Source organism: Gymnoscopelus braueri, assembly GCF_963280865.1.
Source record: "Gymnoscopelus braueri genome assembly, chromosome: 3".
NCBI classification, from domain to species: Eukaryota; Metazoa; Chordata; class Actinopteri; order Myctophiformes; family Myctophidae; genus Gymnoscopelus; species Gymnoscopelus braueri.
This window is the reverse complement of record NC_137612.1, coordinates 21,676,582-21,740,443: the sequence shown is the minus strand read 5'-3', so window position 1 is coordinate 21,740,443 and position 63,862 is coordinate 21,676,582. Positions and strand designations below refer to the sequence as shown.

The window sequence follows — 63,862 nt, the reverse complement described above, 5'->3', positions numbered from 1 at the left end:
TTCAGTATGGGTCTCCCCGTCTCTCAAACTCTTTAATACACAGAAAATACATTTTCAGGTGGTTTGCCAATTTCATCTAAACAGGAGAGAATATCCGGATAAATGTTATAATGTTCAAGTTTGCCTGAAGAAGGTTTATGACCAAAAGCTTGCTATATTTATAAAAAAAATAGATTTACACATTTTTGAGTATGCAGAGAGAGGCTCCCTTTTGGTTTCCTTTTGGCTCCAGCAGCACCTCACTCAAGTCTACTGGCAGATGAGCTGTGTTTCTTTTCACTATTTTGTCATAATGTTCAAGTAAAAAATGCTGCGCATTTCTTTGTGTCATCACAGGAGAGTTCTCTCTCCTGATTGGATAAAATTGGTATCCCGACCTGAAAATGCAGGTAAAATCTATTTACCAAAGAGCTGGAGAGACAAGGGGCAATGATTACTATAATTTAACACTTATCTCAACAAAAGGAAATCACTTTTGTGCCTCTGATTTGCAACTTAGTAAGGGATTTCAAGAAACAAGTTATAAACAACTACTGTAATCAAATTTTCTACAATGTGGGGAAAATATGAAGTTCCAAGCTCTTCCCTCGCTAATGGCAAGGAAGATAAATTAAGGAAAGGACAGTTGATCATTTCCTGTCTGGCAACCAAATCTCGCGATAGCACCGAGGCAGAAACGATGCCTGACGCTGTTTAGATGCCTCAATAAAATGATATACTGTGCACATTGAAAAACAAGTGATTAGAAAACAACCTGTGAAATGTCTTCTTTTATATTCTTGAACCAATTATATGACAAAGGTCGCAATCGTTCAGAAATAGTGTTTGTTCATAAGTTGTCCAGCCAGCTCTCATAAACTCCAATGTTATATCACCAAACTTCCGGTGCGAATTTACCACCCGTGAGTGTCATGGCGCATACCGGCATCCAGCGCGTTCTTTCCTTAAATTAGCTTCCTTGGCTAAGAGGAGAGTGTGGCAATGAGGGGGAGTGTTGTTGGCCATGGATTATTACTGAGAAATTAAGTTCTGATGCCCAAGAAGGTTATTAGTCAGATACTATGTACATTCGTCATAATTTATCAACCATAAGCACTGATAAAAAATATCTCTTGAAGAACTGGCTGGGCATTATTTTGGACGAGTGGAGTGAAGAGAAGCACAAAGGAAGTGAAGATATAAATATAAATATATAAATGTAGACAGGCAGCAAATAAGGTCTCAAGAGAGACCTTTGCTGACTTATTTATGAAGCCAATTAATCTTAGAAAAACAATTCCTCTTCTCCTTCTCCAGGCAACACTGCTGATCTTTGACACCTGGCAAATGTCACCATGGACTACATTTAAAACCGTTAGTCTGTGCAATTATCTGCTGATCTGAAGTGCTTGTTTGGACAGGGTCATAACCCCAAGATGACAGGGATCTCATATTAGTAGTGTTTTACAGACTGGCCATGTTATGCTTTCAAAGCCTGTTGTGAAAGCAATGCTAAAGGCTCATTATCTTGATGGATGTCATTGAGTTAGCCCAGCTAACATAACTCAATGGCTGCTGGAGAAATTTGTTGCAAAACAAATTGTTTTCATATTCACCAGGCTTATACTTCTAACTCAACACATACTTGATCATTAATGATCAAAGGTGTGCTTGTCTTTCAGTGCACCGAGGGCTGCAACAGCGACTCTTGCGGGCTGGCAGCAGGGTGGGGGTGTTGTAGGATAGGTTAGCTGGGGTTGAACTGTGAGGAGTAGGGTGTGCTTCCTACAGGCGAGACTCCTCACTGCCAGGTGAACCAGTATGCATCCGCAGTGACCGGATTACACAGAAGTGTGTGGGGAATTTAGGAATTGACCTCTAAAATGTGTCACAATCCGTGACTTGTTCTGTTCTACTGCTGTGTTTTCTTATGTTCCTTGTTTCTTAGTATGGTTTTGTGTACTCTTATTTTGTAGTTTTCTCTGTGCCTTCCTGTCTGCCCCTGTAGTTCTGTACCTGCCTTGTCTAACCTGTGTTGTGATTTTCACGTCCCCCATGCTAGTAATGATTGTGAGCAGATCTTCTGACGAGTGCTCAGCTGGGACTCAGGTACTCTGCTCTCTATTTCAACAGCCTGAGCCTGGTTACAGAGCAACAGGATCGAAGGAGGGACATGTCATGCCTGGTTACAGAGGAACAGGAAGGAGGGACATGTCATGCCTGGTTACAGAGGAACAGGATCGAAGGAGGGACATGTCATGCCTGGTTACAGAGCAACAGGATCGAAGGAGGGACATGTCATGCCTGGTTACAGAGGAACAGGAAGGAGGGACATGTCATGCCTGGTTACAGAGGAACAGGAAGGAGGGACATGTCATGCCTGGTTACAGAGGAACAGGAAGGAGGGACATGTCATGCAAGTGCTGTTAAGAGTACTTGTGTGCCTCTATAATTGCTTATGTGTGGGTGTGTATTTGTGTGTTTACTGTGTGTGTGTGTGTGTGTGTGTGTGTGTGTGTGTGTGTGTGTGTGTGTGTGTGTGTGTGTGTGTGTGCACGCATGTACACTTGTTTAAACGTGTGTGTGTGTGTGTGTGCGTGTCTCCCCTGCTGCTGCATGTGTGTATGTCTGTGTGCATAATGTATGCAAAAGCTCATGCTTGTATGTACCCCTGTGTCTCTGTGCGATTTGTGTTATTGTGTGTGTGGACGTGCGTGAGCGTGAGTGATTCAGAATATTACTTAGAATTGTGAGTATTTCTTAGCCTACTCCAACAACATTACAGCTACTGGCTACTGTTTGCCTCTCACGTGAGTCATTCCATTAGGCTTTCTAAAGCAGACTTTCTAGTACAATATACACACATTCTGGTGCCAACACATGCTGGTGCAATTATGCAGTGAATAAAGACATAGGAGATACTCTTGGTAATTAATTAGGGAGACCTTTCTTCCACAGAAAAAAAGACACAAACAAACTCACACATGCCACAGTTCATGCCAATTTGTCAGAATCATGTCAACACTGCAGGCCAGCTGAGGAGGAAGGCAGAGGGAAGGGAAGGTGGGGGCCGAGCTGCGATTGGCCGTTGCCATAACAATGTGGGCGGGAGGAAGGCAGAGAGGGGGAGGAGATGCAGGCCGATTATAAAACCCCTCTGTGCAGCACTTTCTCCTCTCCTTCTCTAATCTGTCTCTCTCTGTCTCTCCTGTATTTAGCCTGTCTCTCTTTTCCCCCCTCATTCCACCAGCAGAGCGACTGCACAGGACGGAAGACAGCAAGAGGATGAGCTGTCAAGAGGGTGGCTAGTAGTGAAGGGAAGGTTGTCATTTTGTCACTGTGCGTCTGTCCTCCTGCCAGCGCCTCTCAGGAGGATCGCAGACAGCTGTGTGGATTATCTCCTCCCTTTGACTGACACCTGGGAAGAGCCCAGGGGGAAACCTGAGCAGAGCGGTGCCGTCTTGGAGCCGGGAGAGACTGACCGTGCCAGGAGCCCCGCACACACACACCCACAGTGGGTGTGTGTGTGGATGACCTCTTCACTCTCCTGTAAGTATCAGTCATTTCCTTGTGCTGAGTCTGACCCAGTGCTTCTCAAACTTTTTTCATGTCAAGGACCCAAAAATTAACATGTATTTATTTGGCTGTGGAGTGGACCCTCATCTGAAAATATTTTCCACCAGGGACCCCAATATTTGTGTTGTGATTTTGTTTTTGGTTGTTAAAAATAGCAGATCTACAAGCTCACAATGCGTTACATTGTGATGTGTTGTGAGCTTGTAGATGTGTACATATAGGGTCCCTGGTGAGCACCACTGGTCTCTCCTGGGTTCCCCAAGAAAGGATCTAGGCCAGAGCTATTTCCCACTGGGGTGGGTGTTTGGGGCAGCAGGTGGAGAGAAAGGTAGTTCATTAAATTGAACATTTGTCGATTGGCTATTTTCAGTGAACACATTTCGTGTTGAGGGGGGAAAAGGTGCAGACCGTTTATAGAGCCCTGGGGGACCCCGGTCAACTAAGTATACAGTGTTTTAAGTGGTTATGAGGATCCTCTGATGATGAACAACCATGCCAAGTGTTTTATTCTCTTCTTGTTTTGTTTAACAAAACAACGTGTCTGTTGTGTTTTGCATCCATGGTGGATGATCTGTATGGGCCCTGCTCTCTCTCTCTCTCTCTCTCTCTCTGATTAGCGTTATGCATCAGTGCTCAGGTGTAAGCTGACCCTGGCAGAGCAGAAGGGTAGTAAGGGCTCTCATATATACACTGGTCTTGTCCACTACCACTCAACCCACTCAACTGGCTACAGCATTGTTTACATATCTGGAGCCGTGTGTAATGAAGTGCACACGTGCGTGCATGCAATACATGCATGTGTCGTGCCTGTGTGAGTGTATGAGTGCGTACGTGCCGTGCATGAGTGTATATCTGTGTACGTGCTGCTGACATGCTGACCATGCATGTTCAGTGGTATACATATTATGTAGCACTCACCACCATACAGTACACTTCTCCATAGTGTGTGCGTGCGTGCGTGCACGCGCGTGTGTCTTATTCTGAATTCAGCTTTTGGTCTTGCCTTGTCATTTCACGTTTTCAACACATATTTTCTACAGCAGCTGGTGTGAAGTCTCACTCACTGATACACAGCGTGGAAAGGAAATGCTCATATTAATGAATACTGTATGTCACCATAGAGATTTCTGAATGGCACTGAAGCTGGTAGTTACACTAAGCTATTGTGTATTGTGAAGCTAACACTGTGTAGTGATTCTTAATCTTTGGTCCGGCTACAGGTAGAGGGAGCGGGGCAAAGCCCAGGCACAACTGTCACCCTGGCACAAAACCACTGTTTACATGAGCAGCTTATTATTGGGTCCTTGATTCATCAAAGAGGCCCACACCCACTCAGCCATGGCAATGTGAAGATAGAGGCTGCCATATTCAACAACAATACCCTTGGCAACAGCATCAAACACACAGACACACAATTATGCACAGCCATTTGGTCACGAACTCCAAATTGGATGTAATGGACTGTTATTTCACACACTGCATTGAGCCGTGTGTGTGGGGGTGGGTGTTTGGGTGTTTAGGTGTATGTGTGTGTGTGGGTGTGTGTTTTTACCTGACAAATATAATCTTTACTTCAACAATCTAGCGGATGTAAATTTGAATGGATTTACTCAAGCCACATGTCTACCCTGAAGCCATACAATATGCTGCACACGCCATAAAGATTTCATATTACATAAGTGGATGAAGAAACAGTCATACTGTCATACAGTGACACATCTCTTCATCAAACGTAACTTCACCGAGTCAAAGCCACCAAGCGGGTTGGTGTCTCTCTTCATGGACATCGATAATGAAAAGCTTTTGCTTCTCAGTATACGTTGTTACTGGTTTACTACAATTTGTATTGCTTTTATTTGTATACCACTTTTTAAATGGAGTTACAAAGCGCTTCACATTGCATTAAATCTAAAAACATAAATTGTGAAACAGAATAAAAAAGCATTAAAAGAAAAGAACACCAGCCATCCGGCCACTCTACCCCTGAGCCACTGTCGCCCCAGGTCATTTAAAAGTACAGGGATCACATCACAGGTTTACAGAAGTAAAAGAGTGGGTGAAATTCGTTTTCGTGCATAGTTCCCATCGTATTGTTATTTCCATAAAAAAGAAAGGGAAGAAGAGAGAGGGGGGAAAGGGGGAAAGGAGCTCAATCAAAGAAATCAAATAAAATGTCTACATATTTACACCTAGTACCTGAGATAAGATATAAAGGTGCGTGAGCATAGCAGCAGATGTATACTGTGCATGATATACTTATCATGCACATGTGTTATGATGCACCATGCATCATATACATATGGACGTTAGTTAAGGTGCTAGAAAACACAAAAACAAGGACAAAAGTCAGTGCATTGTACATGGGATTAAAAATTAGCAAAATGTCAGCACGTGTCGACCGCATAATCCACATAAGGTAGACTGACAATGGTATAATCCGCAAGTAGGTCCAAGGGAGAGCAAAGGTCTGAGACCAGCCTGACGACACCGCCTGTCGTCAGGCTGCTGAACAAGGCTCATGTTCAGCAGTCTGATGGAAGCTGTTAATGAACCTGGTGCTGCTCTAAATACTGCGGTAGGTCCCCTTGCCCGGCCGCGGTCGTTGTAGGGTGTTGAACAGTTTGTGACTTAACTTGAACAGGTGGTGCTTGTCCTTGATGATGCGCTGGGCTTTGACTACACACCGCTTTTTGTACAGTTCCTGGAGCGTCCCATTATGCACTCTGCCGATCGCACTACTCGCTGTAGGCTTAACTTTTCAGTACAGTTTCCATACCAGGCCGTAACACAGCCTAATAGAACTCCTTCAACTGCACCGGCTTCGAATGCTATCAATGCATTGAATGGGAGATTATCACGTTTTATCAGACCATTGAATGGGCGAGTAGGCGATAAACGGACCTACCCGCGATTTGTTCATTGGGCGTAATCAGGAGCTACTGACCTACTTGGAGGCGGAGCAGTCCCCACAACAATATTTACGATTCTGTGCCTATCGGTACATAACTCCAACGGCACTGAGTAGGCTCAGGCCAACGTCACACCGTTCAGGACGGCAACTCGGTTGCTTTAGCTCCCTCGGTGGTCCTTCACGGGGTGACAGTTCGCCTGAGACTGCGCGCCTCCGTCATGGTCCGAAACCAAAACCAAAACCGAAACTGAACTATTTAAGTCATCTCCGTTAGTAGGTCAGTATGTCTTGATAACACCCAATGAATGGTCTGATAAATCGCGGGTAGGTCAGTATGTCGCCTACTTCGCCCATTCAATGGTCTAATAAAAGGTGATAATGTCCCATTCAATGCATTGATAGCATCCGAATCAGGTGTCAACTGAGCTGTTGTAGTACAGCCTGAGGATGCAAGGCAGGTAGCGTGGAGCAGATGTATTCCCTCACCAGCTTCTCAAAGCATTTGCTCACTATCGGGGTGAGAGCGACAGGTCTCCAGTCGTTCAGGCATGTCACTTTGGCCTTTTTGGGGATGGGCACAATGGTTGACATTTTGAAACCTGCAGGGACCACAGCCTGGGAGAGGGAGAGGTTGAAGATGTCAGCAAAAACACCCGCCAGCTGGTCTGCGCATGCTTTTAGGACCCGGCCTCGAATCCCATCAGGTCCCGCCGCCTTCTGGATGTCGACCCGTGTGAAGGCTGTGCGCACGTCGTCCTCGAGATGGTTAGAGGGCTGGTCTGCTCTGCTGGTGCTGCTGATGGCCTCGCATGGCTGCCGCGGTTGGAGCTGGTCTCGAACCGGCCGTATTAGCTGTTCAGTTCGTTTGGGAGGGAGGCAGGCGGGTTCACTTCACTTCTGGTTTTTGCTTTGCTGTCCGTCAAGGTGTGTACCGACTGCCACGTGGGAAGGGCTCTGACCGAGGATCTCAGGCTACTGTACACATCCTGCTCATATTTGGGTTAAAATGTCTAATGTAGGAAGAGGCTAGACTGAGTCGTGCCTTAAAAGTAATCAATAAAATCTTGATTAATTCTAAAATGAATAGGTAAACAATGAAGGGAGCCTACAATTGGTGTAACGTGCTCTGCTCTTTTGGTTTTAGTTAACAGTCAGGCTGAGTATATTGCAGTCTAGATGGGAGGAGATACATTTGTGGATTAATTTTTCTAGATCAGCAGGAGTTATAAAAGACGAGGCTTAGATGTATCTATTTTGACCAGTATCTGTCCTGTTTCTGACTGGTGTGTTTTTATGTTTTGTTATAGACAGGGCCGTGTAGAGAGACAGGAAGCCAAGGGCAGACAGGAGAAAAGTCATACACCACAGGTTTCCATCCAGAATAGAACCAGTGACATTACAATTACCTGCATGTGGTGTGCCACCTTCCCCCTGTTCTTTTGACGTGCTTTGCCTACGTCTCAATAATTCCTCTTTTTTTTCCTAAAGGGCGTCTACCGCATGGTGCCACTTTTCTTCACAATGGCTGTTCCTGTGCTTTAACCTGTGTGCCAATCAATGAGAAGAACATAAAGACTACAATGTGTTTACAATGACGTAACACCATGTTAAGTAATGGTTCAATGTTACAGCATGTACCAGAATAAGGTGTTGCTTATGTTCCAGCCATTACCCTACTCACTGTGTATTTAGCTACTCAGTAGCTACTGTATGCCCATATAATTCTGGGCACTTGTCACTTTTATGCCCTTCTGTAATGCTCAGCACAGAGGTAAGCCTTTGTCTGACTGATTTGTTTATTTTAGCCTACATAATAATGAGTTTTGTGCAGGGCTTACAGTAGCTAGTGTGTGTACCCAATGTTCTGTCCTTTGTTTGTCCTGAGCACACTGAGGCTATAATTCCTAGCAACCTGGATTGATTTGGCAACACTCTTATGCATCTTGACTTGTAAGACTTCAAGTTATGTATCATTGAGCACTAAAGTGGGTCTTGTAATATTATGGCATTGTTTGTACTATTTATTATTTGTATAATTGTAATACTTGACATACTGTTCCTCTTTTAAGTTATTTATTGTGGAGGGACTCGAAATTTGTTCAACTATTTACATAACAGAATCATTGTGTGCTGAACCATTCTTATTCCATAAGTTAATATGCAATTGTATTGTTCACTGAAACCACATCATTGTGTAATGCAGCACCACACCACCTGTGTCCTTTTAACCCCCTCACTGTGAAAGCTCATGTGCAATCAGGGCTAATCTTTCCAGCTAATCTGAGAAAAAAAAGCGGCGTATCAAACGCAGCTAATGCTTTTCGGTAATAAGAGTGTGTATTTCACAGGACACTGCGTAAACACTCTGGCAGGTCTGCTGGGGTCAGCTTCTTTAAGTTGAAGAGGAAGAGTATCGGTGCATTTGCCTCTGGCTGTGGGGATGGGTGATGGCCTGAATTGAAAAATGGATATTACAGGCTGATTCTCCCAAGACCCCAGTCTAGCACTGTGTGTGTGTGTGTGTGTGTGTGTGTGTGTGTGTGTGTGTGTGTGTGTGTGTGTGTGTGTGTGTGTGTGTGTGTGTGTGTGTGTGTGTGTGTGTGTGTGTGTGTGTGTGTGTGTGTGTGTGTGTGTGTGTGTGTGTGTGTGTGTGTGTGTGTGTGTGTGTGTGTGTGTGTGCCTAGCCCTGTTGCTGGGCTGGGTTATTAGAGAGAGAGTGTGTGTGTGTCTTTGCATGCATGTGTGTGTCTACACAGTATGTTTGTGTGTGAGTATATCTGCGCGCACACACACACACACACACACACACACGTAGGCTTTGAATGTTGGCAATCTATTCCCAGCATCACATCAGACTTAACTACAACCAATAGTCAATGTGATGAAAGGGCATCGGACCAACCATTACAATTAAGTCAATAACATGTTTTAATTTAATTCCATCCGGCAAAACATCTACCACTTTGTGTTCAAGTGGCTTCTTCCAGAAAACACTACGGACTTAATCTGAATCACAGTTACTTTTAACTGGCCAGTAAAATTGCACTTGCAATGATTTTTTCATTGTGAGTTGCTCACAGAAAGTAGTGCAAGGTTTGGCAAGCTCAACTCACAAAACTTACATGAGTACAGATTCTTAAACATACATAATCAAAAAGGGAACATCCACAATCACAGACGAGACAGTGTGTGGGTTATAATTTAGTTTCACTTCCTTTATAAGAATGTCTCACACTCTTTCCTTCTATTTCTGTATGCCTCCCTTATCAAGTTCTGTCATTCTCTGCTTATGTCCCTGTTGCTTTGTGTGTCTCCCTCTCTCTGTCTCACTGTGTGTGTGTGTGTGTGTGTGTGTGTGTGTGTGTGTGTGTGTGTGTGTGTGTGTGTGTGTGTGTGTGTGTGTGTGTGTGTGTGTGTGTGTGTGTGTGTGTGTGTGTGTGTGTGTGTGTGTGTGTGTGTGTGTGTGTGTGTGTGTGAGAGAGAAGAGGAACAGTATAGTATGGACAGACAAACAGATGAGGTGAAAGGTTTCAGTAAGGGGATTAGACATGATTGACCTGTTAATGTGTTAGTATATTGTGCAGCCATCAGCCCAGCACCAAGAGGAACTCAGGTCTCCTCTCTGTCCACAGAGAAAACACACAACTCTCCCTCACTGTGGATTCCTCTGAAACCAAAGCACGATTTTCTCAGTGAACTAATCTGACATGATTTGGGGTAGGTGCATGAGGTGCCTTGGCATGAGGTGCGCAGCAGACGGGAGAACTATTTCCTGAGGCACCATGGCTTATTTTTCCCTGCCTGCATTTCTTTGGTAGTTTGGAGCAGTAGTTTTTCCTACCTTTTTTCCTTGGAGCCCCTTCTTACATCTTAAATCATACTCAAGTTGATACCCCCCTTGAAGTGTATGTGCGCGCACACACACACACACACACACACACACACACACACACACACACACACACACACACACACACACACACACACACACACACACACACACACACACACACACACACACACACACACACTTCAGACATGTTAACTACTTAAGCATGTACTGTGTTTCTCATACGAGAAACCAGGACCCCAGGTTGGGAAACAGTTGTTTGGAGCATCGCCCTGCATTCGATGTGGGAGGAGAGTTCATGTTCAAGTTCAAACACTTAATTTTCCATTTGTAAATATTTGGAACAGATCCCTTGGAATTGAAATGTGGAGCTCTCAAAAAGGGTAGAGTAGAGGGTGGAAAAACAACATGCATCAATTAATATAAAATAGAAATAGTGAAAATAAATAAACATGCACACCATTAAAAACATTTCAGCATGTGCAATGATAAATTGATAAAATGCATGTCTAGGCATCAGCTCAAGGTATTTAGACTGTGCACATTTCTAGGATAGAAACCTACAAGCAGAACAGGCAGGCTTGTTCTCGGCTTAATGGAGAGGTTCATTTCAAATAAGCAGTGCACTGCAATTTTTGTGTCAACAAGAACCACGATTCGTGCCACCCACCGCCCACCTGCTTAGACCAGATCAACAGGCATATAGCAAGGCACCCACTCATCCATTTCCGTTTTTAGTCCATTTATCTGGCAGAGGTGAACCAAGATAAGTTTCAAACATCACACAAACCCATTATATAAGTTATGCTTGTCTGTCTCGCTTTGGTATAAATATCTCAAGCTTGACAAAAATGACTGATGTGGACTCTCATCATGAGAGTCCAGTGGACTGACCACAGACTTTTGCCTTTCAGTGGAATGGAAGCATACGGACGGTACATTTCTCATGTACAGGTTCTTGATTTTGACCTTAACCGTGGTTGTGTTGGTGTCTTTGACGTTTGACCATGTCGGCCCAAAAACTAATAATCTCTTCAGGGCAGCTTGATCCTTCCTACCAAGTTTCATGCAGATCTAGCTGTCATTTGTGGAGTTATTTTGTTAATCAATACACAGAGAGTGGGAGTGATGACAGCACTGTGCCTCACATTGCTGTGAGCAGGGTGAAAATAAAAACATGGCTAGGCTTCTAGTCTGCTGCTCTGGACTGTAAATACAATTATTATAGGCATTTAATATTTTTTCTACTGGGAGCTACAGTGTGCGGACTTCCTTTCCTTTCCTCTAATCTACGTACACGTCAGCTAATCTACGTCAGCACCTGAAAAGTTTGGGATGTGTGTGCTTCCCTCTGGACTATTACACACACACACACACACACACACACACACACACACACACACACACACACACACACACACACACACACACACACACACACACACACACACACACACACACAGAGTCAGACTTAATTGCATATTTGTATTTAATCTGGCACTTGTAGAAGTATTTAATTGCCGGTCAAGATTTTCTGTCCTGCTCTATTGTTGTGTATTCAACTAATACACTTTGATCTGAGTTGGGTTACGTGGACATGAAATCAAAGGTCACACAAATGCATCAGGATGAAAGAAATACTTTAGAAAAAATGCTCATCTCCTAACAAAACAACCATGACATTCCCTTCCCCATTACATAATCCAGCATGGCCTGGGATACAATTGGCCAGTCTACTGTTGACCCCACAGTGTGGGGTGGCCCATGGTGTACAGTAGCCCCACTGTTCACACGCATAGTGAAGGGATAGAATGAGAGGGATAAAGAGATAGAAAGAAAACACGGCAATCAGAGTTTTTTTTTAAATAAATTATATTACAATACTTTTGCAATTTCAGTCTGGGCATATGAAAAAAAAAGATGGACATAAAACATAATGCCATCATGGCTATCGCCAGCGGAGGTGTAAAAAGATAGAGAGAGTAATGACAGAGAGAGAGAGAGGGAAGTTGATGTATATAAGTCATAGGTCAGTGCAGAGAAAGCCGTGTCTGTTGTCTCGCGATGCATCTCTCCACTGCTGGTGAGAAGAGAGGGAGTCAGAGAGGAACAAAAGGTCATTTCTATTAAGACCTCAGTGAACAGAGGAGGAGAACAGGGTGATTATGGGAGGACAGGATGAAACGGGACATCATGTGCCTCTCACCACCGAGTGTGTGCAGTATGTACACTGCAAAATCCTACTAATTGATGTGTAAAGTAACGGTCCCAGATCCCATCTATATTGTACACAGCAGTAGGCAAATGGTTCTCAAACCTATTTTAATTTCAAGGACCCCTTAACTCTGGGAGTATAGAAATGGACCCGTAAGTCCATTTGGTTTCATAAGTGTCCCTTATTTTAATTTCTGGGAGTTGGCAACCCTACCTGTGGCTGTCTCATTGTTATCATTGATCAGACATACTGTATCGTGATTAGCGGACTTAACCACTAGGTTTGAGCTGTGCATGGCCATGCAGTCATTTGTATAGGGAGTAAAGGAGGAGAACTTTCCTGTGTCCCCCCCCCCCCCCCTTATTTTATCCCACGATTTTTGTAACCCATTTTTTCACCCAGTGCAAATTTCCTAAGCTCTCCCTCTGCCAGCCTGGGGAGAGCCCTGAACTGAGCTCATGCTTCCTTCAATGCATGAGGAGTGAGCAGGCCGCTTCTTATCACCTGACAGGGGGGAGTTTCCCCGGTAGGACTTGGCACGTGGAAGGAACACGTTATACCAGCCAGTTCCTTTCCCCTCCATCAGGCACCCCGGCTGACCAGGGGGAGGCAGTATAGAGACCAGATTACTGCATGTTTTTTTTGTGAGGGTACCTACCCTAGGGGACACGGGGAGAACCTGCAAACTCCACATAGAAAGGCCCTTTCGCCAACCCCAAGAACTCTCCTGTGTTGAGGGTCAGGGTGGCGGAGGTGTTGGAACCCATCTTCACCACCTTTCCGACAGATAATCCAGGATTACATCTGCACAGGCTGGGGTTGAGTCCTATGTAGGGATGGGACGATATGAACATTACATGTCACGATTACAGTGGCAAAAATAATTGCGATTGAAGATATCACGATAACCAAAATATGCTTAAAACGTAAAATGCCACTTTTGTTAACCACTTGAACCCCCAGTATCCATCTCAACAAAAGCTAATTCATCCTAGTGTACAGTATGATGGAGGGCAATTTCACGGTAAATTGAATCCGCAATACGATTATTGTGAGCGTTTTTTTTTATCACAATAAACGATAACGATTATCGTCCCATCCCTAGTCCTATGTGTGCCTGAGTTTGGTGTCCAGACTGGAGGGAACTCATCATCATTCGAGTGCCCTCGAGATCTGCGACACAAGCTGCTTCCACTGGTCTCTGTTGGGGACTAATGGTGTTAATTTATGAGCTGTAATTTATGAACTGTAAGTTATAAATGGCATTCTTCCATAAGAGTTCCTCTTTCCTAGGTGGAAGAGGGCAGTGTAGTCGTGTTTAGGGTTGGGATCCGGAACCGTAGCAACCGTAGGAACCGTAGGAACCGTATCCAACATTGAGGAACCGGTATCGGTTCCATCACATTTGGAACCGTTTACAAAACCAGTTTTATCACCCTGTCAGAGCTGGTATGTGGACTTCACGTCTGCTATACAATTACAATACCAGTGGTTCTCAAATGTTTAAATTTCAAGGACCACCATAACTCTGAGAGTGTACAAATATAACCAAATCTACCCGTAAGGATTTGGCTCCATTTGGACACTCTCAGAGTTACAGACCTGTAAGTGTCCATTTGGAACCCCCTATAGGAATCGTGAAAGGGAAACGTCAAGGAATTCGGACCGTTAAGAGGGAATCGTTAAGGAACCGGAATCATTTCAAATCCTAAAGGATCCCAACCATAGTCGTGTTGTGATTTATGGTTTCATCTGTGGATCTGTTTTACCGGTAGGTGAATTGGTGGGGGGCTCCATGCAGTGTGGAGCCAAACTGGCAACCTGTTATTCATCAGCTCTTCGTCTTGCTTCTCGAAGCATTTGCTCATATGGGGAGGGGGGAGTACTATGGGTCAACAGTAGTTTAGACCATTTATTTACCTTGCTTTTTTGGCACTGGAATTATTGTTGCTGATTTGAAACTGTACCCTATCAAGGAGGATCTACACAAGCTCTCAAGGAAAGTACTTTACCATCAAGGAGGGATTGGTTGTAAAAACTCCTGATAGCTCCTAATCTGGTTCTTAAAACACCATGATTAATTAAGAGACTAGGTACAACCCCTTTACAACTTGCGCCTTACTTTGAATCTTGGCAACTGCTATCAGGATTAACAGCCTATTGGCAAACACACCCGTTTTTCTTCCTATCTTCCTTTCCTATGTGTAATGCTGGCATGCTGAATGAGCATAATCAGTGCTTGTGAACTACTGGTGCAAAAGGTAATCTGACCACAGGGCCACAGTTGCCTTTCTGCAAAACCACATGACACACGTACTGTACATACAGTCAGGCGCTCAAAACAAACACACATACACAGGCAACACGGATTCCTGTTCCTCACATAACACAATTGTGTCTATTATGATGTATAGCAGGGTGTGTATGTTGATGAAAAAGTTGAGACGCAAGGCGTGAGAAAAGAGGCGAAGAAGAAGGAGATTTCCTCTAACATCCAAGTCCAACTGTGAATTCATTAGTAATATTATTCCAATTCAGATCCAATGCAATGATAACATCTGCAACTAGAGCGTTTGTGCTCTGAGGTCATGAGCCTCCAGGTTGGCTGTCAGCCAGCTTAGTTTTTAAGTTTCTCTGTTTTAAGTTTAGCTTGTTTTCATGACTTAAATGTTTTGCATCCCACGACACAACAGATATTAGCATGAGTGATGATCAATCGCCCTAATCACTCGGCTATCGAGTCGACTCGCTCCCAGTGGGGATTGTTGTTGTTGTTGATGATGAGGTTCACGTAACAAATGGCAAGTTAAATAGAGCTACATAGTTTAATATAAAATGAATGACTGAAATCTATGTTACAGCTGAAAGTTGATGCTTGCAGCTAATACTAGCAGCTGAAGTTGTTGGAGGTTGTTTGCACTCCAACAACCTCCAACAACTTGTTTGCACTCAAACAGCAACACTCAAACAACAAAGTTGTTGTTTTTTAAAGCGAACATTTGTAACTCAAATCTTTGCTTCTGGGGGTCCCTGGAACAAAATATTTTACAAATGTTCACTTTTTCAAGACTTTTCCAAAATAGCAGATCTACAAGCTCATAGTGCGGCTCTCTGTGCCGCGCTATGAGCTTGTATATCTGCCATTTTTTAATAGCCAAAGAAATCTAAAATGACAAGAGATGTGTTCCTCGATTGAATGGGTTAAAATATTTTAAGCAGATGGCACACTAGATGCGCTACCATTTTTATTGTCCATCAAATTGAATACTTGATACTTCAGATTTCTATGCTCTGCCTCCCTCCTTGTTCAGTGCTGTTGCAATAGAGAATATGTTGGTGACCTTCCTGGAGAGCTTGTAGCCTTGCCTGGCTGTCATCCCCTGGTGACATCCCTGACAGGGATGTCACGTCACTCAGGACCCACCATCCGCAATTCCCCATCATAATTAGAACACAGGGGACTGGAGTCTGGCTGCTATCTGCTGATGCACAGTAAAAATCCTCAGTGTTAATTTAACTCATTCAATCCGGGAACGCTGTCATTTGTCATTTGTCATTTTATATTTCTTTGGCTATTCAAAAATAGCAGATATACAAGCTCATAGCGTGGCACAGAGTGCCGCGCTATGAGCTTGTAGATCTGCTATTTTTGAAAAATCATGACAATTTGTGCAAAGGGTTAGGGTTAAGGTTAGGCAAAGATATTTTGTTCCAGGGACCCCCAGAAGCAAAGATTTGAGTTACAAATGTTCGCTTTAAAAATGGACCCAAACAAATGGAACCAATTTCTATACTCTTAAGGGTTTAATTTAACACAGATGATTTTACTGTGCAGTGTGCACTGTGTTGTTGCCCTTCCCTAAAGCCACTTGATGGCCTCTCAGTAGCATTCATACATTCAGTTTCAATGGACAGTGCAGTATGAAAGGAGAGAACAAAAGGGAGAGAGAAACGGAGACAAAATATGTTCCTCTATGATCTGTATCCACGTGCACACACACACACACACACACACACACACACACACACACACACACACACACACACACACACACACACACACACACACACACACACACACACACACACACACACACACACACACACACACACACACACACACACACACACGCACTTTCATATTAAAGATAAAGAGCAGAGTTAGCCATAGGCTAATTAATTGTCAGCTGTAGTTCCTTAGCCATAGGAAGTGTGGTTGAATATGTCATATGCCATCGCCCACTGACCTGTAAAAAGCCATGGAGCCCATTTAAAAGGCGTTGCATCTTTTCCCATCAGCTGGCCCCATTCTGAATGAGTACGCACAAGGCCACTGGCTTATTCTCGGAATCTCTGGATGACTGGCCATATTAAAAATACAGTTTTCCACTTGATGCATTTGGTCAGTCAAAACAATATGTACAGCATACTCTCCCATAACCGCATGTAACCTTGATCCATAAGCTCACAAGTTTATAATATCTCTGAGCTTGTAGTGGCTATTTTTGTCAGTATGACTTTAAATTAACCACATTAACCCTGGCCTTAGGTTTTTCAAAGCTACGTGTTAATACTGAGCTCACACGCTTGTAGATCGGCCAATTTTGAATAGTCAAACTATATAGTACGATAGGGCTTAAGTGATTACGCATAAGGGTAAAAACAACCCTTGATGTGGTGGGATAGACGAATGCTACCATCCGTCCCTGCTAGAGGTGGATGGAGTACAGTGAAGAAAGGGAGTGAGTGAGAGAAATGAGAACGTGAACACTACAGCAACAAAGTATCCGCAAAGTATCTTTGTGTAAAGAGATGATTTGTAACAGACCCTTTGAGATCCACTGAAACATCCAGAGCAAAGGCACTGTCTGTGAATATGTGTGCGTGTGCGTGTGTGTGTGCGTGTGTGTGCCAGTCAATAGTCTCACACTTTGAGGCCATCCAAGGGCTTCTAATTGTCTGGGAGCATAAAGGCCGCAGGACGCAGCCTAATCCACAGAGAGAAGTCTGTTTTCTGTAAACAAGATAAATGAAGTGCACCGCCGTTAGAAACACACACACATGCACAAGCCACACACGCAGTCCCAGTCAGGAACATTCTCCCTGGCGACACATGCAATTAAGTCATACCAGAGGGCAGCTGAGGGGCCAGAGTGAATAGCGAGAGGGTCCAATCAAAGGCCAGGTGGAGCTATCTCATTAGTCCCTGTCCTATTTACAGTAAACAGGGGGTTTGTTAAATTGAATGCCCAACACTGTCCTATAGGAGAGGAGAGGGGAGGAGGGGAGGGGAGGGGAGATGGAGATGGAGTACAAAATGATTGCTATAACTAACAATGGAAATTGACTGGTGCATGTGATGAACACGTTGGACTCTCAATTATGTCTGTTTTACGTTGAACCACAACTGTAATTTACGGTGCACAGAGAAGCATAAAAATAAAAACCATGGGGAAAACGATTTGTTAGATGCGTTTCAGGATTGCCTGAAAAGAAGTACATATTTAATGGGATTCTGTATGGGTTTACTGAGCATTTAGTTGAAGCACTTATCCACGGCATTTTCTCTAGTATTATGCACAGTATAGGAGGATGTGGGCTGAAAAGAGAACGGCAGGTCTGTCAGCACAGAAAGAGTCTCAGTGACAGTAAGAACAGTCTTAGAACAGTGTGTTCTTCCTTGAAGACAAACTTCAGTTTGTTATTAGTAAGTTTATTATTCAGCTGTCTGTTCTGTGAGAGAGATCAAGAACTTAGAAAAGTTACAGAAGCGGCATGTTTAGGAGGTTTTGAAATGAAATGGAGATTAAGGTTTTGTTTGCAATTAAGAAAGCCACTGCTTGCTTCCATAATAGCAGAGAGAGAGAGAGAGAAAGACCCCCTCACCCACCCACCCACACACACACAAAGAGCAATTGGCACAGAGCAGGATAATGATTAAAGTAATAAAAAGCAGTGTCAGTGTTGTTTATATGTCATCTATTTGAGCAGTTGAGCGCATTCATCAGGTGATGCCCCGCTGTTCTCTGCCTCATTATCAGATGGCAGGGATGGCTGTCACCACGCAGAGGAACACCAGCACACCCACCATGCACACTGTTTGTTGTTCGGCTGAAGGCATGCGGTTGGCTACGTGATGAGGCTGGTGCTGTGTCCCTGGGGATGATATCTCAGCCTTATGACTCTTATTGAATGCCTCTTTTTTTAAATCATGTTCTACATTCAAAGCAAACTTTATTTTTAAAACATTTTTGAGGGCGTGTGGCACAAACTTTAAGTGATAATTTGGCTTCTTCAAGGTGATGTTTCATCTTCGACTACTACTACTAGCCTTACATAAATTGTAGATCGAGTTCTGACAATTAATGTTATCCTCTCTCTCTCTCTCTTCTCTCTCACACCAGGCTTCTCAACACAATGAACAAGATGAAGAACTTTAAGAGGCGTTTCTCTCTATCTGTTCCCCGCACTGAAACCATTGAGGAGAATGAGTTCACAGAGCAGATAAATCAGTTCAACATCCGACATACTCAAGGTAAGAACCAGTCCCTGAACAGCCACTCAGCCTGGTCGACCCCACTCTAAAATCACCAGATGACAGTGTTTGTCAAACATTCAAATGCACCAAGAGTGTCTGAACAGATGCATAAAAAGGTTGGTCCCCACAATACGTACGTACATGGGTATGTTTGTTTTTTACCTGAGCTGTGCCATATAACCTAGTGTTGTAGTGGTGGAAGTTCCCATCACTGGTCCTCTGGCCTTCAACCCAGCTTTAGCAATGCAGTCCACTACATCAGCCTGGTGCTGGCAGTGGCTTCCAATTATATTGCGATGCTTGAGGGATTACTCCACCAGCACAAATGACAACCAAGTGGTGATGAAGAAAATGTATTCCAAATCACACCGTTTAATTTAATTGCCTTCATGTACTTACATAATTAAGCCTGATGTCAAGATATGTCATCTCTAACTACGTGTAGTCTCACACTTTATCTCCCAGTACACTCCTATTACTGGTTCAGAACAGCAGCAGTACATTTCTGCAGCTCATTAGCAAGGCGAGGAAATGAGAGAGACAGAGGTAGCAGTGTGATCCTCAGGTGAGATTAGCTAGCTCCTTGTAACAGCAGACTTATCAGCTTGGATTCCCCCGCTGGTGTTGTGTCTATTTAAGTCTGTGAGCAGCTGCATCAAACTCTCAAAGAAAATAAATGTCAATCAGCCTCAGTTCACTGAGCACAATGAAGTCAGAAGCGTTCCCTCAGGACTGCGCACATGCACATACCTTACAATACAATTGCTTACAACACAAACACATGCAGGAGAAGAGTGTGCTTCCTAGTACGCATGCACGCACTCATGCAGATAAACCAAAAATAAGCGACTTCCTGGATAATCAGGTAAGGTACTTAAATCAGATAAGGTATCACAAATGCCAAGCACAAACATACCGTGCATGCGTCCTTGTGTGCGTGCATGCGTGTGTCCTGGGAGCCCACCCCCTCTTAATGACTCTAATGAAGGCCATAGGCTGAAACAAATTTTGAAGATTTTCTTTTTCCTTCAGTTTTCCTTCACCTTGCAAGTGCATGGGTGAGGTTGTGCCAGAACCCCTACTTCAGTCCTGTCTCTGTCACCGTCCAGTCATCCTCTTATCCTCCATCTAGTCGCCTTGTCATTAGCTTTGTGTTCATCCATCTTGTTGTCTTCTCAGCCCCTGCAGAGGCAGATTGATAGTGGGGAGGAGAGAAATGTGGGCAGCTATGCGAAACATATGGAAGACAGACAAGACTAAGCAGCTCAGCCCTTATCACTCAGTATCTGGAAATAAATCTCACACCCAGTAGAGGTTGCCTATGGAGTATGTCTCTTTCCTTCTCTCTCTCTCTCTCTCTCTCTCTCTCTCTCTCTGGCTCTCTCTCTCTCTCTCTCTCCCCCCCTCTCTGTCTGCCTGTCTCTGTGTGTGGGTTAAGGTTTGTGTTGAAGTCATTCGAAATCACCTAAGGCCCCCATAAGTATAGTAATGTGATCCTGTGTGTGTGTGAGTGAGATTTCACACACACACACACACACACACACACACACGCACGCACGCACGCACGCACGCTTATGGTTGTCCATCGAATCTAATGATGACGTCCACTTTAATGGTGGGTTCTTGGGTGGCTTAAGAGTCCTATCCACACACATCCACACACACACGCGTCGCGCATGTGCGTGCGCATACACACACACACACACACACACAGCCATGTGCCTGTGCGTGTGAGCCATAGCGTTAACAATAATAGAGAGGGCACCGGAAATCCCCTCCCATCCTTGCATTAAAGATGCTCACCCAGCGCATAGGCGCAAGCTCGTGAGTCGAGCCCATTGATCGAAACCGTTTTCGCTCGTTCTTGACAGTGGCCCCAGGCCGTTTTGAGCTGCAGTACCTATGAATGGCCAGCATGTCCAATGCGCTTCAATGCAACCACTGGGTTCTCGGGGCCTGGTGTGAGCACGTGCAACTCAGGCCTGCTTTCTCACCATAATTACCAACAGGAGATCAAAGACTGTGCCACAGCTGACTGTGATATTCAAATGATGAATCCAACAAATCCCAATCTGAGCCTGACTCTTTTTATTCTGCCACTCTGTATCATCTCTCTCTCTCTCTCTCTCTCTCTCTCTCTCTCTCTCTCTCTCTCTCTCTCTCTCTCTCTCTCTCTCTCTCTCTCTCTCTCTCTCTCTCTCTCTCTGTGTGTGTGTTAGAGTGACCTACTACAGCTAGTTTACAACTGGAGATGTCTACACCACTCTCCCTCTATCTGTGTTTTCCCAGCAATTTCTTTGTTGTCCCTGACACCTGTGGATTTTCGTGTGTGTGTGTGTGTGTGTGTGTGTGTGTGTGTGTGTGTGTGTGTGTGTGTGTGTGTGTGTGTGTGTGTGTGTGTGTGTGTGTGTGTGTGTGTGTGTGTGTGTGTGTGTGTGTGTGTGTGTGTGTGTGTGTGTGTACACAGTACATGTGTGTTGGGGGGTATTGTAGAGTAAAGATATAGGGACCCTGCTGGAGACAGACACGGTTGGTCACCATGGAAACCAGGCTTTAAAGAGCTCTTAGCTCTCTACTACATCAAACACCTCAGGGGGAATGAATGACACACACACACACACACACACACACACACACACACACACACACACACACACACACACACACACACACACACACACACACACACACACACACACACACACACAGACACACACACACACACACACACACACACACACACACACATACACACATGCAAGTACATGCTGCAGAAGGTTGCTGGTAACGCTGACACACATGCCCACTTGAAACTCACTATCATTATACCTGACCAGAATGGTACACTCCATTGAGGATCAAACCACAACTGCAGCCTCACACCAAACAGTGCTCAAAAGAACATCAAGCATGAACACTACACAACACATGTACAAAGGACATCTATGTTCCCTCGCCCTGTTCTCTCCCACTTGCTGCCTCCCAGCCCAAAGGGAGGCTCTGGCCCACATTGAAACACTGCAGTGTTGTTATGTTAGTAAATTAATTGATCACAGCATCCATAACTAATCCCCATGTACAGCGTTTTGTGCGGCCAGGCTAAGGAGAGCAAGCGGCTGAAAGCCATTTTCCTGATAGCTGTCATTACTGTACATACAGATGGGTATGCTTTCCCCTTGAAAAAAACGTTTTGTTGTTTGGGTATTTGATGCAGTACATTTGCACATAATGTAGAATTTGTCCTCTGCATTTACACTAGCCTGGTAAACCATCCCGGTTGTGTGAATTCACATTATCATGTGTTTTCTGTGGTCTGCAGAAGACAAATGTGAATTCAAGCGACTGGGATGGTATTCAAGGCTACATTAATTTACACATCCTATGTAATAGGGGTAGTGGCTGCCATTAATACGGCACACAGGGAGCAGTTGGGGGTTACGCATATTGCTCATACCATGATGCGTGCACACACTCAAAACAGACAAGCAGGACAACCAATGACCGATTGAATCAGACTTTGAACGAGAGACCAATAGACACTGAATGACATTGAATGAAACGTTCTTTCGAATTAGGGTGTCTTCTACTGAGGGGAAAAAGAACAACTCTAGTTGGAGGTATGAGCCACTTGGCGATGTATCGACCTTTTTCTGCTGTAAGCCATTGTAGTTCAGAAGCTGACTTAGATTGGAGGTATTTGTACAGTTGCAAAAGTCTTCTTCATTTATATTGAATTTCCAAAGGGAAACGATGAAAACCATGTACTTGTGCTTTAATTACCTTAGTTAACTAATATAAATATAAGCAGCCGCTCACTGCTAGCCTACATAAATGGATACAGAATCAATTTATTTAATTAATTAAACTTAATTCATCTAAAGTTTAAATGTAGCCGATTTATACAGTATATATGCTAGTAAATAAAAAAAACACATCATATTTATACCTCCTATCTCACATACGTTATCTGTATACTATTTGTTTTAATTAACCTGTTTCTATTTCCCTTCTGCTCTCATTCTACCTCTATCCTCTCTTCTCATGGAGTACGACAAAAGCGCACATGAAAAAAATTGACAAATAAAGCTGATCCCGATTCTACTGTTTAAAGCCCCCCCTTGCTGACTCTGACTTTGGTTCCTCTGTGTATGTGTCCCCATGGATTAAAGTTCTCAGTCGCCATGACTTATTTCAGTCATTTGGATTCCATAGAAGCCAGCATGCCTTCTATGGAAGCTGTTTGCGCAGCTAAAACAGCCTACAGTATCTACAAGCTCTCAATGCGTCCCAGACGCATTGAGAGCTTGTAGATAGGCTGTTTTTGGTTATAATTTTAAGCATTTTGTAGTGGTCAATCTAGCAATATTTTCAGAAGCATTTTCGATCAAATCTATTTATTTCATATACTTTTGTATAAAAGCTAAGGTTAAACCCTCAGTCGGTGACATCTTCACCTGGTTGGCAGTATGGAGAACAGCAGGAACAATATAAGACATCATAATGTTACATTATTGTTAATTGTTTAGGAATCAGCGCTCATAGTGTGGGAGGCTCCTTTTATACTGTTTCACAAATCACACATTAGGACTTGGTCATACAAAAATGTTTCAGTCGTGAGATTTTATTTTTGCTTTAATCCATTTGTCCCCCATGCAGGCCTGACTCCAGACACACTGTGCCCTCCGTCTCAGGATGATAGTCCAGTGAGCCCTGAACCAGCTACTCCAGGGGCCCACTCCCCCTCGCTCCACTACCACAGCAAGGCCCAGCATAGGCGCTTCTCCATGCAGGTGAATGGTTGTTTGGGGTATTGTGTGTAAATGGTAAATGGTGCATTTATATAGCGCTTTTATCCAAAGCGCTTTACATTGATTTTGCCATTAACCCATACACACACACATTCATACACCGATGGCGGAGGAAACCATGCAAGGCACCAACCTGCTCATCGGGAGCAATTAGGGTTCAGCGTTTTGCTCAAGGACATGTCGTATATGATGAGGCATTAGACCGCGTGTTAGCAGGCTTGTTGGTGGTAATAAAGAAGTGGAGGAGAAGAGAGACGTCAGGTTACCAGGTTCCATTCAGTGGTTTATTCAGCAACAAACAAACAGCATAACAGAGAGCCAGGGAGCCAGGAGCAGAGCCCTGACTCCACACAGCCTCACGTCGTGTGAGACAGTCCTAGTCTAATCATTTTAGAGTCACTCTTTTATACACTGTAGGTAGGTGACATTACAATAACAGGTGGGTGGGTGGCAGAGAATCCCCCCACCAGCTGACAATCAACTTCTTTGAACATGGGTTGACATGATTTGCAAGTGACTGGAGGAAGGGAGTGAAGTCTCCCAGTTTAACAATAGAAGATGTAAATCGCCCTTCACACCTAGCCAGGCTAGGCTCCCTCCTAAACAATAGGTCACTTGAATAGGCCAAAATGCAGACAGTCAGACTCCGTCTACAACACACAGAACTTATCATTTATATATGGTGTTTACTTTAGCTTTAGTATATTTGTTCTAATAAGAATCTGTTTTTACTTGCACACTGTCATATAAAATATAGCAAATAATACGACAGACACTTCGACACTAACTCTAGGGCAGCGCCCCAGCCCGGGATCGAACTGGGAACCTTGCGGTTTTCCAGTTCACTCTACCCGGCCACTCTACCCCTGAGCCACTGCCGCCCCAGTGCCGCCCCACTGCACGCCCCAGTGCGTGCGTGCGTGCGTGCGTGCGTGCGTGCGTGCGTGCGTGCGTGCGTGCGTGCGTGCGTGCGTGCGTGCGTGCGTGCGTGCGTGCGTGCGTGCGTGCGTGCGTGCGTGCGTGCGTGCGTGCGTGCGTGCGTGCGTGCGTGCGTGCGTGCGTGCGTGCGTCTGGGGGCAGAGAGGGGGGAGCAAGGAGAAGAACAGGAAGAAACGGGTCAAGAGATTTTTTTTAAATATGTTTACATAAATACATATGGCATTAAGCAAAGTAGCAGCTATGTACATAAGTAAAAAACTATTATATAAAAAAACCTAGCCTGCCCCGGAGTTATTGGCCTACCCTAACACACACACGCACGCACGTGTGTGTGTGCACACACACACACACACACACACACGCACGCACGCACGCACACGCACACACGCACACACACACACACTTTCTTTCACTTCCCAGGTATAAGATTAGTTCGTGAATATGTCAGTGGGTTCAGTCTATTCTTGGCTCACACGTGTAAGCAGTAGGATACAGATAAACGTGGCCTATACAATACGCAAATAGAATGTATAATAAAGATAATTTGATGTGAATTGAAGAGCCACATGCCACTCGCGAGATACGAGTTGGTCACCCCTGGTGTAAAACATAAAAGCAAGGTGATGCTGCAAACAAATGGTTGATAGTACTCTATTTATCATGAATCATCAACACATCTTCATTTACGTAATGGAAAAACACTCTGGAAAGCAAAAAAAATAATATTGAAGCGAGGTAGATTTTATTTTGAAAACCAACACAAAGAAGAAAGGAACAGAATAAGATAAAAAATACATTGCCAGGTCATTAAAACAACAAGTCCTCCTCCCAACTGCCAGTTGAATGGGATGAGTGGCCTTGTTAGCTTTCCATTTGCTTCTCCATTTTCCTCCTTCACCCGTCACCATCCTACAGCACCAGACACACCGAGAGTTCACTGTTCCGCCTTTTCTAAAAGTGTCCCTGTGGAAAGATCATGAATCACCTCTCTGTCTTTCTCATACTCCACAAGGCCCAAAGTCCAGACAGTTGAGTGTATCTTGGAAGTGTTATTCAGTCACTCTGGAAAAATGTGGTACTTAGAAAAGACAGAGATTGCAGATGCCACAACATGAAGGCATATTAACCCTCAAAATAAGTCTGGAATTGGTCATAGTGATGCCAGTTGCAAATGTCTATTGGCAACTTAGGTAGGACAGTGTAAGGTATGCACAGCAAATACATTATTAGATAATACATGCATTTCTGTATATTTCTGTATATTGTTGCTGTTTTCTTTTTTTCCCCCATAAATGAATGCCACTATTAAGTTCTTTACATTTCAATGGCTCGTTTGCTGAATAATAAAGTTTGGGTTGGGTATTGCTTTTTCTTAAGATGTCACGCCTCCCATATACCTCGAACAGAGCAAGATAACTCGGCCTGTTCTCAGAGAACCAAGCTTAACTGTGACCTAATGTTGTGTTGTTTGATGCACATAGGATGTCAGTAAGCACATGCCCATGGACATCCATCTGCCTCCCGAGTTCCTCAAGAAACTACAGATAGAGGGTGAGGACTCTCCACCCTGCAAACCTCTCAGCCGCATGTCTCGACGTGCCTCACTGGTCAGTGGCAATTATACAGTATATGTACCGTAATTGTCCACATGCAAAGGTGTAGTCACATATAGGTTTACACTTTTGACTGTTCCAAAGCAGAGGCTAAATATAAATTATGTTATTTGCCCTTAAAGGGACTACACCATGAATTTTTGTTTTTGGTCTCCCCTACCTCTCTTCTATCCCCAAAAAATACCCCAGTTTGAGCACTCAGGCTTTCACAGCATATCTGGGGTTTTATGTAAATTGGTCTCAAAACAGGCCAAACTGATTTGCCCCCGCACGTGACGTCACAAGCGATATAATCTCTCAAGAACAGATTCTGCTCTGCGTTTGAATCTGTCGGGGGGGTTCGTCATATCGCGTACACACTGGCCTACAAGTGGGCGTGCCTTCAGATCAGGAAGCAGGCCGCGCTTTACCCAATCAAATGTAGTGGGCGGGATTTACGTGTCCGCCGATCCTTCCCCACTAGAAACAAACCAAAACTCATTTAACAATAGCGTCCTCGGAGCAGACAAAACCACGGAAAGATATTCACATTTTAACTTGCTCTTTCATCATAGAAACAAGTGGGCTTATAACCAAAACGATCCATGTTCTCTGGGAGAAGTGGTGTTAGTGTTCCGTGTAGAAATATTGTTAGTGGGAATGAAAACATAGTCGCACCACCGGAAGTGAAAGGCTGAAGGCAGACCAAAACCCTGGTTTCCTTGCGTACGTGTGCTACGTCGACTTCCTCCCAGAGCCAAGTGAGATAGTCAAAAACAGCAGAGGGCGCTGTTTTTCCTTTTCATTTGGCGATGGGTTCCCAGATTGCAAGCGATACGATCCCTCCTGTTTTTCAGTTCCAACATCTTTTTTTTAAACTTTTTTTTCTTTCTTTTTTTTTTTAACTTTTTCCACACAGAACCAGGAGATAACATGCATACAAACTGGCTCAATAGCGCCACGTGCCAAATCAGGACAATGTGGTATTGCAGGTGAAAGTGCTTTATAAGCCAGAGAGAAGTTAGTTGGAATGAGTATATCTGAGGCTTGATTTAGGCTCAAACCTTTTGAAAAACATTTGAGGGACATAAACAATATGATATTAAATATATATATTTTTTTTAAATGCATGGTGTAGATCCTTTAAACTTTGGAATCGGTGTGTAAATATAATTCACTAACACTGGCTAGGAAAAACCAATTCTAAAATCTTTAATTTAGTTTATGCATTTCTCTAAACCTGCATTTGACTTTTCTTTGAGACATTCTATATAATATGTAAAGTTTACACGCCTATTTCCTTCCTTTTATTTACAGCACTTCTGTAGTTTGTTAACAATAATGCTTTGGAAATATATACGTATGCTGGTATTGCTATAGACATATTTCATTTTGTGTGAATGCATGACTGTATCAGACAAGAGAACCATAAGGCTGGATGGCAAGAAGCTGATTTGTCTATTTATTTTTCTCTCCAGTCTGACATAGGCTTTGGGAAATTGGAGACATATGTAAAGCTGGGCAAACTGGGTGAGGTACGTGTCTGTCACATAGAGTACAGTACATACACAATGTTTTTAACAAATCCAGGCTGTCAGCCATCTGGAATGACAGCAACTGAATAACAAATGTCCTTGCTTTCGAGAGTGGCTGCATTCTTTTGAGTAGTCTTTGTACAAGGATTGCATCAACTGGTCCAAGCACGGTGGTGTACTTTATCTACTGTAAGCATTAACCATTGTAAGCTATGACAATCCGGTGATGAGTGTCCATGTCACAACAGCAGGCCAGCAGTAACTTGAGGCCAGAAAGGAGCAGTGTAGTGATTGAATCGACCATTGATACGCTTGTCTGTCCATTTCACTTTGACTCAGCAGGAGTCAGAGTGAGTCAAGCCTGTCTGAGATGCGAAACGCCTGTGAAATCAAGTAACAGCACAGACAGCATGGCTTAACCCATTCAATCCGGGAAGGCATCTGTGTCATTTTAGATTTTAGCTGTAACCTTTATTTTATACTTTGGCTATTCAAAAATAGAAGATATACAAGCTAATAGCGCGGTACTGAGTGCCGTGCTACGAGCTTGTAGATCTGCTATTTTTTTAAATCATGAACATTTCTGCAAATTTTTGAATATATATTTTTTAAAGCAAACATTTGTAAAATATTTTGTTCCAGGGACCTCCAGAAGCAAAGATTTAAGTTACACTTACGCTTTAAGATTTGCACAAATGTTGATCTACAAGCTTCTGTTGAATAGCCAAAGAAATCTAAAATTACAGAGATGCGGTTTTAATGGGTTAACACTCCGTTTATACTTGAATTTGACTAAATACGGCCATACTGGTCACTATACCGCCTCCCCCATGACAGCCGGGGCGCCTGATGGAGGGGAAGGGAACTGGTTGGAATAACGTGTTCCTTCCACGCGCTACGTCCAACCAGGGAAACTCCCCCCTGTCAGGTGACAAGAAGGTCAGTTGGCTCTCATGCCTGAAGGAAGCATGAGCTCGGCCCTGGCCTCCCTACTGTGGGGTGACAGGTGTAATACTGGTGTAGGGCTGGTGTAGTGCCCAGGATCACTTAGGAAATTGGCACCGGGTGAAAAAAAAATGGGTTACAAAAATCGCGGGATAAAAATTTAGAAAAAAAAAAAAATACGGCCATACTGTATATTCTACGTTAACTTCCTTGTTCTGGTCACTTAGGTTGGCAAGATTGTTGAGACAGTCCACCTTAGATGGCTGGTATTCTGCTCAGTCTTACTTCTGTGAGAGGATTGGATGCAGACGTCTTTGCAAATCTCATCACAGTTAGACGCCAGCAAAATGATCATAGATCTCTCCAGAGAATTAATGCAGTGGGGATTTTTTTCATGTCTTTAGAGCTTAGCGATTAGTAACAGACGCTCTCTGCATTGGCTACAGTCACAAGGCACAGCATCAGCTATTGGGCATGGTGGTGGAATGATGACTATGAAAGAGCTAATTTTATATTCTACCAACATAGCTTGCGGCTTGTGGCTTTAGAATCTCTACCTCTCCCAGTGTTACGCAGCAAAGCATTACATGGCAGAAGATAATGTTAATCTGATTACAAATTGTAGATGGAACCAGTGTGTAGAAGTACACACTGTGTTCTTACGGATCTATTACTGCATTTTCTACACAACCCCCCAAGATGAGTTAAAAATGTGTATGAATCTTTATAGTGATGCTGCTTGTAGATTAAATAATTAACATTGATCATGAAAACAATCTAGATTTCATCAAATTAGTTTCAGCATTCCAGTGAAGTGTGCTGCTAATTATAAGGTCATTCACAGTCTGTACTGATTTATCTGTACATACTGTACCTCATAAGGCATGGCACGTTAGCCTCAAATCTTGTGGAAGTTTGTTCCAACTATAATGTGTGACATAATACTTAAATGATTCCTCGTGTTTTATGCTTCCTCCCGTTTTATTTTAACTCTGGGAACAGTTAGTAGACTGTCCCGGATAACCTGAGAGTTCTTGAGGCTTCCTAAGGTAAAAAAGAGGCCCCAAATAAACAGGCTTGTAAAAAGGCCTGTTATGAACACCTAACAGTACACAGCAAAATCCTGGGAAACAAATTGATCCAAATCGGCAAAAGCAGCACTACTATGGAGTATAAATTAGGCAATAGCGACTCTATTTCCTGTTTCTAACAGGCCCAGGTCACATTCAGAGGACAAACTGCTGCTGGTTATTAAGTCATACATTTATTGAAGCAGACATGCCTTGTGGCATAAGAATGGTTTAACAAGAAGCTGTGTCAACTCCTTTCACAACATGCAGTCAAAGATTATCAGAACGTGACCCTGATTTTGTGTACATGTGCATGCATATGTGTACGCTATGCACGCACGCATACATACTGTATGTGTGTGCGTGCATGTCTGTGTATTTGTGTGTGTTTGTAGGGGACGTATGCCACAGTGTTCAAAGGGCGGAGCAAGCTGACGGAGAACCTGGTGGCACTGAAGGAGATTCGTCTGGAGCACGACGAGGGAGCACCCTGCACCGCTATCAGAGAGGGTACACACACACACGCACACAAAAGCTGTTAAAACCAGACACGCTATCCTCCATTAGGTCTGGGGTGTGTAAGAGTGATGTCCATAAGTGTTGCAGATCATTTATTCTATTACCTCAATACTTGTAGTAGGTAGGGTGGATGTTCTTTTTTAGTGAAAATATTGAATTCAATTTGAAAAAGAATATGACTTTCACACTTTATTATCCAAAACTTAGAATTAACTAATAAGGCCTTCATCAGAAATGTTTGAAATGTTTTCTTGAAATGTTTTCTTGATAAGTCTTGATAGGGAACAGCTAGCCCTGCAGATGGCGGTGCGCTCGGCTGAGCTACACCATGGGGATTTTACTCCCCTGCCTGCATGATCCATATTTCAGGAGGTGTCTGAGCAGAGCTAAAAGGACCCACATCACCCACATCACCCCAGTTTGTGCCGCTAACGTTAGGCAAATGCCAGCACTGTCACAAACCACTCCAATGACACAGAAATAGCCTTTTCCCGCTGGCTATCACATCAGAGCTCTGGACAATGACCCAACTGCTAGGCCAACTGTCTTTAACTGGCATAAAATGTATGATTTTATATTGTAATTATTATGTGCTGGAATAAAACAGTTTTATAGCACTTAATTAACCGTCAAACAGATTCATGCCCATTTGGATATGTCCTGATTCACATGTCAACTCAGCTGTAGGCTATAGCAGTGGTTCTCCAGGGTCTATGGGGGTGGGGGGGTGGGGGGGTGGGGGGTGGGGGGTGGGGGGGGGGTAGTCCCCAGCGGAATTAGTTAAGTTAAACCACTTTAACCCTATTTTATACTTTGTCTATTCAAAAATAGCAGATCTCTTGTAAATCCTTTATTTTCAAAAATCTTGAAAATTAAAAAGGAATAATTATGACATTGTTTTGAACACACGTGTTATTTATATTTTTCCCTTCCCTGGCACAAAATATTTTCAGATGGGGGTCCAAGGCCAAACGCAATTCAATTTGGGGGTGCTTTGACATGAAAATATTTGAGAACCACTAGGCCTGTAAATAGGTTGAATTTGAGTAGGTTAAACCTCAACTTTAAAACCTACACCCTGATACACCCTTAGCTGGTCTAGGATGGAGTCCTGTCCCACCAGTGACTTCCTCCCGTCTCCTCTTCACTGTGTCCTTGTCAATGTGTCTAGCGAAATAAAGACAATGCCGGTCCTCTGTATGTCTGCTTATAGTGTCTCTACTCAAGAACCTGAAGCATGCGAACATTGTCACACTCCATGACATCATTCACACAGAGCGTTCCCTCACTCTGGTCTTTGAGTATCTGGTGAGTAAATCCATACACTGACAGGTAGAACACTGTGTTACTTCAGTGGAAATGCTGTAGTAAATACCTGACAGCTAATCCTATTGATGTGTGTCTCCTAGGACAGTGACCTTAAACAGTACTTGGACAACTGTGGAAATCTCATGAGCATGAACAACGTCAAGGTGAGCATAACAAATAAATAAATACATTCTTCTTAAAACAGTACATTTTATTCATAAAATGAGCAACCCAAATGGAAGTCCGGTAAAGTTCCTTCCTGCCCATCTCCGTGGATACTGGGGTTCAAATCCTCCATGTTGCATCCGGCTTGGCTGGCTGCTCTTATGCAGAGTTTCCCAAACCCATTTTTATGGGTCCTTCATTTACATTATTACATAAAAAACAGAATTTCAAACACTTCCACAATTTCCTTTTCATCAATTAAAAAAACCTTTGTATTAACAAATGGTGAAAATAGCAAATCTACAAGCACATAAAGCACCACAGTGCAAGGCATCATGTGCTTGTAGATCTGCTATTTTTACTATAAATACGGCTTAAATTATTGATATTTTATGTATTTTTGTAAGTTTGGGTCCCGGGGAGACACCATATTTATCTTTTGGGTCTCGAGCTGAAAACGTTTGTGAACCGTGCTCTCAGGTTGGAAGCTGGGTGGGAAGGGCTGCACTGGCGACTCCTACAGGTTGATCAGAGCATCTGTTCAGTGGAGAGCAGCCCGCTGATACTGCTCACTGTCAGGTGAAAAGAAGCGGCTAGCGGTTTCATTTGTAGCGGAGGAGACATTGTCTACACACCCAACAATTAGGGGTCAGCACTCAGCAGTGACAATATGTAATGGGTCATTAGGATATTTTCTTTTGTTACTTTACCATAGTACTTGAATAAATGTACTTGGTTCCTTCACACCACTGCTTTTTCTCTGTAGATCTTTATGTTCCAGCTGCTGCGAGGTCTGTCCTACTGTCACAAGAGAAAGATTCTGCACAGAGACCTCAAGCCACAAAATCTACTCATCAACGACAAGGGAGAGCTCAAACTGGCCGACTTTGGTAGGGATGTACACACACACACACACACACACACACACACACACACACACACACACACACACACACACACACACACACACACACACACACACACACACACACACACACACACACACACACACACACACACACACACACACACACACACACACACACACACACACACACACATGCTGGCTCACACACTTTAAAGGTAGCTCTCCACCAAACAGACTACTTCAGACTACGTCGGATGATGTTGGATTTTCATTCATCGTTGTGTTTTAGTGTTGAAGCAGCACAGAGGCATATCAGACTGTTATTACAGTAGTGATGCTTTGTGTTGTCCAGGTCTGGCGCGGGCCAAGTCAGTCCCCACTAAGACCTACTCCAACGAGGTGGTGACTCTGTGGTACCGCCCCCCTGATGTGCTGCTCGGCTCTACAGAATACTCCACACCCATCGACATGTGGTGAGTGTGCTGTGGTCTATGACCTATGGACGGTTCAAGAGTTATAGGCCAACAATGTGAAGTGGACTGTTATAGCCCCACCTTCCTCTTCATCATAGTCCTGGACTATGCGCTCAGGAAGGCCATCAGTGGACGAGAGCAGGATCTTGGCCTCACTCTGAACACCAAAGAGGTCGAGACGACACCCCTCAGTCCTGACAGACCTGGACTACGTGGACGACGATCAGCCTGCTCTGTCCCACGTGGAGCAAGCACAGGAGCTCCTGAACAGAGTGGAGTCGGAGTGTGCCAAAGGTTGGCCTTCGGCTAAATGCCAAGGAAACTGAGATTAACATCCTATAACATCCTATCGGAACATCCACCTCTGACAACAACAGTCAGGAGGCACTGCTCTGAAGGAAGTCAAGGACTTATGAGCCCAGAGCCCAGGTACTTAACCCATTTAAACCGGGAGCGCATCTGTGTAACCACTTTAACCATTATTTTATACAGATAGCAGATATACAAGCTCATAGCGCGGCACAAAAAACTGTTAGGACTTAGAAGACATTTTGTAGAATCCCCAGAAGCAAATATTTGAGTTACAAATGTTCGCTTTAAAAAATATATACTGTATTCAAAGATTTGCACACATTTTCATGATTTTTTCAAAAATTGCAGATCTACAAGCTCATAGCGCTGGCACTCGGTGCCATGCTATGAGCTTGAATATCTGCTGTTTTTGAATTGCCAAAGTATAAGATAATGGTTAAAATCTATAATGACAGATTTCCCGGTCTTAATGGGTACCTGGGCTATTGGATCAACTCAACCGAGCAAGATCTTTAAGTGGCCAGTGTACGGAACTCCAACCTCCCGACAAATCAAATTCAGCTTCTTCTATGCAACGGTAGAGTCTGTTCTCCTACAGTATATGGCAGTGAATGCTGGACCCTGAAACCAACCCTGCAGTTTGGGTTCAGTGCCTTGCTCAACGGCACTTCAGCTGTGATGGGGGAGGAGTAAGTGGTGGTCATTCACTTCCCCACCCAGATCTTTCCTGCCGGTCTGGGGGATCGAACCGGGAACCTTTCGACCTGTCGTAAACACGCTCCTCTAGCATTTAGGGCATCACTGGATGAGCCGTAGATGTTTGGTTGCCTACAAAGCACACCCAAGTTTTGAATTTTGGGTATTACAGTTGCAAATACCTCGCTCTGTCGGGAGATGACATGAAACTTACGGCTTGTAGCTTTACAATATTATGAAGATGCTTGAGGCTGATACAGGTTTCTATGAAAAACACACACAGATACACAGGAACAGATCTAATTATAATCCGTCATGTTATTCGCAGTGAGCGAGCTCGTTAATCATACAGCAGAAGGCTGTATGCACATAAGCATTTTGCTCATTAGCAATTGTGCCTTGGTGAGAAAACGTGTAACTCTCTAATTAGCACCATCTAATGTGGCTGCTCCGGTAACACAGTGGCAACCTTTTTTTGATCTGCTTAGTGACATGTCCTCTCTACAGGGAACAAAACGTGTGTGTGTGTGTGTGTGTGTGTGTGTGTGTGTGTGTGTGTGTGTGTGTGTGTGTGTGTGTGTGTGTGTGTGTGTGTGTGTGTGTGTGTGTGTGTGTGTGAGTGTGTGAGTGTGTGAGTGTGCGTGCGTGCGTGCGTGCGTGCGTGCGTGCGTGCGTGCGTGCGTGCGTGCGTGCGTGCGTGCGTGCGTGTGCTTGCATGCATGTGTTCAATAGGATTTATGTAGGGACTCAACACTGTTTAATCAGTGAAATGGAGAAGATACAAACATCCGAACACTGTTTTTAAGCTCCAAAAGGGTACTTTTATTACCGGCACAACGTTTCGACCCTTTTAGGTCTTCATCAGGCAAATAATCAGTGACACGATCATAGCATGAACCCTTCTCTTTCCTCTTCTAGGGGTGTGGGGTGTATACAGTTTGAGATGGCAACAGGACGTCCCATGTTCCCTGGCGCCACTGTGAAGGAGGAGCTACACCTGGTCTTTAGACTCATGGGTAAGTCTCCACCGTCCAGGACATAGGCCTGATACAATTATTTCATAATCGCCTAATCGCAATTTTTGAAATAATTGTTAATCGTTTCCATGTTGAAAAATGTTCAATGTTCAAAAATATATATATTATTGCGGAAATTGCTGATCTTGTACCTTGTAGATTGGCTGGTCAAGTCAGTCAATTTATTTAATATATTTAACTCTCTCAGTGCCAAGCCCCGAGTTATCCCGAGTTTTCTCTGAATACCCTCCCTGCCAGAACGAGAAATCCAGAGTTTTTACTTTTCACTGTGGTCGCGCTATTCTGTTTATTTTTCATGATCACTTTCACTTTCTGTTTCCTTCAGACTCATTGGGTTCCGGTTTCATGACGCAGATTCCGTTTCCGGTTCTCTTTTTTTTTCCGCGGTCATTTTTGGCCAGAATAGGGAAACACACGGTTTTTCACACGGTATAAAAAACTAACGGAGAGGTCCACTTCTATTTTCTTTGGTCTGGGTGACGAACAGTCATCGCCGTCGTGTATCACATCGTATTTTTGGCCGATCGGAGAATTGCCCTGTGCAATTTTTGTTTACAAAACCTAAAAGGCAAACAGATGTTCCTATGTTCAACGGCAAAACACAATTAAATAATGAATAGGCAATTATTTGTATGACAATTAATCATCAAGTAAAAATGTCATAATCCCTAGGTGGCACAGGGCTAAAGTACTGGCACAGAAGTAGGGTACCGTGGTCCGCGGAGACAAGAGTTTAATTAATCCGTGGTGGCTTTGTCCGCCACAACTGTCCGCTATTTTCGCCAATGGCTGAATGCACAAATCCCTCCTGATCACTTGCAAATAACAGTGTGGACACAGTCAGTCCTATAGCCTGCAGTCTGAACAAAGCCCATGTGTATCAGAGGAGGCATTGTGGTCGTCTACATCACTGTCTCCCAAACAGTGGGTCGGGGACCGATTTTTGTTGGTCGTGAGTAAATATTTCCTTTTTTTTCCAAAATTAAGCACAACTTTTCATCAATGAAAAACAATTCGAATCAAAATAATTTCTATAAATAAATACAGAAGTGACACGTTGTGAATCTGCTATTTTCACTAGTTTCGGTCCCAGGCAGACATCTAATTTCTCTTTTGGGTCTCGAGCTAAAAAGTTTGGGAACCACTGGCCTACATCCTCCCCAGGCCAACCGTGCAGGTTAGCAGTGGCACGGTCCACGGACCATGTTGTATTATAGTTCATTGTTCAACACAATTGGCACAATGACAACATTTTAGAGAGGGGGGAAAAAAAGTCCATCGTCCATTTTGGAGGTAATTCCTATTAATTCACATTCATTGTGAACGCTACATTTGCTCACTGACACCTAATACCTAATAAAATGCAACACACACGCACGCACGCACACGCACACACACACACACACACACACACACACACACACACACACACACGGAACACGGAACACTGATTAAACCTATCCTGAACTTCACTGCACAAGAACAACATTAATTGTATTGGCTTCGTGGCATAACCGAGTAAGTCATATATATTAGAACAGGCTATGTTTCATTTCATTCTTCCTTCTCTGTGTTTCTTGGTGTTCCAGGGACTCCGACAGAGGACACTTGGCCAGGCATCAGCAGTACTGAAGAGTTCAGGTCTTATCTGTTCCCACAGTACAGATCTCAAGCACTCATCAATCATGTGCCCAGGTAACTAACCCCTTATTTATACTTGGCTGCGTGTAGTATCACGCACAGAAAATAGCAGATCTACAAGCTCACAACGCTGCACAGTGCAAAGTGTGCCGTGTGTGCGCATGCTTTTTCTTTATCGGATTATACAGTGGAGAGAGACAGGAATAACAGGGCACTGAGGGAACATCATCAACATCATCATCTTTGCACACCTCCTTTTTTATGTTATGATCTCCTCGGGTTCAACAAAACCAGACATTATTGGCCTCGCCCCCTCCGTGACATTCACCTGGTCACCTTGCAACCATAGCCACGGAAACTAGTTATGACCAGGGGGTGGTTCCCCGTGGCAGAGAAGAAGAAAAAGCGCTCTTATTATGAACCACCACGGACGTGTAGCTTTGGCTTTTTAATGAGACAGGCAATAACGGTACGTAATTCTCTCTCCCTCTCTCTGGTAGAGAGTGACAAGCATGACACATTTAAAATCGTAGCCTTTGATTAACTGATAAAGGAAATTCACGCAAGGAATTAACAGGCTTCTAGCTATTTAAAATTATGTGCGGGATTGGGGATCTTAGGAACGGAGGCATCATGTGTCGTCCTGTACACACGTTGCAATATATAATCACAAACATAACATAACCGTATTGCCACACGGCAGAAAATAACACATGTATTAGTCACGGACGATGGACAGTGCATTCACGATAATAACAAAAAAGCTGTAGTTTAACAATATTTATTTTCTAAAATTGGCCTATTTTCTTTCATTTCCCTGCCCCAGTCCCATTGTTATTTATATGAAAGATAGGGGATATTGTGCTGGGGATTTATGAAGGCACTCACCTTGGGGTGTCGGTCAGATCACAATTTAATACCTCTATGGATCACAACAAAGAAGGCAAGGTGGAGTTTCCAACCATTTACTGGCCAGCTCAATAACAGACAGCATACATACATGGGGTGTGTGCAGTTGGTTGGTCAAAGACACACACAGGAATAATAAGGAGAGGAAAAGTACTCATTAACAGTAAGAAATGTATGCCCAGTCCAGTTTAAATGATTATCCAGTCACTTTAGTTCTTAATGTCCATCTGTCTGCCAGTCTGGTACCCTGCCTGCCCGTCTGTCCGTCCGTCCATACGTCTGTCTGTCTGCCGTTTATGTCTCTAACAACATATTTCTTAAACTACTGGCTGGATTACCATAGAATTCGCTGTGTACCTTCATGCTCCCGAGATTATGGCCCGTACTGATTTTAGTGACCCACAGGCCTTTCCCCTAGCGTCTCCCTTAGGCCATTCACTTGTGCACAACATATCTAAAAAACTAAATAACCATAAAACTTCATTCATGCACCCTGGAGAATTAACCCTACTGATTTTGGTGAAACAATGTATTTTGTTCTAACAAAAGGTAGAAACTATAAAGTGCCAAAAGGCACTTTATAGTTTATAGACTTTGTTTTATTTCACTTTAAAGCATTTGCTGTTGTTCATGATATGCTAGCACTATCAATGATTTTAATTAATTTTAGCCCCTGCACAGGGCAGTAGAATGGCAGTGTCACATTTTAACAAATATTCACCAGCTGCATAATGTAGCTAGCAGCTAATTATGTCTCATGCAACCTCATAATACAACTAAAATCCACCTATTTTGTCTCCAACAGGTTGGACACAGAGGGAATCGAACTATTGTCAGCCCTACTTATGGTAAGAGACAAGGAATCAGCACAGCAGCTTGTGTATCACTGCGGTTTTATAGATGCTGTAATCAGATAGCTGTTGTGTTGTGATTGCAGTATGACACCAGGAGTAGAAGCACTGCTGAAACAGCTCTCCGACACTCCTACTTCCTGAGTCTGGGAGAGAGCATTCATAGTCTGGCAGACAGTAAGTGACACGCACACACGCACGCGCACGCACACACACACACACACACACACACACACACACACACACACACACACACACACACACACACACACACACACACACACACACACACACACACACACACACACACACACACACACACACACACACACTCATGCTGGCCTGCACACACAGATACAGACAAACAAACCTTCTTACATAGAGAGTACATGTTGACTCCTCAGACAATACTGACTAAGCATCTGAGTTCAATTCAAGCAGAAGCAGTAATAATCCAAGGCCATGATGATTTTTCTCCTCCTACAGCTGCCTCAGTGTTCTCTCTTCGAGAGATTCAACTCCAGAAAGACCCGGGACACCGCAGCTCTTTGTTCCATCCACCAGGTACAAACCACACATTCTCCAAACATAACAGAAAGGAAGTAGATTTTGAGACAACAGTCACCCCATATAATTCAAGATTTACAGAACTGCCTCCAAAAGTGTTAGTGATGAATGATGAGATTACTTTAAAGACGGCAGCTAATAATAATTGCCTTAAGGCTCTTGCACACTGGGAGCATGACGAATAAACAATCCAAAACTATTTGGGCATAATCTGTCAATTAGAAATTACAACTACAAAATACTGTTCCTGAAGAAACAGCGTGGACTCGCTATGTTGGTAGCCAGTATACAGTACTTAGAATGTTGGTAGTGTTAAGTATTATTATTACCATTAATAGATGTTGATAGTGTTAAAGTATTAGTGTGTTATGAGTGTTAGTGTTAAAGTATTAGTAGTTTTAAAAGTGCTAAAGTATTAGTAGTGTTAAAAGTTCTAAAGTATTAGTAGTGTTAAAAGTGTTGATAGTGTTAAAGTATTAGTAGTGTTAAAGGTGTTGATAGTGTTACATTATTAGTAGTGTTAAAAGTGTTGATATTGTAAAAGTATTAGTAGTGTTCAACGTGTTAAACATGTTAAAGTATTAGCAGTGTTAAAAGTGTTAAAGTATTAGTAGTGTTAAAAGTGTTTACTCCCCATCTCTCTCTCCCCATTTCCTGTCAGTCTACTGTACCTATCAATAAAGGTGGGGAAAAAAAACTTAAAATATATATATATATATATATATATCTTTTGAGAGATTGACCTAATTTTACACTTGGAAAAGATCTACATCGACACTTGTAGATTGGCTATTTTCACTATTTTAAAAATAAAAAAATTGAAAAGCCTAATAAGATTAGGCATAAGGGATAAGTGCAAGATTGGGCCTTAGATATATTGTCCATTAGGGGCATTAAGGGCATTTATGCATTATAATAACCATATCTAAACTATAGTATAATTAATTCTAAATATGTCTTCTGTGTATTATATCGGTAGCCTACATAAAGACATCTTTTATAATATAGAAAACACGGGTATAATATAATAGATGACATGACATATAGTATTATATATCTTTTATATATATATATATACATGTACAGTATATATGTTTTTAAATGAAAGCATTCACCCTTCTCTCTGCCTTAGGTCGAGGAAAAAACAGAAGACAAAGTATCTTCTAGAGGAGCGGAGAGAGAGAGAGGTTGATGAAGAGAAATCCCTGTGAAGACCCAGGCGCCGTGGCCAATGAGACTCGCTCAGCAGACAATTTTCTCCTTGCACTCGCGCACGTGTGTGTCTGTGCACGCACAAATGTGCATGCATGTACCCACATACTTGTACGCGCGCAGCCGTCCGTTTCCATGGCAACAGCGCAGGTCGACACATAGGGGGTTTCTGAGAAAGAACTTGCACTGCACTTGAGACATTTCTCAGCTGAGATCTCCAACTACACAAACGTGTGCGCACACACACACATACGAGTAAGCTACGGTACAATAAAAAGACACATACTGCCAAGTTAGTCACAGTCACAATAATTATCTTCCTGCCTCAGTTAGAAAGTTAATTGGTACAACTAGGCTATAGTACCTCATTATGACAGGCCTAAAGGGATTACAGTGCATTGCTTTCCCATAACTACTGAAGTAAGAGCTGTTCTGCTACTTTCACACTGTATACACAATGCTGTCTGCAATACACCTCTAATTATACCGATCACACCCACAACCCATCTGAGCATTGAGTGCAACTTTCCTTGTCTATAGCTGCACTATACTGTTATACAAGTACTACAATAAATAGTAGCAGCAGCTAGGGCTGGGCTGGGCTAGGCAATTTCGACCATATACGATACGATATTGTATTGTGATGATAATATTGTATTGTGACAATATCAAAATACCCATTTTCTTTTTAATAATAATAATTTAAAAAAACATAATGATATAGAAGATTTACAAGCTTGAGCTTGTAGATCTGCTATTTCCGCTACTTCTGGAAAGTATAAAATAAGGCTTAAGTGATTAAAACCAGGAATTATATACGGTACCCAAAATGCCAGACGATAATCTATTCACGATATCTATATAATATTGATATATTGCCCAACCCTAAGCAGCAGACTCCCATACCTCTGCCACACCACCCCAATGAAAAACAATGCCCTTACCAAAAAAAGAAGAAGAGAAAAGCAAACTACAAATTGAATCAAAGCCTGTGTGCATCCATAAGATGAACCTACCTTGCTTGAGTGACCCAGTGTATCAACTTGACTTGGGGTCTTCGTTCAAAACAGTGTTAAAGACAGTGTCCACTGAGTTTTTGAAGTTGCCTTAGTGAAATGTGCATGATATGTTGGCTTGCTAAGAATCTTTGATATCTAGAGATCTAGTGGTAGCCTGCGTGTTAGGGGTTCATTCGCATAAGTGTATGTATTTCTCAGTTTCCTATTTGCACAAACCAGAAGTGTCCTCTGAAGCCTGTTTCCTTTTCCTTCGCCTCCCTCCTTACCTTGGCTTGATTCTGAAACGTGCCCTAGTATCTTACCAAAGACCTTCTCCCCTCTAGTATTTGCATAACGTTGCTGTCGGCACGAAACTGTTAACGTCCAAAACCGTTACTTTTACGGATACACGATTAAACGGTCATCATATCGGTATCGGACTTTAAAAAGTAATATCGGTATTGAACCAATATCTAAATAATATGTAGAATTTTTTGCTGTTTGGATGTTGAAGCTGAAAAAGTCTTTTGTGATGATGAAGACTGCAGATTCAATCAATGTTTACTAGGGTTTCAAAGGTTTCAAAATGGTCTAAAAACACTAAAAGCCTAATGAATCAGCTTTTTTGAAGTCTGCATCTGATTCTGCACCCAGAATCACAGTTACTGTAGGTAAACCTTACTGGAAATTGGAATTGTGATATCGGCTTTGGTGTTGGTATCGGACGATTTGACCAAGCAAGTAACCGGTAATCAGATATTGGCCAACATTTTGGTAGTCCCGTAAAATTAACTAGGGAAATACAAGATTTCTGCTCGACAGCGACGATAATAATAGACGATAAAGGTATGGAAATAATGTCAGAAATTACTTTCTAGTGCCAAATTCTATATTCAATATAATATCCCCAACACCTTCATCTTGCACTGCTAAACTTTCTTGCCAAACCAGTTCTTGGCAGGGAGTTGGGAGTATGTTGAATTCTTATTAAAAAAATATGTTTCAAGTACACTCATTGACTACAGTACATAAAGCTCTAAAATGTTATCTAATGTTCCCATTGTAATTCACTCCTGGCAGATTTGAGCCCACTAGTCATTCTCATTACCTAGATGAAGAAACTAAGTGAGGCTTACATTTTTTGCAGACACATGATGGGTAGGGATGTGGTCAGACCTACGTACCGACTACCCCTGTGTCCAGTGCTGCTGAGACCAACAGATTAGGAAATGTAGGATGTGAGGCTAAACAGTCAAATCCGGAGAATTGATTTTACACTGAAAGACTAAAAATTTACTTTTACACTTTCAACATACCGGATTTTATTCTGTATGGGGCTGTACAATGACTTATCTATATGGCATAATGTAGGCTGACAGGTTCCATAACATTTGCACAATGTGTGTGTGTGTGTGTGTGTGTGTGTGTGTGTGTGTGTGTGTGTGTGTGTGTGTGTGTGTGTGTGTGTGTGTGTGTGTGTGTGTGTGTGTGTGTGTGTGTGTGAGCGATGTGCGTTTGTGTAATTCACGTTGGCTTCCTTATCTGATCCTTCTTCCAAATGCTGATATTAGTGATGTTGTCAGACCAACGGCGATGAAACAGATTGATGTGGGTCACCGTCCATTGAGTTCTGAGTAATGTTGGATAGAGCACTATTGCACCTGAGCCATTGAAAAGCAGGTTGGCGTTGGCCTCGTAGACTAGTAGAGTAATGGTGTCTGGTCATGTGTCACGAAGAGAGCCAAGACTGCAGTTTCCATTCCAATCATGCAATGTACCAGGGGGATTTCACTATTTAACTACATTCAACCTGTGTGGGAGGACCATTTAGTGAAGTGATAGTATTTGGTTGGAATGAAAATCTTCCTACTCTTGGCTTTAAGACACCACTTTGATAGAGAAATTCACCACCAATAACTTAAATGTTGTAAGCTTGCTCCTCGATGCTGCATGGAGGCTGTATTCCAGTGTTTCCCGCCTAACCTGATCATCCTAAGGATACAGCACGGTGGCCCACACAAGTCACGACGCCAAGTCTTAAGTAGAGTATGTACTGTGGGAGTCAAAAGATGAATTCCAATAGCCTTTCTTCATATTTCGATTCACTTTCCAATTTACTTAAATGGACAGCCGAAGAAACCCTCTCTTCTTCCACTAAAAGCTGGATGAAAGCTTCGATGTAAGCAAAGCCATGTGACCCGTCCTAGCCTCCTTTCACTTGGATATAAAGACGAGAAGTGAGGGTGAGGAAGTTCAGGGCAAAGCTGTTGGGACTTGGGAGAGACGTAGCGGTGTACTTTACACTTCCATCTCCACCCTCCACCACCCCCACCCCAACCCCACCCCACCCCACCCCACCTCACCCCACCTCACCTCAGTGGTGTTACTGTTTGTGTATTTGTTGTGGTAAATGAAGCTATTTTAAATACTGTCATGAAAAATAAATAATATATATATATATTGTATTTTAACAGATGTTTTCATCTTCCTCAGTGAATTTTATGCCGCAAGAAACAAGACCATGTTAATAGGAGGAATTAAATTAGATGATATCTAAATGTTTTATAAAAGATTAATGTTTAGATTTTGTATAAGATGTGATATTCAATATTTTGTGTGATATACTGTATGAAAACTGAGAAACTGAATGTATTGTGACTGCCACAAAGCCAAAATTGATTAAATAATGAACTAATAAATAAATAAACTATGGAAGTTCTGGAACCCATGTACCTCTTCCGTGTCTTAGGGGTGTTTGTCCACATAGAATGCCGTCCCTAAAGGCATGGGGAAGAAACATTCTCCAAGACAAAGCCAAGGCAAGTACTGTAATGGGTGGGCTATTGCTAAATGGCAGTCAAATACCCAGTAGTTAATAGTTTTGACATCCTTAACAGGAGCACCATCTAATGGTCTCCCTGAGATGCTTCCTTGAGCAAGACTGTCAATTCTAAAATGATGTATTTATTGTAAGATAGCCTTGAATGAAATGTTAGGGAATGGGAGTGACTAAAGAGTACTATTACAAATTAACAGAAGATGGCGTCATTGGACAAAGCACAGTATAGCCATTAGCCTATTGTTTATAGGCCTGGGAAATCTAAGATAATGCAGTTTAGTGTATTGTCTGGTTAGTAACAATTCTATCCACGATTGACTACATTACCATAGTTGTAGGTCTGTCTGCACTTCAAAAAGAGCTCTCTTGAGCTGTTGGGGGCAGAGCTACTGAGTCAGCAAGTCTAACTATGCCCGTTTTCAATCAAAAATCTATTACTGTCATGATTGATTGATTGATTGATTGAATATTTTATTAGGCAAAAAAATGTAAAACAAGCACAGTTACATTTAAAATATGCAGAAGAGAGAACACTGGAGCAACACGGACAGTTTAGGCCTTTTATTTAGATCGGTGCAAGTACAACAGAATGTTTCGGTCGTTTCGGTCTTTCGACCTTCCTCAGAGTCATAGGTGGCAGCAACAAGGTAAGCAGTTATATACAGAGGTGAGCATGGGCTGTGCTCTCAATAAACCAATAGTGAATGGCCCTCTGTTTAGTGGTAATTACCTAGTACTGCATGTCACAGTCTCAAGGATGCGCCCATCAGTGGTGATAAGGCTTAGATCTGGGCATGTGGACCATCTAGCATATTTGCAAGATATGGAAAATAGTCTACACATATAGTGCCTTGTTAAGGTTAGTTTAGAAAAACAGTGTATAAGTAGAAAGAGGCAAAATTAGGCCAATGCAAAAACATTTAGAATACATTTGACTAAATAATTATTCACAAAGAGATAATTCACAAAAAAGATAATTCACAAAAAAGGGGAACACTCTCAAGAGTACAGAGCACACAAAAGCAAAGTCAAGAAACCTCAGGGACCGTCTATAGAAAGCATGAAAGGCTCAGTTCTTCATTTAGACCATTGGGTTCTATGTCAAGGTTATGGATCCATAATGCTTCTCTGCGAAGCAGTTTGTTAATTATGTCTCCACCCCGTGATGGGACTGAATTTTTTTCAATTCCCCAAAATTTCAGGGATGGTGGAGAGCCATGATTTGCTGATTTATAATGCCTGGCCATGGCATATTCTGGGTTGTTAGTGCGAATAGCAGTTTTGTGCTCGCCTATACGGAGTTTAAGTGGTCTCTTGGTTTGACCAATCTATGCCAGTCCACAGGGACACTTGAGCATATATACCACATGGGTTGAGTTACAATTTATAAATGAGGATATTTTGTATTTTTTGCCTGTACGTGGATGGGTAAAGAATTTAGCATTCGTTGAATTAGAGCATTGGGCGCAGTTGCCACATTTATAGAAACCCTGTGGGGGACTAGGGAGCCAGGTAGGGGGGAGGGTGTGTTCATGTCCGAGTGGACAAGACGGTCTCTGAGGCTTCTGGAGCGTCTGAAAGAAAAGAGAGGAGGATCATTACACATGTTGACAAGTTTGGGATCACTTTTTAAAACGTGCCAATGTTTTAGGAAAGCATTCTTAATTAGCCCTGCCGCTGGAGAATATTGTGTTGAGAAACAGAGCCGAGTGGGTGTCTGTTTAGGTTTTTTTATTAGTAGGGACGTTATGTCTGTATGTAGGGCTCTGTTATATGCTGCGTCTAGGTCCATTGGAACCTCTTTCTGTGAAGCGATTAGTGAGCTCTGTGGCTTTTAATTCAAAATCTGTGGTGGAGCTGCAGTTACGCCTAAGGCGCAGATATTGGCCAATAGGAATATTCCGTATGTTTAAGACGTATGTTTAGAGTGGTTGCTATTCGCTCTTAGTAAAGTATTCCTACTGAGTGGTTTACGGTAAATAGTGGTGTCAAACAAACCATCAGTACTTTTAAAGATGGTGAGGTCTAGAAAATTAATTTCATTATTGTTAAACTCCAAGGTAAAAGTTAAGTACCTAGTGGTGGCGTTTACATAGAGGAGGAACGCTTGCAGCTCATCTACGGTGCCCTTCCAGCTCAAGAGCACATCATCAATGTACCGGCGCCAAAGAGCTATTTTGGGGAGAAATGTGTTATTTACAGGATTGTGTATAAATCGTTCTTCCCAGAAACCCATGACCAGACAGGCATATGACGGGGCAAAAGCACTACCATAGCAGTCTCCTGGCATTGCAAATAAAAATTACCAGAGTAGGCTACTTGAAGAAGTTGTTAGACAAAATGATCTCAGCTACTTCAGTCAAGAAAGCTGAGGGGGGCATGATGTGTGCCGGGCGTGTATCTAAATAGTGGGAGATGGCTTCTAAACCCACATCATGCGGTATGCATGTATACAGACTCGTTACATCGAGTGAAGCTAATGATGGTATCAGCATGTTCACATTTCAAATTATGAACCAGATTCAGAACGTCAGTGGTGTCCCCAAGATATGAAGGCAAATTTAACACATGTTTTCTCAAAAAATGATCAGGGCTCAGTAAGACTGCCTATGGAGGACACAATGGGGCGGAGGGGGGGGTTCTCTAGGGTTTTGTGAATTTTAGGAACACCATAAATTACTGGGCACACAGGGTGATCTTTGATCAAAAATTTATTTTCCTTGTCTGTGATAAAGCCTCTCTTAAGAGACGCAGACGCAGAGCCGTCTAAGGCTTGAGGCGCAACGGTAGAATCCCTTTGTTACATTTAAAATACTTTGTCTAACAGGTCCGTTCATAAAAGTCCCTGCGGACTTGTTTCCAATGAGGGCCTTGGTATTCAATTCATAGGCATATATAGTGGCACCACAGTTCAAACATCATTACAAAAAAAACAGCAGGTGATACTCACCATGATACCAACGTGAACTGACATGATACTGACATGATATTGACCATGATACCATGATACTGACCATGACTAACCATGATACTGACATATTACGACCATGATACTGATCATGATAGTGACAGGATACTGACCATGATACTGACATTATTTAGCAACGAGCGATAAAAGTGTGCTTGGCCTCAAGGAGTGGTTTTTGTGCAAAACAAATGCTTGCAATGGATTCAGAATAGTGAAAACATCCTAGTTTGACCCCTCACATGCTACTTAGGGCATAATTTAAGAAATAACTTCAGGTACCCCCACTTTCAACAGCTGTCACAAGTTCCCCTAGGGTTAGGGTGAAATGTGTAACTAAACACCTTTACACAATGGTGAAGACATTTCTTGGTAAGGAATTTATTCCAGGTTTTTTCTAATATCCCTTGCCTGTATTGATAGATGAATGTTCAAAACATTCACACAAATAATTGTATAAACTGTTCCTTCACATAGAACAAGATGAAGACTAAACTGGTGAAATCATTATCTAATAAAAATTAAAAAAAATTACACTATAAGCATGGTTAGGCCTACAGATGTACATTTCTGATGCCTTAATTGATAGGACTGTAAATTAAAAACAAGACAAATATTGGGTTTTTGTTCAAAACTACAGGTTGAGTAGAATAACTTGACTTGAATAACGAGTCATTCATCTCCTACCACCTTAGCATTAGTGCAACAGCAGCCTTTTATGGGGTGACCTGAGAGTCGAGGGGGTTAGCCCACATGTGCTCTAAATTAATACTTGACAGTGAGTCCCCGGTACAGTTCCCGGATGGACGAACCATTTGCTGCATGTCACTCCCCTGCTCTTTCTCCGTGTTACCTCTCTCTCTCCACTGCACCTATCCAATAAAAGCTCAGAACCCCACCTGCCCCTTGAGGACCAACTCAGCGATCTGAGGGGACAGTTTTCAGTGACTGGTTCTCGGGGGAGTGGAACTTTAGAGGGAAGTTAACTAAGGAAGTTAGTGAACCAGGAAGGAAGTTTGGAGAGCAGGTGGTTTGTTGTTTTGATAGAAGTACCACTCCCAACCCAAATGTACTGTAGCTGTAACCGCAGGGAATAAAACCTGGCTTTGTTTGGTTCAAAGACAAGCCAAAGGGTTTACAACATGATGATGTTGCGGTGACACCTTTCAGTGACATTCAGTACTAAATCACAACCAGGACGTCATCAGTGGGACGTCATCTCAACTCAACTCACTATAACTGGCAGTAGAAACCAGACGTAATAGGTGACTAAAAAGTCGCAGAGATAATGGACTGCTGAGGACATCCTGGAAATGAAGTTGAAATCATCCCCATCTTGGCTGTGATTTGGTCTAGTCTTGGGCATCACTGAAAGACCGAAGACGTCATCACAGCGTCATCATGATGCAATTTGGCTTGGTGGGAATAGCTGTCCTATCTTGTGATTTTTGTAGTCGTCATACTCATACCTGCCATCCTCAGACCCCACTTTGAGAACCAATGCTTAACGCTTTTTGAAAGTCCTGAAAAAAAAAACAAGACTCGCGCAACAAAAATTGGCAAGACACACCATCTCCGGTTTACTTCCCGTATCTGCATAGTCTCGTGTCTCGCGCCTTTTTAGGAGACCGGAAGCAGGCTGGCGTCCGCCCACTTCACGCAGATAGCTACGCGAGACGCGAGACTATGCAGATACGGGAAGTAAACCGGAGATGGTGTGTCTTGCCAAATTATGTTGCGCAAGTCTTGTTTTTTTTTGTCGATCTGCTGTTTTTGCTATTTTAGAATGTTTATGCTGAAAAGTAACCGTTTTGGCCATACAGACAATATATTTATATTTATATTGAACATGCAAAATTGCTGCTATACGAAAACGTATCGTTACTGCACTGTTTCTTATTTTTATTTTCATTTGTAATAAAATGTCATTGACATCACAAGGTATTCTTCATTTTATGTATGGTCCAGTATATTATTAATTCATATCAGTCACTGTATTCCAGTGGGGCAAGGCAGCCTACTGTAAGTCTTAAACAAAATATATGAAATATAACCCTAACCCTCAACAGTGGGATAAAATCAATATGGTAACCTCTTATGCAAATGTAAACAAATCACTAGTGCAGTCTGGATCTGTCATGACCGTCATGGATGAACTTCAACCTGGTGTTTGCACTTTCTCCATTTTTGACCCGTTCATTCATCTACATAAACGTTCGGATTTCAAATATAAAGTTTTTGACCTTGGCGAGGGTGGGAGTTGAAAGTGTGTCTTGTGCTTGTAAGGTAGCTGTGCCAATGTTCCCCAGCTTTAGCTCAGTCGGAAGAGCTCTTGACTTCAGACCACAAGATCAAGGGATCGAATCCCAGCACAGGAACCTCAGCATCTGAGCAGTCTGGCTCTCACGGGTCTAGTTAGTATCTTTTTTTCGCCTTTATCATAAAGGTTGCTGGACAATATATAGAGGATGAAATGTATAATTTATCAAACACTATAAAGGTAATATCAAATACATTGTAAACTAGAAAATGTGCTCCTCGGAGCACAAGTCTCCGCCAGCAGACCCGTGCTATTTTAATAGCACGGGTCGTCTTGGTAGAACGGGTCGTCTTGGTAGAATGCGCGTGGTTTTTGGTGTTCTGCAGGGGCGACTGAATATGTAGTGTCTGCATCTAAAAAATGTTCTTCTTGAAGCAATGTGTCATATGGGAGTCGTCGTAATTGACTGGTTTGTTCAAATGCTTGTCTGTCCTCTTCATCTTCATTGTCTTGAACAGTTTCAGCAGTTGATTGGTGTGTTTGATCTATGTCAGTTTTCTCTAGTGCTACATAATGTATTTGATCAAGGTGGCCAATTGTTACAGTATTAAGACTTCGGCCTTGTTGTGGGATCAATTCAACTCTATAGTCCTCTTCTGTGTTACTGTTGTAGATGAGTATGCTTTCTTAGCTTTGGCCTTCTGCGCCTTTGCTTGACCAATGTTAGGTGTTCTCAGAGGGACACACACACGCACGGACGGGTGATTTGTACTGGAAGATACTGTTCCAATCAAGACTGATTTATCCTGTCTTACCTCACTTCAAAAAGAAAATGGCTTTTTGAAGTGACACACCTATTTATAGGATTTTATTTCGTCATGCGTCCCTCTAGCCAATCAAAGGCATTGGTGTCAACATATTGACACGTGTCACGTGGAGCTTGACCAATGTTAGCTTGGCTAGGAGGGAGGTGAACACACAGCGGGACGAAGCGAAAACATACTCTCCGCCTCCGGCGGAGACAAAAATGAGAGACATGACGCTTTATTAGCAAGACAGTCTTTTATTATATTATTCCTCATTTTGCTGGTCTCCCCTGAAACCCCTTTACTGTTACAGAGTAGAACTGCCTTAGAATTGATACTGATGATGTGGCCATAGCTGAATGGTTAGAGAGCCTGCCTGGCAAGCCTTAAATACCAGGTTCGATCCCAGGCCTCAGCCATGTGTCAAAGTGTCCCTGAACAAGACACTTAAGAGAATAGTTCACCTAAAAAATACTTATTTTCTATCAATTACACACTCCATGAAGCCTTGAATTCATGGAGATTTTTTTGTTTTTGACACATTCCTGAGCAGCACAGACTCAGACATATTGGTGCAGGCAGCATGCCTGGCGCATATAATAGGCTATCGCATTGTAGATTAGTAGGCGATAATTCCAATATTACCTATACACTCCTCATGTTTAAGCCTAACTTGATTATATATTTATGGACTTGTATATAAATTGTATATATTTTTGGACGACTTGTGCATTTAATTTGTCGGCAATACTTTGCCACGCTTTCTCCCTGGATCCATTTATTGCGGCCGTGTTTCCTTTCTTGCTTATTATACATTTTACTTCCACGTATGATTCCGGGGAGACATCAAATTTCTCTTTTGGGTCTTGAGTCCCAAGACTCAAGACCCAAAAGAGAAATTTGATGTCTCCCCCGGAGCCGGGGTCTTGACTCAAGACCCTTTTGGGTCTTGAGTCTTGGGACTCAAGACCCAAAAGAGAAATTTGATGTCTCCCCGGGAGCCGGGACCCAAGCCTCAAGACTCTTGAGCTAAAAAGTTTGTTAACCACTGCCATTTAGAACAGTGGTTTTCAACCTAATTGATAGCTAATGTTTTGAATTCAATAAAAGTAGCTAACCTTGTAATGAATACATAAATAAATACAAGTACACTCGCCCCAAAAGACCCAGGTTCGATTCTTGGGTGTTACAACTTCTCATCAGGTTTGGAAGTGCCCACTCTTCCTAGTACCCAGTTTTCCCTGTGCCCAGTCTTTCTGGTGCCCAGATTTCCCTAGTGCCCACTCAGTTAAACTATTAAACTGCGGGTACTTACAGCAGTGGTTCTCAACCTTTTCAGGACGCGACCCCCCAAAATAATCATATTTGAACTGGGGACCCCCCAAAATAATCAAATTTGAACTGGGGACCCCCACCCTGACAAGCACTTGGAATTGTATAGGAATTGAGGCATTAGCGTTCCACAGATAAATATTTTGAAAATAGCAGATCTACAAGCTCACAATGCCTTGCGTTGCCAGGCGTTGTGAGCCTGTAGACCGACTATTTTCAAATGTTTTGCCACTTTCAAAAATACTATTTGACAATTTGGCCAATGTTTGACCAGTTTATATAGTATAGTTTGTTGATTACTTTTGATGCAGTAATGGTCTTTTATTAAAAAGGTCTTAAAAGTCCTTAAATGGTCACTTCACTGTCATCATGGGGACCCCCTGTCATCATGGGGACCCCCCCCCCCCCCCCCCAAATCATGTGGGGACGCCCCTGGGGGTCCCAACCCACGGGTTTAGAACCACTGACAGTGATCAAGACACTTGAGGGTCACTCAACTGGCCTACACATGCCTCAAAGAATGTCTCGTGTGTCAGCCCTTTTTGGTCATAATTTTTTTCTTTTTCCTGAATGTCTCGTGTTTGTTGCACACAAACAAACAGACGTAGTACAGTATTCTACTGTTAGGTCCTCCCAACAGAAGAGATAGGCAAGACGAGACCGTTCTGTCGAGCAGAAACCTCGTATCTCCATAGCCTAATTTGAACTGTTTATGTTTGTTTACTTTTTCATATCATAAATGCCCTACGACGTCATTGTAGCCTACTAGTGTCACACAAAAGTTGCAAAAATAGCTCACGCTCACGGTATTTTTTATCAATATTTTTTATAAGATAATAAGTACCCAAAGTCGCTTTTAATACATGAAGAAAAGGAAAAGTGAAAGTGGTTAAGTGTGTCTGTGCCTGGCTGCCCTGGGTTTTTATAAATATTTTACCAATGAAAAGAGCTTATGTGACTAAATAATAACTACTAATACTGTAACTGCATTAGGCTACTACACTGGATCTACACTTAGGAACTTTTTAATTTGGACATGATACAAGGTTTCCAAATTAGGAAGGCTACTATCATGCTCCCTCGAAAGGAGGCGGGGCACCGGGATCTGCAACGGTGCAGCCTATCAGCGCGACGTCCGTCTAAATAAAAGTTCAATTTAATTAGCTCATAAACTGGCAAGAGGAGGAAGCCAACTTGGCAATGCGAGCCTCTCGAGAGCCACTTGTACGTTTATGTTTGTTTAGTTTTTGGCGTGCCAGATTAGCACTCACAGACCGGGAACTCAATGAAAACCGGTGGCTTCGGAAGTATCAACCCATCATCTATGTGGGTTTGCTCTGTGAGCGACCTGTCTGTCCGGGATGAAGCCGTTTGACGAGCGGCTATGGATGCTGTTCCAGCGGAACTGGCAGCACACGCTGACATACTGGAGCGTGTTCTTCAGCTTCGGCCTGTGCATCGCGCTGCTCGGGCCGACCATCCTGGACCTGAGGTGTCAGACCCACTCCACTCTGCAGCAGATCACCTGGGTGTTCTTCTCCCAGCAGTCCTTACTGCTGGTGGGCAGCACCTTTGGAGGACTTTTTAAGAAAACGTGAGTTTTGCCATAGCTTTAGAAAAGTTGCAGAATTAACAACCTAGGATATTATTATTATTATTATTATTATTATTATTATTGTTATTATAGAATTATTATTATTACCGTATTGTTATTATTATTATTATTATTATTATTATTATTATTATTACATTTAACCTATTATTCCTACATCATTATTCAAATATTTGTATTGGATTTTCCAACATGTTTTATACACAAACACATCAAACAGTCAACACAAAACACCACAGACACAATACAACATACAGTAAAGCAGGAAAACAAACCAATGTGTTAAATAATCAAGAATGAAAATACATTTTATTTCAATATAGTGGCACAGAAAACGAATGCAAATTTGATTCAATATAGAACATATTAAAATGCGAAATCAGAAATCAATTAAAAAAAAATATATATATATAACTAGGGAAAAGGGGAGGGAGAAAAGAATGGCCAATGGCTAAATTATTCATAATAGGGTTGATTTGAGTAGCCTACATCCTAAAGAAGGATTATTATTATTATTAATGTTTTTGTGTGGTGCATTAATATGTAATATAATGTAATATATTATAATATTGACTGTTGTCATTCTCAATCCCATGGGCAAACCTTTACTTAGTCTATAGTTTCGACACCGGGTTGGAGATAAAAGAATACACACACAGTAGGCTATGAGCATCCATGTGTGCCTGTATGTGATATTTGTTGATTAATTCCATTCTCCTATGACATAAATAGCTCATTAAAACTAGTCTCCGTGCAAACAAGAAAATCATTCATATCATTCACCCTAAAGCACTGATAGACTATCCGTCCCTTGTCACAGGTCATCATTGACACCATTCACTGCTCTGTGAAATTCTTATTGATCAGCTAAACAGAAAACAGGCATCAGCATCTACAGAGGACATAATAGGCATCAGCAAAGAATAGGATGTTACGCTCCAGAAAGGCTTCATCATATCAACATGACAGAATACAGTCAAGATAGGGCCACGCATCACTTAACCAAGATGGATGTGTGCTTGAGGAGAAAATATGACACACACACACACACACACACACACACACACACACACACACACACACACACACACACACACACACACACACACAGACCGAGTAAAACCAGAGGAGGATTCAGTTTTAAAATTATGACCCGTCATTGTGGATTGATGGTGTGTCATGCATAATTTGCTCTGTCATACAATGTTGTATAAATCAGACTTCATGCTTTTTGGTCCTTTCTGCTGCTGGGTTAACTCATGGGACATAGGGTTACAAAATCGTGGGATAAAAATGTTAGTAAAAAAAAAAAAAAAAACTCATGGGACATTCCATATTTTTTTCTTTTACATTTATTATATACAATATATGACTGATAAACAGTGAGCATACGTTTATGTACTATATCTTGCATTACATAGACCAGTCACACAATAATTAATATGTATGCTTAATGTTTACATCTTCTGTGCTTTGGCAGTCAAGGACACCTACTTCTACCCATATCTCTGTCCTTGTTCTTTAATCTCAAAGTAAATGTTCCATGTAGTGTTTTTTATTTTTATTTTCTTAAATTTTCCAGCCGTTGTGTTAAGGTCGGCAGTTTTCTTCATAGACACAATTTTGTGTAATGTTTTTAGATCAGTTTTTACAAAATCACACTTATATTATAATGTCAGTTAGAGCCTATACAGTAGGTGTGCTCTAACTGACATTGTGCATTATGTGAAATGTCCCTTTCACCTTTAGAGAAAATGGAGGTAGAGGAAATGGGTATTCAGTCAACAGTGGGGCATTGTGGAAAGTTGGCAGGAAAGATGGAAAGCAGGGTGAAGATAAGGAGTATGTTATTCTGTGCTTGAGGGCCCTGATAAGCTAACTGGGTAAATAGCGGAATAGTGGACCTGAACCCCATCAAGGTGACTTTAATATTATGGACAAAACCAGCCTAGAAATCTCCGCTTTCAAAACTCATTCATCATCATTAATGTCATATAGTGTGCTTCACCACTCATTAATAGGAACATGTAAGACTCTGGGGAATGTTGGTCTACCAGCATGCTCACTCAAATGCCTCCAAAGTGCCGCCGCATGCCTGGTCTTCAAACTTCCTATATTTTCACGTCTTGCCCCGTCTTGTTCCATTCACGGACTTCCAGTTGCTGCCTGCATCCAATTCAAAACACTGATGACCTACAAGGCAATCAAAGGCATGGCTCCCCCCTCAGGACACAATCCACCCTACACCCCTCCCCACACACAGGGTGTCTGTCCATCCCATCCATACGACACCTTGGCCATCGCTCCAAGTGTCCTGGACTCTTCTCCCTCCTGGCTCCCAAACTGTGGAAGGGAATGGACCCCCCCCCCTCTCCCCCCTCAGTCAGGACTTCAGACTCACTCCCCATTTCTGCTGCAGTATGAAAACTAACCTCTTCAGAGTTTATCTCACCCTCTTGCACTCCTCATTCCTTATATCACCTTTTGCCTATATGTTTTGGTAGTTGCCACTGCTAGTTATACTAGTATGCAGATAAGTTGGTTACTTTATGGTTACTTTTAGATAGGCATAATCTTTGCTTGACCAAGAGCATCATTTAGAGATGTTGTTTATGTTGTTCAGACAGAGATGCTAGGTTTGATGTCTACCTGCTATCCTCGTTACTTTGTAGCACTTAAGGTACTTGTTTTTCTTTGCACTAATGGCATTAAATGTTTAATGCCATTTAATGCCATTTTGTAAACTACTCTGGATAAGAGCATCTGCTAAATGTCTAAATTGGAAATTGAATCAATAGCAAAGGGTTTACTACTGATACAATAGGCAATAAATATCCCTGTGCACAAAATATATCCCAACTGCAGACTTGTGTAATTGAAGAATGACATTAAGGCTTTTGCATGGCATTACACAATGCATTTTATCTTTATGTGTCGTGACATGTTTAATGCCATTTAATGCAATTTTGTAAGCTGCTCTGGATACGAGCTTTTGCTAAATGTCTAAATCGGAAATTGAATAGCAACGGTTTTACTGATACAATAGGTAATAAATACCCCTATGCAAAAAAAATATTCCAAATGCAGACTTGTGTAATTAAAGGCTTTTGCACGGCATTACACAATGCATTTTATCTTTATGTGGTGTGACATGCTGTGTTGACATTTGGAATACATTTTGTTGTTTTAAAAAAAGTTATTATTTTTAGAATTGGGAAGATTATCTGAAGATAAAAAAACATGTTTTGGGAAGCAGACCTTGTCTTTTCCCCCATTGTAAATGCAGCATAATAAAATAATACATATGAGAAGAGATTGTCCACTCCTCATTATTCTTGTGTATTTTATTTAGTTAGAAAGCTGACTGTGAGATCACAGGCTCTGACAAGATTGGATCTATGCCAGGAGGAATATAATCATTGTACCATTGTTGGGCACACGTTTGAATATGTTAAATACAATATAATAAATACATTGACACTATTTTTGATTGTTCCAGACTCCAGTCCTCCCTGTGGACACTCTGCTCTTCCACTCTCACCATCTCACTGGTGTTTGCCATCATCCCACTGTGTCACCATGTGATTCTGTTGTCTGTTGCAATGGCAATTGCTGGCCTTGCAATGGGGGTGATTGACACCATCGCTAACCTGCGGCTGGTGCAACTGTACCAGAAAGACGCGGCTGTTTTCCTGCAGGTCAGATGAATTGGAATGGACCCTTCGCTAAACCCCACCCCAAGAGCGATTGTCCAATGCCAGCTTAGCAACCGTTGTTAGCCTGGCATAGGTCTGGCAAGCTTTCGTCACCTGCCATAGCTGTCAATGTTATATCGCCCACACACCCACACACACACAATCATTTGCAAAATAATGGCAAGTATAGGAATACCACGATAACGCAATGGTGACTATGAACCACGTACCCAAACCCGTTGGAGGCTGCTTTTCCCAAGCTGAAATCTGCACTTAAACTGCAAGGCTTCATGGCTGTGTTGTTGAACACATACACAGCTTAACGTCGGGAAAGTTGCAGGACTCACTCGCCCAGGTGGTGTCAATAATAGGCTACTAATCACCGTAATCGTAACAAAATTCAGAATCACAGTGCTGCCTGTTTCGGATTCCGCACGTTAAAGTATATTAATTCATTTCTTCGTCTATTTATTAACTGCTACTGCAGTCCCTGCGGTACATGAAAACTCCTGTTACAGTCAAGGATCACCTTCAACCTGGTGTTTGCACTTTCTCCATTTACGGTCCGTACATCTATATAATCGTTCAGATTTTAAATATAAAGTGCTTACCCCATGGCCACGGATGTTACAATTATGCACAGGACTCTCAAAAGTACCCGTATATTCTGTATTGTTCAATGAAAAGCATTTTAATCCGATCAGTGGCCATTTTCTCATAATGTATTCGAGTGCAATACACCTACCAACCAATAGGGTCACTGCATTGAAAGCATGTGGAGAAAATGGCCACTGATCAGATTAAAATGCTTTTTATTGAACAATACGGATGATACAGGTACTTCTGAGAGCCCGTATATACATGTAACATCCGTGGCCATGGGATAAGCATATATATTTGAAATATGAACGTTTATGTAGATGTATGGGCCATAAATGGAGAAAGTGCAAACATCAGGTTGAAGTTCATCCATGACGGTCGTGACAGTCGACCTTCTAGTATCCATGGCTATTACTCCCTCTAACATTTCTCATGTTTTTAGTTTATTGAAATAATGTCATGCACATTTGTCCAGTGCATAGCCTACTGCAGGCCTTGTTGACTAGATTTAGAAGAGATTTTGAAGCTCTTGCTCCTGAAATGATCGATTATTTTTAAGGGGAAAAGCCATCATTTAACATGCAAGTCAATGGGTGAGAAGCCGAGATTGCCAGGCGCTGCCAGGCCTGGGTGTGACTAACTTCGCACCACCAGTCACAGAGTGGAGTGGGTGGGGCTTAGCGAAGGGTCCATTGTACTTGAATTCAGTTTGAATCCAAATAACATTTGGGCAACTTGTACCAACCTTGAATTTTGTATTTGTATAATCAAAAACAACCAACACTATTAGTATAAATGTCTGAGGCTGAATAATGTAATAGATTATAGGGTTAGGCGATATGGACAAAATCTAATATTATTATATTTTTGGACCAAATACCTCGATTTTCTTTAAAACATTTCTAAAATGTCTAAATAGCTAAAATAGCCGATCTACAAGGTCACACGATGCAACATGATGATATTGCCCAGCCGTAATAGATTATACTACTGACGACAATTATAATGAGTAATCTGCAAGGAACAGCATTTCGAAAGTAATCTCCAGAACCCTGTCCTCTACCCCAGGCCCTGCATTTCTTCATAGGCCTGGGAGCACTGGTCAGCCCCATGGTAGCTGACCCTTTTCTGTCTGAGGAAAACTGCATCTTGAGCTCCAACAGGACCACCAACTCGTCCTCTTCAGACCTCAACCATCTGCGCAGCACCCTGGCAGGGCCGGGAATGGTGTTGCCCAACATCTCCCACTACCCTCTCCACACGGAGGGAGTCGTGACCACCGAAGTGGCCTACGCCTTCTGGATCATGGCTCTCATCAATGTGAGTGTGTGTGTGTGTGTGTGTGTGTGTGTGTGTGTGTGTGTGTGTGTGCGTGTGCGTGTGCGTGTGTGTGTTGGGGGGAGCGGGAAAGATGGAGGAAAGAAGAGATGGCAGGCAGGCAGTGTGGTGGAAAATCGGAGAAAGGGAAAGACATCAACCTACAGACTGTACGTTGGCTGGCAGTAGAAATGTCGCGATTATGACATTTTTGTCGTCAATTAATTGTTGTACAAATAATTGCAATTAACAATTTAATTGTGTTTTTTGCATTGAACGTTTGAACATCTACATGTAAATCCAAATTACAATTCTCTTTGCCTTTTAGGCTTTGTAAACAAAACTGCTCAGGGCAGATATGACAAATAACTTAAATATTCAAGGAAATGACTGACAATGACTGGTAGCAGTAATCAAAATAAATAATCAAAAATAGCGGAAATAGCTGATCTACAAGCTCACATCGAGACTCGTTGTGAGCTTGTAGATCGGCTAATTTGGGCCAGTACCCCCTATCCAATAGGGATTACACAAACGAGGCAGGACCATTAGGCCAGGACCTATTTGCTGATTGGGTAATCCCTTGCTCTCGATTACGTTGGTCTGTCTGTAAGCATATGGAGCCTATGGCCAGCTCTGCCATTTTTAACTCCCACTGAATGTCACTAGTGTTTGTATCTGTAGGTAAAGTACTGTAGGCCTATTATAAAATACAAATCAGCATGTGAGCAATCTGGCTCCCTGGGGTCTAGTGCTGTAACAGGGATAGACTCATGTGCTCTTGGCTGTTGCTAACAATAAGCCCACTTGTAAAATGCATGAGCCGCCTTTAATTAATTTGGGTGAATGACCCATCACGTTCATGGAATGTCAATGTACGAAGCTTAGTGTGCTTGGGTAGCTCAGTCGGAAGAGATCTTGACCTCAGACCACAAGGTCATGGGATCGAATCCTAGTACAGGGAACTCAGCATCTGAGCAATCTGTCTCTCACAGGTCTACTAACTTTTTTCTCCTTTAAATGTCCATTGCCATTGACGCAAGTTAAATATTTCAAAAACTACAAATTATTTCAAAGTAAAAATATCAAGAAAGCTTGTCCACAGTAAGGTGGATTTTTTTTAAATTTGAGTCAAGTTCAAAGGTTAAATTATGAAGGAACAGCGAGGTGCCAAAGTTTTCAGATGTACGTTTTAAAAGTGAAATATCTCAGAAACATTAATACAAAACATTTCAAAGTAAAAGTTCAAGCATGTGTGTCCACAGTAAGTTGAATTATAAAAAGTGTCAATGGAATTTCGGAGTTTTGGCAATGGACATTTAAAGGGAAAAAGTACAAACTTTGGCAGGCTACTAGTCCTACATACTTAAACCTAGAAACCCCATTCAAACTTTAAAATGTTCATCTTACTGTGGACATGTTTGCCTGAAAAGGAATCTTTTAAATGTTTCATGGTTTTAGAAATATACTCCTTTAAAAGTTCTGAAAATTATAATGGAGGTCAATGGAAGATTTTGCCACCTCAAAAAACGCTTTCACCTAGAAACTTTGGCACCTCGCTGTTCCTTCATACTTTAGCCTATAAACTTTATTCACAATTAAAAAATTCCACCTTACTGTGGACATGAATGCTGAGATTTTTACTTTGAAATAATTTGTAGTTTTTTTTAATATTTAACTTTAAGCGCCCAATGCATTGTCAATGGTAAGTTTCCTGTGCTAGGATTTGATCCCATGACCTTGTGGTCTGAAGTCAAGAGCCCTTACGACTGAGCTACCTAAGCACACTAAGCTTCGAACATTGACATTCCATGAACATGATGGGTCATTCCCCCAAATTAATTAAAGGCATTTGGATCATGCACTTTACAAGTGGGCTTATTGTCAGCAACTGCCAAGAAGACAGGAGTCTATCCCGGTTACAGCACTAGAACCCAGGGAGCCACATTGCTCACATGCTGATTTGCCATTTCCAGGATCCGATCGCATGAACTTGTTGTTCAGAGTCAAGAGCTCTACCGACTGAGCTACCCAGACATAAGAAACATTGTACATTGACATTACATGAACGTGCACGGATTATTCCCACAAAATAATTAAAGGCACATTGACATGAACGTGATGGGTCATTCCCCCAAAATAATTAAAGGCACTTGTCAAAGTATCCCAGCATTGAACTTGGAGACCTGGGATTTGAACATGGAATCTCTGTGCTGAGAGCCTGATCATCAGACCACTACACCATCTCTCAGTCACTCAAGGCAAATGTCTCTTGTGTTGTTGAAGCGTTCTTTTGTATATTAGCCTTCAGTTAGGTAAAGTTGAAAAGCAATGAACTATAGGAGGACTGGGATTTGAACTTGGAATGAGTTTGATCATTAGACCACTACACCGTCATTCAGTCTCACTCTGCAAATGTCTTTTAGTATTGCTGAAGCATTTTTTTGTATGTTAGCCTTCAGTTAGTAACGTTAAGTTGAAATAGTCAAGCATTGAACTATAGGAGGACTGACTTGAACATAGAATGTCTGTGTTGAGAGTCTGATCATTAGAACACTACACCATCACTCAGCAGATGTCTCTTAGTACTGTTGAAGCATTCTTTTCTATGTTAGCCTTCAGTTATTAAAGTTGAAACACTCCGGCATTGAACTATAGGAGGACTTGGACTTGAACATGCAATGTCTGTGCTGGGAGGCTGATCAATAGACCACTACACCATCACTCAGTCACTCTCAGCAGATAAGGTCATCAAATAATTTAATGACAGGTGGTGTCTCCGGTAGGAGGCTCAATGGAGACTCTTTAAATTTTCTACCGGAGACTCCGCCGGTCATCAAATTATTGGCTTAGGACAAAAACATCTTCATGAATTCAAGGCTCCATGGGGTGAGTAATTGATAGAAATTTTGGGGGTGAACTATCCCTTTAAGGGAGAAAGGATCGCTTTAGGCTATTCTATGAAATCTAGGTACGTTACATTTCGGTTTATAAAAGGAAACCGTTGTTGACTAAGAGACATTCACTGTAGGCAATCATTCAAACAGCAGTGGAACACATTCCAAGAATGACTTTTTAACTTTACTGAGAGGCTCCTGTTGTAGTAAGTCTGTCTGTCGCTGCCTGCTGCTCATTGTTGGACAGCAGTCTGTGTGTGACAGGCCTTGCTAGAAGGCTAGCTACTAGCTAGATACTAATGTGTAGGGCTATTTGAATAGATAACCAACTGTATATCCTGCCACACCTGACTGCTTTACATAGGACCAGTGCTAGGACGTGTGTGTGTGTGTGTGTGTGTGTGTGTGTGTGTGTGTGTGTGTGTGTGTGTGTGTGTGTGTGTGTGTGTGTGTGTGTGTGTGTGTGTGTGTGTGTGTGTGTGTGTGTGTGTGTGTGTGTCGAAACCCTTTTGGGTCTAGGGTGGAGTTTGTAACATAGCCTAAGGAATGTTTACCAGGTTGTTGAGCATATAAGGTGCAAATAAAAGGAGACCACACCAGGTTTGAGTAAAAGGTGCAACATGCTTTTACTCTTTAAGCAGGATATTTACAATATTTACATTTCCTCAGAATCAAGTATGCACAAGGCATAAGATTAACCAAAAGAAAGTAAGCCACTACCAGGGGACTCAGTGTTGCCAAAACAACAAACAAAGCAGCTAGGGAAACAAAAGACAGACTAACTAACTAACTAATTCATTGGGATAGTGAAAACAAAAGCCTGCCTACCTAACTACTCTAACCGAACAATGTTAAAAAATACATAAGTGGCAACCACCCCTTACCTAGTGTGCTTAACAAAGGTTCTGCGTACCTGGTGTCTATGTATTCACCTGTTTCCTAGGCTTTCCACTTCCTGTGTGTTTTCCACTTCCTGTCGATTTGATCCAAAGAAATCCAATGAAACTGGTCAGATGACTAATGACTAATGACTAATGATTTTATCGATTTATTATCTGACGGCACGGGCCCGCGAGGGTCGCGGGCCGGGAGGCGGCCGCCTCCCTGGCCTCCCCGGACGCTCCGCCACTGGATGCATACAGTAGGCCGTCTGGTCAAGGCCCTTTTCGTTCAGTTTCGTTCCCATCAGGTGGATCTAAATAATCTCTGCTTCTTAAAAAAGATCTATTGGTAGTAAGTAAGAAACAAAAAGTTCTCCATCTGTAGGTGTGGTTCAATAGGTGTGGTTTCCATAAAGGTGAACAGGTACAGTAGACCTAATCCATGTTGATGAGAAAGCATGCCGATGGGACAAAGGAAAAAGACTTGAGTGTCAAAACAGATAATTATGTACATGATGAGTAATTCATGAAGTGGTTGCCCTATCAGGGCAACCACACCACTAAATTGTATACACAAAAAAATGTATTTTGCTAAGAGATAAGTTGTATAATTTAATTGATATTAATTTATTAGTGTATTCATTTTCCCCATTGACTTGCATGGGAAAATGCAAAAACTCCCATTCAACAATTTTTCTCTCCGAAACCGTAAGGGCTACAGTTACAAGACTTGGAGGGGAGGTTAAGAGTCCAGTGCCAAATTATTATTATTTTTTCTACACAAGTCGACCTCATGATGGCGCTATAACAGCCCACTTTACGTTTCGGCCTATAACTCTTGAACCTACGTTGTAGAACCTACCTTGTAAAACCTGGATTCCTTGGGTCATGACGCAACTCCCAATATAGGCCAAGCCCATTTGCTTCTGGATAGATTTTCCACCATTTTGAATTCTCTTAAAAACACAGTTTTTGCACCTTCTCCTACAGATTTTGTCCAAATCTCACAAAAATTGGTACACATGATCGCTGAACCCATGCGATAAACATATCAAAGCGGAATCCATACCGTTCGTCCGTAATAGGCTTCTAAAGGGGAGGGGCTTGTTTTACAAATTATGCCAAAAATCATGAAGAAAACGTC

General features: G+C 42.4%; 2 protein-coding genes across 3 annotated transcripts in view; both read left to right on the top strand.

The window, feature by feature from the left end:
- Positions 1 to 3,175: 3,175 nt before the first annotated feature.
- cdk18 (cyclin dependent kinase 18) lies at positions 3,176 to 42,525 on the top strand. Its single transcript, XM_080424329.1, has 16 exons — positions 3,176 to 3,528; positions 18,936 to 19,066; positions 23,726 to 23,859; positions 26,298 to 26,423; positions 27,887 to 27,943; positions 30,354 to 30,468; positions 31,691 to 31,785; positions 31,887 to 31,949; positions 32,717 to 32,840; positions 33,171 to 33,291; positions 35,218 to 35,315; positions 36,926 to 37,031; positions 38,692 to 38,734; positions 38,824 to 38,914; positions 39,224 to 39,301; positions 40,437 to 42,525. Exons 2-16 carry the CDS (start codon positions 18,949 to 18,951, stop codon positions 40,469 to 40,471), a joined length of 1,404 nt encoding a protein of 467 aa, XP_080280455.1. The 5' UTR covers positions 3,176 to 3,528; positions 18,936 to 18,948; the 3' UTR covers positions 40,472 to 42,525.
- A 10,381-nt stretch (positions 42,526 to 52,906) lies between these two features.
- Positions 52,907 to 63,862, top strand: part of mfsd4aa (major facilitator superfamily domain containing 4Aa) — a 22,469-nt gene continuing 11,513 nt past the window's right edge. For both annotated transcript variants that reach the window (XM_080423682.1, XM_080423683.1), the window contains exons 1-3: positions 52,907 to 53,310; positions 56,828 to 57,026; positions 58,692 to 58,943. In XM_080423682.1, coding sequence (XP_080279808.1) covers positions 53,078 to 53,310; positions 56,828 to 57,026; positions 58,692 to 58,943 — 684 coding nt within the window. In that variant the 5' untranslated portion in view covers positions 52,907 to 53,077. The remainder of the gene's footprint in view (positions 53,311 to 56,827; positions 57,027 to 58,691; positions 58,944 to 63,862) is intronic.

Bases quoted from the DNA above. Each gene is read 5' to 3' on its own strand.
- cdk18 (XM_080424329.1), top strand. From the start codon at position 18,949: ATGAACAAGATGAAGAACTTTAAGAGGCGTTTCTCTCTATCTGTTCCC. The intron at 26,424-27,886 runs GTCAGTGGCAAT...TTTTCTCTCCAG, and splicing joins TGTCTCGACGTGCCTCACTG to TCTGACATAGGCTTTGGGAA. The intron at 31,950-32,716 runs GTGAGCATAACA...TTTTCTCTGTAG, and splicing joins TGAGCATGAACAACGTCAAG to ATCTTTATGTTCCAGCTGCT.